The following is a 64,515-nucleotide window of genomic DNA, read 5'->3' on the forward strand; positions in this document are numbered from 1 at the left end:
ATATAAAAAGCATTTTTAATTAAATACTCAAATTGTAATCCTAGACAAAACTTTGTATTTCTAAGATCCTTCTCGGCTATGTTTATGTCATCTACATAAACAACAATTATGAAAAATTCATTTTCTAATATTTTCATATAAATATAAGGAAAAATATCCTTCTTTTAACAAGTACTCACTAAGATGGTTATACCATATATATTCTTATTGCTTTAATCCATAAAAGGGTTTGTTCAATTTTATTGAATACTCCTCTTTAGAATTTGCTTTGTTGGAAAAATTAAATCCTTTAGGAAGTTTTATATAAATATATCATTCTCAATAGAATCGTATAAACAGGTTGTAACATCATTCAGTAAATGTAAATGCAGACCTTCTTGTGCAACAATGTTAATCAAATATCAAAATCTTATTACACCCAATACTAGTGAATATGTATTTTCAAAAATCAATATTAGGTCTTTGTGAAAAACTGATAATGTTAATTCTTACCATTATCTAAGCCTCATTTTATTGACAAAATCATCTCCTCTATAGCTTATTACTTACTTAAATCCTCACTTTTATCTTACTTTTGTATATAATTGTGTTTTGGGCTACGATTATTAATTTATATATATAATCCCCACTTTTTGTAGCTAATTTTGTATTATCAAACCAGAGAGCTTAGCAACCCAGAGAAGCAAGAAGAACACCAGAAAGGGAAGCTTTTAAAGTCCAAGTGGCGTTGGACGCCACCTCCTTGTCACTGGCGAGCACATTCTAGAGAGATCAATGTTGAGCGCCCAAATCCACCGCTAGGCGAGCACACTCTAGAGAGAAAACCTGGATTTTACAAAGACCTACGTTGAGCGGCATGATGTTGATGTGCCAAGTTTTTCCCTATTTCTTCTTGTAACTCGAAGGAAACCGAGTCTTTGGTGGATTAAAGGCGCGACTTCACTTTGAGGAGAGCTTGGAGGGTTGTTAGGGCTCATGGAAACACTCCCTTCTTCCTTTTAGTTTCTCCATCTTCTTCCATGACCATTTGGAAGTTTGAGACTCTCCATGGAAATAAAGAGTCAAACCCATCTTGCTGGGGGGTTTTGTAGCCATTGAACTTTTTGTGTACCTTGTAAATGATTTGATTATATATATGTCTTTTCCTTTAAATGCTAGTTTCTTGTTTCTTCTCTTAATGCTTGCATGTAATGGAGATGTTTTGGCTCAATTTGTGGTTTATAGGGTTTTAAGATGAATCTTATGAAACTTATACTTGAAACAGAAGGCCTAATGAGGGCGTGTATCTAGGGATGGAACATGAACCATTTGTTGTTTTAAACCCTAGATCTTAATGCGAGTTTTTCTTGTTAAGTGATTAAGGGATTGATGCTTAATAGGGAAACCTATGTTTTTTCACCTAAAGGATTAGGGTTTTAGTGTTATTGTGGGTTGACATTAGTGTTTGATGGAGAAGATATGAGTTTGTGTGTGCACAAGGGTGAAATTGGAATCTACCCCTAGCAATGTCATTCCATACCATTTCTACCCTTTTTCCATTCCTAAGTGTCTCTAACTACCAAAGTTCACCTTTTATTCGTTGCAAATCTATTTGTATGCACATAGTTTGTAAATTCATGTACTTTTCTTTAGTCTAAATGAGTTGTTAATCATACAATTATTTAATATTACACGAGTCTCTTGGGAAACAATACTTAGACTTACCATTTTATATTTGGTACACTTGTCGAGGACCGTTAACAAAAACCTTGAGCAACCAACTGTGCTTTATATCTAACAATTTCATCATGACATAATTTATTGAGATATCATTATTTTCAATAATTTCATGTACCTAAGGTTCTTCTGGTACCGAATCATTAATTATGTTAAATAAATATTTTGAGATTTCCACTTTTTCGATTAGGTCATCTTGCCTTTTAGCTCCTTTTTCTCATTCGAGAGTTTCTATCTTTGGGACCAATAAGCCTATCACACTTCAAGTGTGTCTTTGGATTTAACGAGCCTACCACGCTACAAACGTGTTATGAATTGATATCAATTCTACTTGGAGCATTAGCAATTGGTATATGTGATTTAGTTATCCTTTTTGTGTCAGTAACAACATCTGGTAATTGATTGACTAATCTTGTAAATGAATTGTCCTTTAAACTTCTAGTTCGATTCTTTGTATGAGGATCAACACGAGATAATGATAATTCATTCCAACCAATATATTTTTCCAATTTTTTTATTTCTCCCCCTAATATTGGAAAAACTTATTCATCAAAATGACTGATGACAAATCAGACGATAAATAAGTCTCATGTTGATGGTTCAAGATATTTTTATATTGATGGAGAATCATATTCTCAATTGCCTTTGATGACCCATTATAGTCCTTTTTGGTGGGGAAATTGGAACATATACAACACATCCAAAAATTCTTAAATGAGAAATAGTAGGTTGTTAACCAAAAACCAACTGCATAATAGAGTATTTATGATAACTTGTTCGCTTGATGTGAACTAATATTGTAGCATGCAAAATTGCATATCTCCAAGTAGCCATTAGAAGATTAGCTCTCATAAGCAATGGTCTTGCAACCAGTTTTAAAAGTTTTATTAAGGATTCTAGAAGTCCATTTTGAGTATGAACATGTGCTAGTGGATGTTTAACTTCAATTCCAATTGGCATACAATACTTATGAAAAGTATGACATGTGAATTAACCAACATTATCAAAAAGAATTTTCTTAATTGGATAATCTAGGAAGTGAGTGCTTAACTTGATTAATTGTGCTAATAACTTTGCAAATGTTTGAGTGGAAGTTGATAATAAACAAAAATGTGACAATCTAATTGATACAACCATTAAAACCATGAAATATCTAAGTGATCCACATGATGGATGTATTGGACCACAAATGTCACCATGTATTCATTCTAAAAATGAGATTGACTCATTTCTATTTTTTCTGGTGATGGTCTTATTATCAACTTTTCTTGTGAACATGCAGTACATGAGAAATCATTGGGTTAAAGAAATTTTTTACTCTTAAATTAGTGTCCACATGAGTTTTCAACTATTTTTCGCATCATGGTAGGTTCAGAATGACCCAACCAATGATGCCAAACAAGAAATTCATTTTGATTCATAAGCTTCTGACTTATAATGACATGTGTTTTAATTGTATTAATATATGTGTAGTACAAGCCATAAGAGAATGCTTATAATTTCTCCCATACACATTTTTATTCAACTTAATCTAATGATATAAAATTAAGTATAAAACGTCATCTCCGAAAATCTTTGAACCTTTATATGTGTATAGTATAACAAAATCAAAATCCTACTTCACATTCTTACACGTAATAAGTATATTATCTTAAAATATAGTCATTTGTAGTATATGTATAGTGTATAATATTGTTATTTGATTATCTCTCTTCACACTTCTATAACAATTACTACATAAGATTTATATAATAATAAATGTTCCTCATACACTCAGTTCACACACACTACAAAAATAATGTGATGTAACTGGGGTTTATTTTTGGCGGTTTTAAAAACCCTTAGAAAATTCCAGCAGCTTTATTAAAAGGACCGCGATATTCCAACAACGCATATTTAACACTGTTTTGACAACGCCACGTGTCGTTCTTTGATTGGTTTGTTTTAAAAATAAATTTTTTTTAAAACCTACGAAACGGAAGTCCGTAACCCTTATTTTTACTGAAATTCCGAAAATAGCTCTTTCTCTGTTCCATTGGAAACGAAGGTGCGTTCTCTTGGAAGGTCGAAGGTCGCGTTTCGTGGCGCTTCACTTTGTTCTGTGTGCGTTCGTCTTCGAAGCTTCCATCTTCGCTGTCGTTGTCTCGCTCTCTCGCTCTATCATTTTTACTTTGTCTGCAAGGGATTTGTTGACCAAAAAACCATACAAGTGAATTTAAGGGTCATTACTGGTTGGGAGGTTATGTTTGATGACCCCAAGAAATGGGGAAGAAGTCATTCTTATTGAGGGGACCAAGTTGGACAAGTGAAGAGCTAATCTGCAGAAAAAACATTGTCGTAATCGTTTACAGTGGCCTCGTAAACGATTACACCAGAGAAATAACTGTTTTGTACAGAAAGTTGAACTGAAGTAGTCAGTTGTAGTGTCCTGGGTGATCATTGGCAAAAACTGTTAATTTAAAGCACAAGTCCACTTGTATTTACTTGGTGTTGGTGTTTGACTGGTGGTAGAGGGTGGTAGGTGATGGGAGGTGACCCCAAGAAGTGGGAAAGAAGTCATTCTTACTGAAGGGACCAAGTTGGACAAGTACAGACCCAATCTGCAGAAAAAACACTATGGTAATCGTTTACAGTATCCTTGTAATCGATTACAGTGTCAAAAAAGGTGTAAACTTGATTTCTAAGGCATAATTTGAAAGGTCTTTGAGTATAGATTCCAACAAAACAAGAATCAACTCATTTGGAGTTCGGTGGAGAAAGTTATGAGCAAAAGAACAAGCAAAGGTCAGAGTTGGCAAAAATATATGGAACGCTAACTTGAAAGAATAAACTGTACCAACTCAGATGTCCAAAAAATACAAATTAGTAGTCATTGGAAAGATTTTTGAGTCTAGTTTCTAATAAAAAAAGAATCACATCATTTGGAGGTCGGTGGGAAAAGTTATCAGTAAAATAGCCAGCAAAGGTCAAAGTTGACAGCATGTTATCTCACCCAAGTTGCTCATCTCATAAACATTGTTTTTTTCCTCCATCATGGGGTGCCAAAACATCACTTCCCACCATTGAAACACCAGGACCAGCCTAAGAAAAGTGCAAAAGTGCTTAAAACTCACCTTTTTGGCCAATGGTGACCCCAGTTCACCTGACTGAGTACCTGTGTTGGACTTTCTGTACAAAATCCAGTTTTGTCTCGGGTAATCGTTTACAGTGTCCTTGTAATCGATTACAGTGTCAAAAAAGGTGTAAACTTGATTTCTAAGGCATAATTTGAAAGGTCTTTGAGTATAGATTCCAACAAAACAAGAATCAACTCATTTGGAGTTCGGTGGAGAAAGTTATGAGCAAAAGAACAAGCAAAGGTCAGAGTTGGCAAAAATATATGGAACGCTAACTTGAAAGAATAAACTGTACCAACTCAGATGTCCAAAAAATACAAATTAGTAGTCATTGGAAAGATTTTTGAGTCTAGTTTCTAATAAAAAAAGAATCACATCATTTGGAGGTCGGTGGGAAAAGTTATCAGTAAAATAGCCAGCAAAGGTCAAAGTTGACAGCATGTTATCTCACCCAAGTTGCTCATCTCATAAACATTGTTTTTTTTCCTCCATCATGGGGTGCCAAAACATCACTTCCCACCATTGAAACACCAGGACCAGCCTAAGAAAAGTGCAAAAGTGCTTAAAACTCACCTTTTTGGCCAATGGTGACCCCAGTTCACCTGACTGAGTACCTGTGTTGGACTTTCTGTACAAAATCCAGTTTTGTCTCGGGTAATCGTTTACAGTGTCCTTGTAATCGATTACAGTGTCAAAAAAGGTGTAAACTTGATTTCTAAGGCATAATTTGAAAGGTCTTTGAGTATAGATTCCAACAAAACAAGAATCAACTCATTTGGAGTTCGGTGGAGAAAGTTATGAGCAAAAGAACAAGCAAAGGTCAGAGTTGGCAAAAATATATGGAACGCTAACTTGAAAGAATAAACTGTACCAACTCAGATGTCCAAAAAATACAAATTAGTAGTCATTGGAAAGATTTTTGAGTCTAGTTTCTAATAAAAAAAGAATCACATCATTTGGAGGTCGGTGGGAAAAGTTATCAGTAAAATAGCCAGCAAAGGTCAAAGTTGACAGCATGTTATCTCACCCAAGTTGCTCATCTCATAAACATTGTTTTTTTCCTCCATCATGGGGTGCCAAAACATCACTTCCCACCATTGAAACACCAGGACCAGCCTAAGAAAAGTGCAAAAGTGCTTAAAACTCACCTTTTTGGCCAATGGTGACCCCAGTTCACCTGACTGAGTACCTGTGTTGGACTTTCTGTACAAAATCCAGTTTTGTCTCGGGTAATCGTTTACAGTGTCCTTGTAATCGATTACAGTGTCAAAAAAGGTGTAAACTTGATTTCTAAGGCATAATTTGAAAGGTCTTTGAGTATAGATTCCAACAAAACAAGAATCAACTCATTTGGAGTTCGGTGGAGAAAGTTATGAGCAAAAGAACAAGCAAAGGTCAGAGTTGGCAAAAATATATGGAACGCTAACTTGAAAGAATAAACTGTACCAACTCAGATGTCCAAAAAATACAAATTAGTAGTCATTGGAAAGATTTTTGAGTCTAGTTTCTAATAAAAAAAGAATCACATCATTTGGAGGTCGGTGGGAAAAGTTATCAGTAAAATAGCCAGCAAAGGTCAAAGTTGACAGCTTGTTATCTCATCCAAGTTGCTCATCTCATAAACATTGTTTTTTTTCTCCATCATGGGGTGCCAAAACATCACTTCCCACCATTGAAACACCAGGACCAGCCTTAGAAAAGTGCAAAAGTGCTTAAAACTCACCTTTTTGGCCAATGGTGACCCCAGTTCACCTGACTGAGTACCTGTGTTGGACTTTCTGTACAAAATCCAGTTTTGTCTCGGGTAATCGTTTACAGTGTCCTTGTAATCGATTACAGTGTCAAAAAAGGTGTAAACTTGATTTCTAAGGCATAATTTGAAAGGTCTTTGAGTATAGATTCCAACAAAACAAGAATCAACTCATTTGGAGTTCGGTGGAGAAAGTTATGAGCAAAAGAACAAGCAAAGGTCAGAGTTGGCAAAAATATATGAAACGCTAACTTGAAAGAATAAACTGTACCAACTCAGATGTCCAAAAAATACAAATTAGTAGTCATTGGAAAGATTTTTGAGTCTAGTTTCTAATAAAAAAAGAATCACATCATTTGGAGGTCGGTGGGAAAAGTTATCAGTAAAATAGCCAGCAAAGGTCAAAGTTGACAGCATGTTATCTCACCCAAGTTGCTCATCTCATAAACATTGTTTTTTTCCTTCATCATGGGGTGCCAAAACATCACTTCCCACCACTGAAACACCAGGACCAGCATAAGAAAAGTGCAAAAGTGCTTAAAACTCACATTTTTGGCTAATGGTGACCCCAGTTCACCTGACTGAGTACCTGTGTTGGACTTTCTGTATAAAATCCAGTTTTGTCTCGGGTAATCGTTTACAGGGATGCTGTAAACGATTACCAGACCCTTTTTTCAACACCCTCACTCATCCCTTGCAGAGGTTGCTCCTCCAACTGATGAGGGGTCACCCCACATTCCTTGGACACACATCACATCACCAACCACCCTCTCCCACCACTGAAACACCTGGACCAGCCTCAGACAGGTGCAGAACTGCCTAAAACTGAGCTTTTTTTCCAATGGTGACCCCTGTTCACCTGGCTGACTACCTGTGTTGGACTTTATGTACAAAATCCAATTTTCTCTCGGGTAATTGTTTACCAGGATTCTGTAAACGATTACCAGACCATTTTTTCAACACTCTGACTCATCCCTTGCACTACTTCGTCCCCCTACTCATCACGGGTCACTCCACACTTCTTGCGTTTACATCAATGACCAACACCCATCTCCCCACTCAGAATTTGATCAACTCCTTCCCATTAATTACCATTAATTTTACTGAAAATGGTCTCGTACTTTTCAAATTCTTATTATAATGTTGCGTTCATTTTTCAATCACTACTTTTGTCATTATAAGTGAGATTAACACAAAGTAAAAATGATAGAGCGAGAGAGCGAGACAACGACAGCGAAGATGGAAGCTTCGAAGACGAACGACAGAGCGAGAGAGCGAGACACAATATGGAAGGGTTGAACAAACTTCTTTCCCACCCGAAACCGCCCAAACCCAATTCTTTAAATTTTAACGAGAGAGCGAGAGAGCGAGAGAGCGAGAGAGCGACAAGGGTTGAACGAACGTCTTTCCCACCCTAAACCGCGAAACCCAATTCTTCAAATTTTAACCTCGAAATCCCAAAATACCCCTCGCCCCGTAACCCTTTCTCTGTTTTATTTTCAATTTATTTGGCCAATCAAGAGCTGACACGTGGCGTTGTTAAATCTGTGTCAAAATTTCGTTGTCCAAATAACATTTTCCTTATTAAAAACCCCAGATAAATTAAAAATATTTTTGCCGCTTATATTTTTCATCCCTCATTTTTCCCGCTTATATTTTTTATCTGACCTTCTTCCCTTTGTCTCTTCATCTTCTCTAAAAAAGAGTTGTTTGATCTTCTTCTCCCTCACGACTCTTTAACCAATAGAGAAGGTCAACCATCACATCTCTTACCTCACCGGCACCGTTCCGTGGAGGTTTCGCTCTCTTAGTTTCTTTTTCCCAAATTCTTTTTCATCTAACAATTTACTTTGCAGTCTCTCTGTCAATCCTATCTCTAACCCTAACACCCAACCTTCCAACCTTCCTTTCGATCCTTCATCTCTCAGGTATTTCCCTATTCTAAAACCCTAGCTCAATTTATCCACTCGATTTTCATAATATTCTGTTTCAAGTTTTGATTTAATTAACTTCGTGATTCACAAATAATGGGAGAAACCAAGGACAAAGCATATGAGGAAGAGCTTATTGACTACGAGGAGGAAGAAGACAAGGCTCCCGACTCCGTTGGATCTAAAGTCAACGGCGAAGCTACCAAGAAGTAAGTGTACGATTTTCTTAAGTTAAGGCATAATAAATCTACGATTGCCTTTTTTTTAGGTATTAATCTTCCTTTTTTTAATTTCTCTTGCAGGGGCTATGTTGGAATTCACATTTCAGGATTCAAAGACTTTCTTCTGAAACCAGAGCCACTTCGGGCTACTATGGACTTGGGATTTGAGCACCCTTATGAAGGCAAACTGTCTTTATCTTTCATTTACAGTTATTGCTTTTCTAGGTTGTGGTTGTGGCTGCTGTTATTAGAATGATTTTGGAGCATTTTAAACTTGTAATGGTTAGTATAGCTATTGTTATGAAACATGTAATCTGCCTTTTCTTCCACCATGAATTTTTTGACGCCCTTAATTTGTTTCCTCACCGTGCTTTCAAATTTGGATTTTGGTAATCATTTGTTATTTTGTTCTCCAAACTCACTTTAATCCTATAATATACATCAATATAATTAGTTTTCTCGTACAACATATTGAATTTTAGACTTAAGTGTGTTGAATTATACTTAAAAATCTCTTGAATGCACAACATCATACTAAAGTGACAGTATTATGAGATTGGCTATATATCCTATTAGAAGTCGTTCTATTTTTTATAACCACTGAATTATCTCTTTTTCATTTTGAAACATGTTTTCAGATACATTGAGGAAAACAATTCTAAAATTCGTGATGTGGAGCGTCAGCTTGCAAATCTGGGATTGGAGATGAAACTTACATCTAGACCAAAGAAAGCAGGTTTCTGTGTATCAATTTTCCTTTGCAGAAATGAAGAGTGTCATTGTTTCCTTTTGCATGAATAATAGTTGTTCCTCATAGTTTTAATTAGTGAAATATGAAATAACGTTGCTTCATTTTTGCATGCCATGTTTACTTTAAGCGTTGGAACATATGAGAACAAACATAGAGGCATCAACAGAGAAAATTCGTGTGGCAAAGCTAAAGGAAGAACAGGCACATAAGGCATGTTACTTTTATGTACTACTATTAACTATTTTTCACGCTGCTTTCATGATATCTTGAGATGAATCCATTTTTAGTATCAATCTCTAATGTTTAATGCTAAAATTTTCCCAAAATTGTTTCAGGAGGCTCAATAATAACACTCTTGTTAATGAATGCCCAAAGTCTCTAGCTAACATGACCCAACTCAATTTTCTGTGATACACATGAACTCTTTTGTTTTATACTTGTATCTCATGCATAATTACAGTTTATATTTCCAGTTTGGTATTCCTAAAGACGTTTTTGTTTTGTGATTATCATTCAGTGACTTGTCATACAACAATCTTAGTATCAATGGACACCACTATTTGTCTCATGCTTTTCCATCAATGATCTCTTATTCTTATTAGTAGTTTTATATATATGTCATTATCCCTACTTAATTATTTGTTCTCAATTATTAAAATATTGTTAGACGAGTGGAGTTATATTTTTCCTCATGCTTTAGAGTTGTTTATGTCATCTTAATAAATAGTTGGATTGCTAGTAAGATATAAATTGCACTTTAGGTTAGGTTTATAGTAAATGTGTGATCAATAATGGTTAACAAGAAGAAAATTAAAAGAAGCATTTAAGTGTTTTGTGAAGCAGGATATAATCTTTCGTTTTCTTATTCTTCATATTCTTAAACAAAAAAATAACTTTTACATCATCCATATATTATGGAACTTAAAACTAAATTATCATGGTACAGTGTGATGTGGAACTTAAAACTAAATTGTTGATAGGAAAGGAAACTTCATCAGTAATGTGATGTGGAGGAATATCTTGGGACAATCTATATATCAATTTGTCGTAATATGGTTCCTACAAACCAAAGCAAATGCAGCATTTTATCTTCATGGCCCAGACTTTGATATGACATTGAATACACTTATTTTCAACTCATTCGTATTCTGTCAGGTAAATTTAAAAGCATTGGACTATTTCAGTGTCTGTCTTTCTTTACTCTGATATGGTCTTGAAGTTGAATGGCAGAAGTTATATTAATTGAAAATTTTGACTGGCTTTGGAGACTTCTTTTTGTAGTTACTGATTTCTTTTTCTGTTTCCATTTCTTTTTCTTGTTAAATTTAGAGGACCAAATTTAAACTATGTACCATCTTTTAATGCTTGTTATTTGGACATAATTTCATGTTCATACTTTGCTTTTTTCCTTTTTCACCTTTGTAGTTTATACGTAATAGAAGTATGTTTTCCTATTGTCAATCATAAAATATTCACAATGTTTTTTTCAAAACCAATGTCCTGACTTCTTTCTTCAATCAAATATGTTTCTAAATCTTCAATTGAGTGTACGAGGAGTGAAATTCATTAATAGAATGTTCTGATTGTAATCTTCATTTAATTTGTTTTCCTTTACATTGTATTTCTATCATGAAATGACACGAGGAAACTGTTGGTAAACATGAAATGAAACTTTCTAACATTAATATATTAACAATTAGAAATTATTTTCTCATTGATATATATACGTTACGATATTTTCTCACTGATATAGATATTTTATGATATTTTTCTCATTTGAATAAAGTTACTTTACTTAGGAGTGGAACATATATTGATCACTTTGTCTTAATAAAGCTAATGCATACCATTAATATATTAACAACTAACTATTATCTTATATTGTAGGTATATGAACAAAGAATTATACCAAATGATGAAGTGTACCAAATGATGAAGGTAACGAAGACAATGAAGAAATACAAATTGATGATTATAATTTAGTAAATGTTTATTGTAATTTTTAAGATTAAACATGTTATTTTTTAAGTTGAACAATTAATTGTATTTCTAACATTTACTCTTTATTTTATATAATAACATTTAATTTTGGTTTTAGATTATGGTTTATTATTAAAACATTTTTTATGATCATTAAATTCATTTGAATAATAAAAAAGATTAAATTATTTACATTACCGGTGATTTTGGTAACTCTAACTAGGAAAATTCAGTAATTACCGACGGTTTTGGGGAACCCTCACAAGTACCGGTGGTTTTGCTGAATCTTAGAAATTATCGACGGTTTTTATAAAATCCCCCGCAAATAGCGGCAGTTTTCACAAAATCCCCGCAAATAGCGGCGATTTTTACAAAACCCCCGCTAGTAACAACGGTTACACACAAAACCGCTGGAAAATATTTGTGACGGTGCTTTTCCAAGTGATTTTCCCAACCGCGGGAAAGGTATTTACCAGGGGTTAAAACCGTCGGAAATGACCAAAAAAAACTCTGGTAAAATTCCAGATTTTTGTAGTGACATTCATTCTATAATACAAAAGAAAAATAATTTATCCTTATGCATGTACATGATAACAACATTAGGGATATGAAAATAAATTAAAAACTTTATTACATAGAAACTTCTTCTGTCATTTTATAAAAAGAAAAAAAAATAGGTTTAATCTCACCAGAAGTCCTTATTTTGGTCCGAAATCTTAAATAAGTCCCTTTTCTTTTTGGCGTATCAATTGAGTCCTTTTTTGTGTAAAATTGAAGCAATTAGGGGTCTGCCGTCAATTTCAATAAATGGTCGTTTAAGTTTGGTCTACGTAGTATGGTCATAGTATTCATTAATCTAACGTTGCATTTTGAATTAACTTTTGTAATAAAAAATAGATTGAGCAAAGGTTAAATCAGATCTCTTCAAGGGCAAAAAGGGCAAATCCATTTTCTTCTTCAGAACCCTAAAATCTTAAGGGATATGCACGAAACAAAAAAGAGAGAAACGTCTCTTCCTTCAACCTCCAACGCAGCAGTCCCTACCCTCCGTCGCGCCTTCCTTTTGCCGGCCAAGAGTGTCGTCGACGACGCCACCCACGCCGGACGGAGCAGCCCAAACTTCGTCCTCCTTTTCGCGTGCGAGAGAGAAATCTCGTCTCTTCTTGCGACGTCGTCGGCACGAACCAAGATCACCACCGCCGATGCCGTCCTCAATAACCGATCGGAGTCGTGAGGACTGGTCTCCTCTTCCACCGTTAAGACTATGCCTCTTTGCTAAATGGATGTGCGCTTGAAAGATCTCACTTTCACCCTAAAAAAGTTGAACCCTTTTGTTCCATTTCTTCAGTTTGTGAGACGACTTCTGTAGACGGTGGGTTATTGGTGGGTGATCTATACTGTGATACATGTTTCAACTTCAATGGAAAAATTACCACTAATGCTTATGGTTTCGACTGAGAGTGCTGGTTTTAGAGTTTTCATTTTTTTGAGATTTGGTGCTGACATGTGTGGCTGGAATCCTCGGATGTTAAGCTGTTGAATTTGGAGTGCTTGAGCTTTGTGGAAATTGGAGGTAGCAATTAGTTGAATGATTCATCTTTCTATTCTTTCTTTGCTTGTCTTTTCCTATTTCATGATTCATTAGTTGAATGATTCCAAGAGCTAATTTTTTTTCCATAGAGGCAACACCCAAAACGGTAATGAAACTCATGGGGATTTTAGGGCTTACTTTGTGTCATCTGAAGAGCCATCTTCAGGTAAAAATCATTAGTTTTCTGATTACGGTTTCCCTGATTTTTTATTTGGGAATTTTTGCAGTGGTGAAAATGTTGGGCAAACTCGTGATTGGGTTCCTGCAATTTGCAGTTCTGTCTACGGTGGCTGCCATGGAAGTGTGATTTGGTTATAGGAGAAGATGAAATATGGCATTCCAGGAGCAAAAAAGCATGATTTAATTATTTCCACTTTGCCCTTCAAATTACACCTTTCTGCATTCAAATTTTTTAATACAAAATTCGTTTGTAATGCCACGTGTGATTAATGTATATTGTGACTATGCCACGTAATCAACACTTAAACGGTTGTTTGTTGAATTTGACGGCAGACCTCTAATTGAATCAATTTTACAATAAAAGAGACCCAATTGATACGCCATAAAGAAAAGGGACCTATTTAAGATTTCGGACCAAAATAGGGACTTCTGGTGAGATTCAACCAAAAAAATACATCTCTTAACACTCCCACCATCAGTTGAGATAATCAATGCTTCCATATGGTTTACCAAAGAAAGCAACAATATCAATATGAGTGAGATCTATATGATCATAATCAAAATTACCATCTTCATAAGCAAAGTGTGTTTCCATGTTCTTCTCATTATTTTTTAAGATACTTTGGTGTACAAGAAGTACGACTAAAATGGCATGCATTTACCACCGTAATAATAACTTATAATTCCATCTTATTTGTTATTATTTTCACATTTTTCTTCTTTCTTTTCCCATTATTGTTCTACTTCTAATGATAAAATGTCTCTTTTGAATTTTTCTTTATGATAATGTCCACAACCATTATCACTAACACGACCATGACCAAAACCACTACACTACTGTGACCATGAAAATATGAAAACCAGCTGGACGGGTTTCATGATTTTTTCATCAAAAACTTATTGTTTTGTTTAGTCACAAGATGACATAAAATAAATTCAAAAGATTTGTGAAATCCCTTTTTACAATATTGTTGTTACATAAACAAATTAGTTGTTCAAATGTTTTATTTCTTTTTTTAATGGCATGACAAAGACTCATTACATATAAATGTATTTCAACATCTAATATCCAAGTAATTCTTCCTTGTAATATTAATGATCACAAATTAAAATTTTACCAAGTTTGAACTAGCACATGAAAAAAATTCTATTTATATATTTTTAGATATTTTATTTTGTAAACTTGGTTTATTATTAAAACTTTTAGTAATAAGTTATATACTTATATTTATATCGTAAAATCTTATAAAAATTTACAACTCTAAATTAAATTTGCTGATAACTTTAATTTTTATATATAGAGAGAGAAAAAGTATGATGTTGATTTATAGAGAAAGATATTAACACTGAAAAATACACGAGAGTAAATATAATTTGAGAAAAATTTAGGGGTGTTAAATAATTGAGAGATGACCTAATTCTCACTCACCGCTGCTATGTGAAACAGAACCCTTACTGGACCAAGCAAAACCAGCCCAATATATTTTAGGAATTAAAATGAAAAATAAAATAAATTTGAAAAGTATGGCACTGAGGGTTTGGGTTTCGGACCAAAACGCTCTCTATAAAATAAGCTACAATGGAACTGTGACTGTTATTGGGAGCAAAATTTAGGGTTGCAGACGCCGCAATCTATTCATCATCAATGTTCTCTGGAATTTTGGTTTTCGGTTGATTTGTCATCTTTTCAATTCGTTTCGCTTAGCAAATACGATGCAATGAAGAGAAACAGGGAAATAATCATCGATTGTGGGTCGTTTCCGCAATATGATACGTTTCGCCCTTGTGGTTCGTATTCACTGAGCATCATCCCGGCGCTTTATTTGTGTTTTTTTTTCTTTTATTAAAGAATTCGTATATTTGCATTGAGAATGGAATCGAAGGTTCCTATGGAGGAAACGCTTTAAGTCGGTGCGTTTTTATTCAAGTTTGCCTTCGGAGATTGAATCCAGATCTCATCTCAACTCCGAAAGTGTTCCCGTATTTCGATTGGATCCACTTCTGAGGATGATTTTCTTACATTATTATGTTTTTGTTAGTATTAGGAATGCGAAGGTCCCAGCAGGGGGGCGATTACTCTTGTTGTTGAGGCCTCTCTAACCATCAAATTCTATTTCCTTCGCATAGTTATTCGCCGAATCGTAGGATGCCCAAATTTTCTTCAATTTTGGTGCGTCTTGAACCCTCGGCTATATTTTATGTTTGTCTTTAAAATTAATTTTATATTTTTCTTAAAATAAATCGTGTGTTTTGTGTAAAAAAAATCCACTCCGTTTTTTATTTATTTTTTCTACCGGAGGAAATAAATTACCTTCTGATATCACGAGCAAATCTAGGAAAAGTTTAACCGAAATCATCAGGTTCTTCATTGTTTTAGAAATGGATTCCACTAAGTGATTCATGTCTACGTCTGACAGATAACGTACGTTGAAGCCTAGAGCAATTCAGAGAAAGTATGAAACAGAGAAAACTTAGCCAGTTGATTTTCTGGAAGTGCGTAGAAAGTCAAGTTCTATGTATTTTTACTAGACTCCAACGTAACTTCAAGTGGTATAGCAATAAAAGCCAAATTCTTCTCTTTGGAAGAAGCATAACAGAGACAAATGGCTAGCTGAAACTCTGACCAAATTGGTGAAAAATTCAGTCCAGCAAATGACATTTACTCTACCTTTTTATTTTAAAAAGACAGTTTTTGATCAATTTGTTTTTCAAGAGATAAACTTTTACACAATTGAAACCTTAATGTCCTAAACTGGTCCAATAACTCAATCAATGATCCATCATCTGCCGGTTGGATCATTGACTGACCTAAGCTACACTGAAAATATAATATATATATATATATATAACCTATTTCTATCACCCCTCGTTTGATAAATCTAACCTCAATTTACTTTCTTCAGTCATAACAGATAAAGTCGAATAAGATGATGATGTTATGCATAAGACAGAATTCAAGATAATGAGATTTTATTGTTTAAATTTCAAAATATCATTATGCTAAAATAACTAAATTCAAAATAAAGCTATAGATAACAACACAAATTCATAAAAAATAATAATACTACTCTGTAAATTAAGTTCAAAAGCCACACACCTTACACACACACATATATACTAAAATAAATGTGGATCATTAACCAAACTTTTGTGGGTCAGACCAACGTTTTATAACTTTGATCCTATGGATAATTGTTTCTTCATTTTTATAATTACAATAAATTCTTCCTAGATCAGACATAATTTAATGAATCAATTTCTATAAATACAAGAAATTATCCCAATGTTTATGGAATATATTACAAATATCATTCTTCCTATATCAAGAAAGAATTTAATAAATCAATTTCTATAAATACCAGTAATTATTCTAATGTCTACGAAATATATTACAAATATCAAGTACTTATGATAGAGTTAAAGAAAGCTTGTATTCAAAGAGTTATATTAAAATTTAAATGTTTGGATCTAAGAGTTGTGTTAAAGACTTACAAAGTTAACTCTTCAAGTCATGTAATTTGTACATTTAAGATACTAAAGTTAGAAGGTTAAGAGTTAAAAGTACTGTGAAGTTTCATAGTCAATAATAATCGATTATCTAGATAAAATCATGTTTTCCAGATTGATTATTAGTCATAATTGTGACTTGATTATTCAGACTCTTAACTTAATTTTCAAAAGAGATAGTCTATATATATTTTGTAAAACCTAATTTTGAAATAACTTTTCATTTAGATATTTAGAGGTTTAGAATTATGAGTGTTAGAGAAACTCTCTTTATCTGTGAAAAGAGATTTTGAAAAACTTAATATGAATAGAAGGATAACTTTCACCAAGTAAGTTATTTGGTTTGGTGATGGAGAATTGTTATTGTTGCAAAGAGAAACTGTTTCTGACTCAAATGAAATGGTTCATTCTTTGTGATTTAAAGAATGTATCTTGTGTTTTAAAGAAGTATTTTCTAAACCTTAAACTCTTTCTTTTGTAATTGTGAGTTTGGTTTATTGTAGTGTTTAAATTAATCCTTCTTTAGAGAAATTAACAATTAGATAAACCAGTATAAAGTACCTTATGTAGTATAAAGTATCTTGTGTAATCTTCTCTTTCCCTGTTCGTTGATATTATAAAGGAAATGGTTTTAATTAAACTTTGATCTTTTGGAAAAACTTCTTAAAAGTACATTTCTTATTAATAAACCAAATTCACCCCTCCTAGTTTAATCCAAAATAAACATTATGCTACTCAATTCTAACACTTATATGTCAAGTCACAAATAGCATAACAATCTAATTTTATTTTCTCACTAGCACAAGATACAAACAATATTGATCAGCCAGAGTTAAGCAACTCATTCTAAAATGAAAGAAAAATGCATTTCCAAATGTTAAAAAAAGAACTAACCGAGGCAAAAATACTACATACTATCCATTCATCCAAGGGGTATGAAGAGCATAAAATTAAGAGCTTCAAACTACAAGAATTATAGTTGTGCCCTGAACAATGTGGAAAAAATGATATTTTATCAAATGAAATTTATGAAGTCTTACTATATCATGCGCATACACACAAAGGGTCTAAATGCCTCGAAATAGTGATTTAATGATCTCATTTTTGTTTCCAATTATAAATTTGCAACCGATAACAGCATAATGGGAAACCATGTGTTGTGACAAAACATTATCCTCTATTCTAGAATGAGAACTGCTACTCATAATGATACAATCAGCCTTCGGTCAGAAAACAAAATGGTGAATGAATACAACATAGCAGTTACCCAAATTGTGCCTAGAAGCCACATTGTCATCCATCTGTTTATAAATGACAATTGTTATATTATTGGAATGAAGCCTCAGCTTCAACAAATCTAAATCCATACAATTTCATTCATCAGGGTATATTTCAACAAACAGAAATTACCCTTCTGACAAATACAGAGCACCATTTTGGTTCAACAGACAAAACTCATACCTTTCCAAACTCATAAAATTGCAGCCTGATGAACTCTCATCCTTCAACTTCAGCCGGTGTCTTGGCCTCGATCGACAAGGCATGGAGTCCAGTCTCCAACTCTTCTTGCAGAAGGCCATAAATAAGCCTATGCCTCTTAACCAAACTCTTCCCTTCAAACTCCTTAGACACAACTCTAACATTGAAATGCGTTTCTCCATCACTCCCTCTAACCCCAGCATGCCCCGCATGCTGATAAGACACATCCTCAACCTCCAACTCAACAGGCTCAAGCTCCTTCTGCAACTTCTCCCTTATTCTCTTCCCCCTCCCTCCCAATTCCACACCACCCTCAGAATCCAAACCAACATCACCCTCACCAAGTTCAGAACTTTCTCCACCCCTTGAAGAATTCTCAACAACGCTATCAGAATTCAACTCGGGTGACTTCAATTCAGTGAACTCACCACCCTTTTCAGCTTCCACGTACAGCATAAACGCCTTTCTCTGCATCAATTTAAGCATGTTCAAGAACCCGTTGTTCCTTGATGGGGTTAGGCTCTGCTGTAACCCTAACAGCGTGACGAAATCGGGTGTGACCCGAATGATTTCACTGACGGGTCGACCCGAGAGGCCCTGAACGAGCAACGCGGCGAGGCCTTTGGTGAGGACGGAGTCGGAGTCGGCTTCGTAGACGACGTGGCCGTTGGTGTCCAGGTAGGCTCGGACCCAGACCTGGGAGACGCAACCTTGGACCTTGTTGTCGTTGGTTTTGAAGTGGGGTTCGAGGGGTTTGAGGTTTTTGCCATAGAAGAGGAGCTGTTCGTATTTGGCCTTGGGTTCGGGGACGGATTGGAAAAGGTGAACGATTTCTTGGAGCTTCGGAGGGAGGTCTTCAATGGGTTGAAGGGATGTGGAAGACGGCGACGGTGATGATGATGATGACGGTGGAGATGATGATGGAAGTCTCTGGAAGGTGATGGATTTAGAGAAGAGGGGTTTTGTTAGAGGAGGAAGGAGAGTTGGGGTTCTGCGGAAGAGGGAGTGAGGCATTCTGGTAGTGAGAAATCGAAAGGAGGATGAGGAAATCGAATTGGTAGCCATGGTTGAAGAAGATAGTAGCAGCTATTGAGAATGTAACCGAGAGACAGAGACAATCATTCATTCATTGGTGTAGGCTTTTCCTGGCCTAAGAATAGTGTAATACTATTACCACCCCTAAGTTACTATTTGGAACTCCCAACCAAAGTGAGAAGATAGATGAGTCTTGCTAATTATAATTAGTGCCTTAAGAAAATTTTAAAAATCATAAAAAAAAGTATATTAGGAAGATTATTGATATTTTTATAAATCGTTTTATAATTTCCATACAATTCTATATTTTTCTTTTCTTATTTATCACATTAAATATTATAAGTAGTGGTGTTTTGTATTAATAAAGAATAAAAAGTAAATTTTATAAGTCATAATTTTTTTTAAAGTCCAAGTAAACTAATTATTTTCATTGGCATATGGGATGTGATTAAGTTAGAAATAACACAGCAATTTGTTCGGTATGTTAACTTTTTAAAATAAATTAAAATGGTGCTACATTCTGTTGATTCTTCTTCAGTAAATAAAAATGAAAGCCAGAATTTGGAAATTTAAATAGTATTTCAGGTGAGCAATGCCCCAAAAGAGATTCCAATCCCGTGAATTTGTGCCAGATTAATCACCATTTGGGCTTTTGCCATGTACAAGTTAAGAACAAGAGCTTAAATTCAATTTCTGATATTTAATTCAATTTAAGCGGAAAAAGATGTAAGAAACAAGGATGAAAATGAATATGAATACAGCATCAGTACACAAATTGCTTATGAGGATCTACAAATGAAGTTAGCCATTAGACATAAGTAGCAATTGCATTATATACAGGGATTTTAAAACTCAACTTGTTACAAATAACAATGACCCTATAACGGCTATCACCAGTATTGAGCACCATGAGACCAAATCAATGGCAAAGTACCTTTTTCTCACAGCTTTATGTGACAAGCAAGATAATAATATCTAACTCCATGTTTTGTTTACCACATAATATGCACAATTTACATCAAAACTTTTGAAGAAGCTGAGCAACATTAAGTTCTCTCGGGATGTGAAGATGTTTCAAAATAGGTAGGTCTTGCAGTTGAGGGGCAGCCAATAGATTGAATTAACTCTGCTACACTAAACACTTTGAACCGAGGAGGTGAATTGGTAGCAATGTTGTCAACCCTGTGTTCAAAAATCTTGCCCTGCCTGTCAAGTTTATACTCAGAGGTTCCATCAAACCTACCACGGCTTTCCCATAGAACTCGTGGGATACCATGAACAGTCCAGCGAACCATGATGACGTTCTCAACAGGCTGCCATACACTAATTATGTCAACCCACAAAGCTTTGAAAAATATCCTGCCATGGAATCGTAGTCCCCAGAAGATAGATTTGTAATTCTCAATTCCAATGAACGTATTCATTGGATCCTTAAACACAATATCATCCCTGAAAAAGAGGGGACATTTTAGTCTGCATATTTAGCATAACAGAACAAATAATAAATTTTTGTAGACTTCTCATATAGGACCCTCTGATATACACATTACTGAAAAATCACATTTGATTTCATATATACTGCAGGCAGTGGAAAGAGGTTTAGGGCCATATTCAAGGATTGTTAGAAAGAAAAAAAAAATTGGTCAAAACAAAGACAAAGACCCTCGAGAAGAACCTTTTGCCTCTACTTCAACCTTCCAAATATAGAATGCTAAAATATGCGTAACCCTTGTTCGACCTATTAGGCAGTGAAAAAAGACCAAGCAAGTCACAACCACTTACTGATTCTGTTTGTGTTCAAATGTCTATGAAAAAATATTGAACACGTATAATAGGCATTATTCATGGTTGAGAAATCCCCTCATAATTCTACTGATGGATCATATGAAGTAGCCAACCCTTGTAGAATATAAAGTAGAAAAAAGGGGATCACAATGGAAGTTTCCCTCTAGTTAATTGATTCAATAAAAGATTACGGGTCTCTTCTTGTTCTTCTTGATTACTTTAATAAAGCTAAGGACTTCAATTGAGAGTTGTTTAAACAAGTGCAACTACCTTTGGAATAACATAAAGTGACATGAGTAGTTAGTAGTATTAACCAAGTACAACTCCAACAGACTTAACCAAACACCAAGCTAAATGTACCAAAAATAAGACATTTTAGCAGCATTCATTTTGATAATCAAGAGCAGAAGTACAACAATAAAAACATGCAATCAGTCCCCCAAGCCTCTACGATACCTAACCTTAAAGATTAAGATAGAGAACTCTAAGGCATACAGTGAAAGAGCAGTAACTTATTGTGATAACTGAGGGCAGTAAATCTTAATCATCCATCCAACCTTACGTTAATGATGGACATCACATGACAATTTAGAAGTGTCATACAACTTAAACTATATAAAGACAATGTGCTCTGACTTGATAGAAGTCATACCACATAAACTAAACAGTTTAAGTTCTGTATAGATTTTTATATTATTAACCAATAAGAAGTCATCCTAAATATAACTTTTAAAGTGAGAGGTTAATTTTCATACAATCAGTTACCCTACAAACAAATCATAGATCATCCAAAGAATGACTTTCAAAAAAAAATATATTATACCCAACAAACTTTATGTCAATATGTGATTTGATGGATAATATAAAATTCTTGACACCATCAGTACATTCTAATTAAATTCTTTAAATTATTATAAAAGAAGTCTATAGTTTTATGATTTATATAAAGTTAGTGCATTCTAATTAATTTATAATTCTAGAGATAGTTTCAACTACTATATGCATATGAATCTAATAATTGAACAATAGCCCGAGTATGTAAGTGGGGGAAATCATGAACCTTCAACAAAAACCACCACAAAAAGCATCATTAATTTTACACTGTCCTTCTATGCTCATCTATACTCAACAACCATCGCAGAAAAAAAAAACAAAGGCAACAAAACCCGAACCTGTAGATGTCAAAGCTAAGTTCCCTGTAGAAGAGATCAGGGAAATCCTCCCTCAAAGTTCGAATAGCATATCCCACATTAACATGGTAATTCTGCTTCTCTTCTTCTTTCTCTTTGCTCTGCTTCGACTCTGGCTTCACAGGAACCGAAAATTGACCGTACGAATTCACGTTCTCATCCAAACCCAAATCAAGAACTGCACAATCTTTCACTTTGCAAGAAATTCTCACCCCGCGCGCTGACCCAATCCATGTGCTCTTTGTATGGGGTTTGAAGCTGTGGACTTTGCTCAGCCTAGGGTTAGGGTTTGGAGCAATTTGGAGAGCAACAGATATTTCCGGGGAGTGGATTAGAAGGGCCATGAAAATTTTGGATTTTTTTTTGTCCCACGAACTTCGAATTCGGGAAAATCTAAAGAGAAAATTTCATTTTTCGGGAAAATCTAAGGAGAAATTTTCATTTTCCGGGAAAATCAGTGCATGGAAAAATCACAGAGAGGAAAGGGGAATATGATGTGGATAATTTGCGTTATTGACTTATTAAAGAAAAAAAAGGTGATTGGCTGGATTTTTCTGATTTCTTTACAGTTTTGAAGAGAGAAAAGTATATAAAAAGGATAGAGATGAACAGAAAAACAAAAGGGAGAAAAAGAAATGAAGAGTGATGACACTGAAATATCACAATAATTAGTGAGAAAAGATTTATGATCGTTGGTTTTGGGGGACCTTGACTTTAATCCGCGGCATATTCCTTATCTTTTTGTTTTCTTTTTCAACTTTTTTTCTTAAATTTTTTAAATTAAAAAATCTATTATAATATAAGAAAACAAAAAAGCCGTTATAATACATGAAAAAAACACTAGCACATTTTATATTGTTAACAAATATCTTAAAAAAGTTATATTTTTAGTCATTTATTATTTTTTACTTTTTATTTGTTTATACTTATTTTGTTGTTAAATGCATATAAAAAAAAATTCTTACTTATTTCTTTATTTTATTTTTTAAAATCGGACAATGATAAAATTCGATGTTAGCTGATGTTAGATATTATTTTATGTCCTAATGTCCTAAGTACGTCGAATTTTGTCATTATAAAGGTATTTTTTAGACTTTAAAAACTAAAAATTTCAAACATTAAAACTCTTTTTTGATTATTGATAAATAAAATATAAAAACAGTTGTAATGAAATAATTTTATTTTAAAAAATATTTATCAATAAAAAATATATTTATGATTTTTTATAAAATAATAATATAAATAGTCTTATTATTTTTAATATTCTTTTTCTTCTTAGTATGTAATAATTAAATTTGTCTAATAAATATTAGCTTTAATGAAATGTACCGTATAAAGTTTTAAATAATTATATTTAAAACATAAGAAATTAAAATATTATATTTAATAGTTAATTTGAAAAGTTGAAAGTATATACTTTTAGTAAAAATATCATACTTCTTGTTATTATAATTTTTGTTTTACATTATTTAATTTATTTTTTACTATTTTCAATTTCAAATGTAAAACTAATAAACTAGTTATATTATAATATATTATTATTATATTTATATCGTAGTATTAAAACATACATTAAACTTACATTAATTATATGAGTTTATAAATATATATTAGATGAGTTTAAAAAAAATTAGACGGGTTCAATAATACACATTAGATGAGTTTAAAAAAAATTAGACGGATTTAATAATATACATTGGATAATTCTACCCATACTAATTAGACAAGTATGGTAAAGAAAAATTAGACGAGTCATTTCCTTCGTTAATTAAACGAATATAACAAATATTATTAAACGGATCTTGTAATACACATTATACCAATTTGTCCATACACCAATTCAATTAGTATAATAAAAACATTAGACAAGTCTAATAATAAACATTAGACAAGTTTGTCAATACAATAATTAGACAAATGTAGAAAAAAAAAAGGGTTAGACATGTTAATTCATTCATTGATTAAAAAAATATAACAAAAAACATTAATAACAAACATCAAACAAATCTATCAATACACTAATTAAACAAGTCAACAATACACATTAAACGAGTTTCCTCATATAATCAATAAACATGTATAAAAAAAACATTAACCGAAATATTTCATATATTTATTGCAGAAGTTTTGGAATACTCATTAGAGAAGTCTATCTAGACACTGGTTAGACGAGTCTACCAACAACATACACACAATGGTAAGATAACCTTATTAATATACATTAGACAAATTTATCTGTTAAAAAATTAGATAAGCCTATTAATACAATACAAGTTTGTCCATTTATTAATTGGACAAGTCTTACAATACACTTTAGACCAGTTTGAACAAACAACCATTATACAATTTCATCAATATCCTAATTAAACAAGTTTAGCAAAAATCATTAGATGAGTCATTTCATCCATTAATTAGACGAGTCTAAGAATACTCATTAAATAAGTTTGTCCATACATTGATATATCAGTTTGTCTATACATTGATAAGACGAGTTTAACCAAATAAGATACATTAGTCTTTTCATACACAAATTAGACAAGTTTATTAATAAATATTAGACAAGTTTGTTCACCCATTGATTAAACAAGTATTGCAATATACATTAGATGAGTTTAAATATACATTAATTAGACGAGTTTAGCCATACACATTATATTAATGTGTCCATATACTTATGAGACAAGTATAACAATACATGTTCAAAGAGTTTGTTAATGCATTTATTAGATGAGTCTATGAATATACATTAAATAAGTATTTTCATACACTTATTAGATGAGTATTGCAAAAAATATTCGTCAAGTCTAACCATACACATTAGTCTAGACTACAAATACATTAATTAAAATTGTATAAAAAAATTATATTAGACGTATAATTCCATATGTTGATTAGATGAGTTTAGGATTACTTTGATTAAATGAGTTATCGATGAATTGGTCAGATGAATCAAATAATACACATTAGACGAGTATATTAATATACATTAGATGATTATAGCAATACACCTTAGATGAGTGTATCCCTATACTGATTAGACAAACTTAGCATTAAATATTAGATAAATATATAGATGCATATACGAGTCTAGCAATATACATTAGACTAATATATTCCTGATTTTTATTTGTACTACTAAACATATTTTTACATAATCTATTTTTTGTATTTTTAAAGAGTTAACTCTGTATTTTTTCAATATTATATTCTTTGTATTTTTCACAAAATTTACTATTTACATTTCTATATATATATATATATATATATATATACACACACACACACACTTTCTATAATTATGAATAATTTTTTTACGTTAAAATTTAATTATAAACTTAAGATTATTATTATTATTTTTTCAACTTTTAAATATATTTTAATATAATATATATTTAAATATATTTTAATATAATATATTTATTACAATAAAAAACACACGCAAAAACATTAACCCGTTATATATTAAAAAGAAAGACAACCCATGAGTTAATTTTGGATTAAACGTCATTACTTTTATATGTATTATATTTTCTAATTTTTTACACGATTGTAATTAAATTTTTGTGTTCTTTACATCAATAATTTAAAGCTTTTCATCAATAATAATTGGGCAATTTTGTTGTAGGTGAATAGTAATTAATCCTTGGCTTCCAAGGAATTTTGGAAGAAAGCATTTATCTCCTACGAATGACTGATAAATCTGAATTATTCTTACCTTTCAATCATAATTGTAACAACATTAGGTGATTATAGTAAGTATACCTTTTTCTAACGTTGAATTAAATTACTTTAAAACTATTAATATTTATATAATTAAAATATGTATCCAACTCAGTGATTTGATTTTATATTGAAACGTACGCGTAATGAGAAAAAAGTATGTGTAGAAAAGATTGATGTTGTTGAGTATATGATATTCGGGAATATACAGAGTTGTGAATTTCTTGTATCATTATTTTAAATAAATATAGAACTTCAGCAATTTAATTTTAATTTACACGAATAACTTATTTCAATTTAACTCTAAATTTGTCTTCGGGTTCGCACCTGTCTTTTTTTATTGAACAAATTAAAGAACCATAGCACAAATTTACTATAACCCCATTTAAACTTTATTTTTACACGACTTCAATTTAAATAAGATTATGAAATTATGTAATTTTACACTATTTTAATTTAAATTAAAAAGAATAAATTCAAAATTACCTTTGAAACTTGACCTAAAAATTTGTAAAACCAATACGACTTAATTTAAAGTATTATCATGCATGTACAATTTCTTGTTAAATAAGAAAATAAAAGAGTATGACTGAAAAAAAAGCAAAAGGAATTATTAAAATGTGATATTATTATTAAAATAATAATATTTTAACTCACATAATTTTTTTATATTTATTCAGTATTATTCTTTTTTATTTTTTTACTTTTTTTAAAAAATATATAAAATTTATTTTTTACTATCATTTTAATGTGTGTTAAATAAATATAAAAATGTTATCTTACCATTATTTTATTATTATTTTTATAAATGTAAAAACGTCATCCTACCATTCTTTTTTTAGGACACTCATCATTATTTTTCTGTTGGAAGCTTTTTTTTTTCAGTATCTCAACAAACATTCTTACACGAAGAGCTTCAAACTTTGAAACGTGGTTTTGTTTCCGTGCACTATATTGGGATTTTGGATTTGGTTGCGTTGTGATGATGAATTACGTAACTATGCGTCCCTAACAAATGAAAAAGAAAGATGACCTAAATTTAGTTGGTAACAAATCCTTGTCTTATTTTTTCTACCTTCTATACACCTTACACACACACAAATTGTGTTCTATTATTAAATATTTACAAATTACGTGAATATTAACTCAGTAACCAGAAAATGGAAATTACTCGAATTAATTTCCAGTTATACATAAATTGTTTGTCAATGGCAATGACAAACTGATACCATTTGAACTACTAGAATTAGGATAAAGAGAAGTTCACCCATGGGACTTATGGTGTCTTCTCTTTGCCTTTTGGAGATAAAAGTGAGAAAGCTTTTTGATTTATTTTGTTTTCCCTTTACATTATTCCTCAACACACTTCCTATCTTATCTCTTCCTACCAACACACTTCTTTCTTTTTGGGTGCCTTTTCTACAAAATATTATGTTTATTATTGTGGTAGAACTCCATTTTAAAATCATAACAATGATTTTTGTTTATTAGCTACAACTTAATAAAAACATAACATGTTGTAAATTTCATTTTAATAAGTTGTGCCACTTGTGATTTTATAACGTTTAATAAATGTCGATAAAAGAAAAAAAATGTACCTATTACCAATCTATTTTATTTCCCTGAATCGGTTCATTTAAAACAAAACAACATTTTTAACTGCAATTTCAATTTCAATTTCAGACCAAAATGGAGCCAAAACCTCGATAATTTGTTAGGTACTGTTGTTAGGTGGTGGATGCAACTAGCAAGTTGCAACAACCACCATGTTCATTGAAATCACAAAAAAATATATTATTTACTTAATGAAATTACTCGTTCGTTTAAATATAAAATTTGTTTAAGTTTTAAAAATATTTTAAATTAAAATTAATAAAAAGTATAAGAAAAAAAAGATAATTCATTAGACGGTCATTTACTTCAAGACCCATGAGGCTAGCGGGTCTAAAAGGTCATCCGAGGAAGCAAGGGTAATGGTGTCTTTTCACGTTGAAAGATTAATGGAGTGAAGTGGAAGTTGGCGTCAACCAACAACCCTGCCACGTGGCACTGCATTAAATATCATTTCGCTTAACTCCAAAAAGCTCCCACTCACATCACACACCACCTCACAACAACTCCTTTTCCTCTCTCTCTTTCTTCTAGTTTTCCTTTCTCTCTCTTCGGTTCCCAATTCATTGTACACTAATCAGAGCACCGTTCACCAATGGCGTTTCTGCTGCATTCTTAGTTTCTCATTTTCCTGTTCGCAATTTCGTTCGTCCCGTTTCTTCTCAGCGTGCGTTTGTTCGGTTCCGTTGCAGCAATGGAGTTTGAGCGCCCAACCGCCGCACCGCTCAACTCCGCCATGACCTACGACGAGGCCTCCATGGAGCGCAGCAAGAGCTTCGTCAATGCCTTGCAGGTTTCCTCTCTCTTATCTTTTCTCTTGCTTGTTTAAATTTCAGATCTAGGTATGTTTGGTTGACTTTGTTTTCGGCTTCCGGTTTCCTTCTCAATTAGGTTTGTTTTTGCGATTCTGGTTTAGTTAACGCAGGAAAAATCGGTCGCCGTGAGTATCAATTGCTAATTCAGTAGTTATCAAAACTTATTGGGAGTTAGCCTTATCGAGTCAGTGATGCTTGACAATGACATAAGAATAAGGATTCTTTTGTGTTGTGTGACAACCAGGGGATGGAACTGTTAATAAAAAAATTTAGATGCTGTTGCAGAGAAAAGCTATTATGTCGGCTTGAAATTTTTTTTAGCTTTTTAGTTAAAAGTAAAGCTACTGGGGCCAATGGCGGAGCTAGATGGTTTTAATTTGGCTGGCCAGATAGATAAAACACTGTTAAGGAAGGACTTATTATTCCATTAAAAACAGAGCAATGCTATACCCCGTCTGATTTTTTAAATTGTCCGGTTTTTGGATAAATTTTGTTTTTATTTACAGTCCTTCAATTAATTACTCTTTTACCAATTATACCCTTCTGTTTCTTAATTTTTAATTAATTTACTCAAGAATTTATTGTAAGATGGGAAGAGTAAGGAGTAAAACAGGAAACTCCACTATTTTATTAAAATAAAAAAAAATAATGTATTTCTCGGTTTTTAGAAAACAATCTTAAAATCAGATAAAATCTTAAAATCGTCGTAACTAGCCTCTGATTTCCTTAGAGCATCTCCATTGCACGATATATATAATTTGAAAATTTTCAGAGGTAGACTTTGATAAAAAAAATAATGATTTTGTAGGATGTGAAGGTAAGTTTACATGGAGTTTCTATATTTGAATAAAGCAGGATGTTTTGATTGGTGAGCTGAGTGGAAGAGAGTTTAAAATAATTTAATCAGTTTAGTTCATGGTGAAGAAAGAAAACGAGAAATTGAGTTCCAGGAAGAGGGAAAGCTGATGGAAGGATTTGACTGTAGCAATTAAAAATGTAAGAGATTTAGTTTCTTCCCATTACAGTTTTACAGAAGCTATGATATTCTTACGCGTTTTACTTTAAATGTTGAATAAAAGAGATGGCTTGAATAAAGCCAATGGATCAAGTCTAAAGGTGGTTAGTTGTAAATCTGAATGGTACCACTTTATGCGGTTAATTAAGTTAAGGTCTAGCGAATACTTAACACTTTTTTAGATTAACATATCTTCTAGTGGAATGCTTGATTAGTTTCTCTTTAGTTGTTGTGGTTATTGTTTTAACATGCATAAATACTGATATAATCTTCATATTGTGATCATTTCAGGAACTTAAGAACCTAAGGCCTCAACTGTATTCTGCTGCAGAATACTGTGAAAAATCTTATCTCCATAGTGAACAGAAACAAATGTAAGGATTCTTTTTGTGAATGAGTTGTTTTATTCAATTGTTCGTGTTGGCCTCCTTACCACATTTCTCTTTAGCCGGTTTTCTGTGTGTGGTGATGGACTTTTCTTCTAATTGATTCGTTCGAGAAATACAGATGTTATGAATTCATTTCTTTATATCCTGCTTGGGTGTTTTAATTTTTGTCTAGCACATATGTATCCCATCAAATGTTACATGTATTTTGTTGGATAAAGAGAATGAATGAATTTGGACTTGTTTCTTTTCATTTCAATATGATGATTTGTAATTACAAACTTTGGATGGTCTGGAAAGTGGAAAATAAAGAACATTAACTAATTTTTTAATCGTTTTATTGGGTCTCTAAACCTGACCGTTTGAAAAGTATTCCCATTATATGTTTGCGGATGTGCATGCAGAAACTTCATTATAACGCATGGTCATGTTTCAACCATGAAATTGGGAAGAATGAATGTTATAATTATCCTGGAAAAGGATTCTTGATTTTATGTCCTTAAAATAATTTTCTGAGTTGTTCATTTAACTGTTTCTAGGAGTTTCAATGGGGAGAGTTCTTTTAATATTAAGCTCCATCCATATTTTCTCTCTGATACAAATGAATGTCACTGTCACCATTTCCTTTCCTTTGCCCATGTTATTATTTTTGGGCTGCATGGAAAATTTTCCTTACGTTATTAATTTTTACGCATTAGGGTTCTTGACAACCTGAAAGATTATGCTGTAAGAGCCCTTGTGAATGCTGTTGATCATCTAGGAACGGTTGCATACAAGTTAACTGACCTTCTTGAGCAGCAAACATTAGATGTCTCAACCATGGATTTGAAGGTCGCTACCATAAATCAGGTAATTACAATTTTTTTGAGATACTGTGCTTTAGAGAAAAGGAAACAAGTGCCCCTGGGACATTCGTTGAGGAAACAAAGTATTTCAGTTTTTAGTTAGAAAAAAAAACATATATTTCAAAGAAAACAGAGAAGTTCTTTAATGCTTCCCTTTATGAGTACTTGAAAGCATTTAAAAAAGTAAATTGAGCAATACCCTATGTTATGACAGACAAATCAATTGGAATTGAAATAACATGTTTGCTTACTAGCAGAAACTTCTTACCTGCCAAATCTACACTGATAAAGAAGGTCTACGGCAGCAACAACTGTTGGCTTTCATTCCTAGACATCATAAGCACTACATTTTGCCAAGTATGCCTCACTGCTTTAATGATCATCTGGAAGTGTAATTGTTGGAACTAAAGAACAGTAGCTTTAGCTTTTACTAATGGTTCTATATGTTCGTTTAACCTTGCAAGCTAGATTCTATCAATAAAAAGGTGCATTTCAGTCCACACATCCAGATTGATGCAAGACAGAATCTATTTCAAACCAGAACCCGTTTACAATCTTCAGGTGTGTTATGGTGAAAGTGTTGTCCCATCTAGAATTTTTGCCGTTATTTTATACATGTTCTGTATTTTTTCTGGAAGTGAAATTTATATCATTAATCCTAACATTTATAGTTCTAAATCTAGGTACCCCTGCAGCGAAAACTCTTTCATGGCATTTAGCATCAGAGACAAAGTCTACCTTAAAAGGGTCTTCTCATGCCTCCCCAAAGTAAGTTTTGGAATTTAATAGTATGAGACTACCAAACTGCTGCTTTTTGTGTTTTCTACACTCCGTAGATGCCATTATCATATCGAACCTACTTTTGTAGCATCGAGAACCCAAAATTTTCTGCCAAGGCTTCTGGAGTCTTCCATCTTTTAGGTTTGTGATATAATTGTATCCCTTTTATTATGTAATAATTAAATTCAGTTCGATTAAAAAATGGTGGTTTCTTAATGTAGAAGTCATAGATACTTATACTTCACTGTTATGTGCCTGTAGATAATGAAGAGAACACCTGGATGAAATCCTCACCAGCACAAACTCACTTTCCAAATGGAGTTCCTCCATCTAGTACACCTATTCATACTTTAGGTGGTACGCGCAAGGTAATTTTATATTCATCAAAATTGCAAATGCCCGGTGAAGCCATACTTGATTGTCAACTTGTGCTTCATATACGTGTGTTTTTTCAAATAGTTGCAAGTGTTATAAAGCCTGTTTGTTAATCTTTAAATGAAATTGTTCGTCTGGCACATGAGTTAAAATGAAAGAAGGTGTTAAATTGTTATGAATGTCACCAAATAATATGCTGGGGAATTTTTCAGTAATCTCGACTTGTACAGCGACTCATTTCGGTAGCTATATGAATATATGTGCAGTATAAGTTTACATTTCTGGGATAGGACAAAGAATTAATGTTCAATATCTGTGTGTTGGAAAGCCACCTTAAAGGATGTGATCAGAAAACATAGGTTACATCTAATAACTAAACTAAACTTCTATTGGAGATTTATTCGACAGAATGAGGTTTTACGAAGTCAATGTTAAGGATTTGGATCAGTTTTTGTTTAGTTTTCTAGATTAGCATTAACTAATATTCAGTCTTGGCGGGTTTGTAAATTTTCTATAAAATTGTCATTCTGCAGGATGCATTGGAGGGTTCCAAACCGTTGACAGCATTCAGGTCATTTGACAACCCAAATCGGCGCGAGGTTGTCCAAGTCCCTACTCGAAGCAAGAGTGTGCTATCAGCTTTCTTTGCTAAGCAGAAAACACCAAAGTTGAAGGCCAGTTCTTTCTTATGAGTACACTCAGAATTAATTAGTCTCTCATTCAAACCTTTGAATAATGATCCTGTCAGTAGCAGCTTCCCTTTCAATGATAAAGGCCAGGATCTTGGTCTTCTACTCGCTCGCTCTTACTCTTCTCAATTGTCATCTATAGTGTTCAGGCATCTCTAAAATGTATATTTGTGGCATGCTATGCAAAAAAAAAAAATACATTTTTTGTTCTTCAAGTTTTGATGTATCACCAAAATTTAAAAGATGGGGTCTTATTCCGATGTATTATACTCTTTACTAGTAAGGCAGACTATACTAATGTGGAATTTTTTTTAATCAAACTGTTCTTAAATCATACCGAATCTTTTTTCCTTTTTTATAATACCTTCATATATATATATATATATATATATATATATATATATATATATATATATATATATATATATATATATATATATATATATATATATATATAAGTGTGTGTGTATATAGTATATACCGATTGTGAGTATTAACTTTTGTCAGGTAACCTATGTGACTACTTTTTGTAAAATATTTCCAATTGACTATATTTTATTTTTCATTTATAAGATTTAAAGTTGAAATGTTGTTCAAGGGGATTTAGTTTAAAATTGCTCAAATTATTGACGTCTTGGTTGACGAATTTAACTATGAGAATGTTTTCTTTAAGACAAAATTGACTTAAATAATTTCATAAAACTGGTTCAACCAAAATATTTTAGAATATTATTGATGTAAATCATTTCATAGGATAGAACTGATTGAGTTGAAATATTTACTAAGAGGTGAATTTGGTTCTTTGAAAACATTAAGCTTTATATAAGTATTACATAAGCAATGATTAGATTGAATCGAATCTAAAAACAGTTTCATTTGACTAAATTGTTTATATAAAATGATTTAGTTAATTTTTTAAAAATTCAAATATTGTAAAGTTTTCATTTTATTTTATTTTTCCATTTTGTTATATTTTCTTCATGCGATTGGACATAGACTAATTTTCTTGAAATTGTTACTAATCTGATAAATTTTTATATATGACGACTTCAATTAAAATTGAAAAGGTTAAAAAGCTGTATATACGAAAATTAACTATATAATGCATTAACAATTAAGAAAAAATTGACAGATGTTTAATATTTCGTCGTAAGCGTTGAATAAAAGAGCAATAAAGAGTTCAAATTGTGACTTGTCATAAGGATAAAATGAAACATTTTTATGGTTAGGAGGAGTTTGGAATTTAATGGGAAAACTTTGAAGTTAGAGAATGAACCCTTTTTAGCTGGCTTCTTTCCATGATTGAGCATTCAACAGCTGGCTCCTTAGGGTAGGGGTTAACACGAAAATATCAACATTTCATCTAATCAAAACTAAATAATTAAAAAAAAATGCGTTTGCCGGGAGTCGAACCCGGGTCTATTGCTTGGAAGGCAATTATCCTAACCGTTGGACTACAAACGCTGGTGATGGAAGTTTTGTAAATGTTTAAATATTTTACTTACTATTTAGGGAGGTCAAGAAGGAAGATGCTAATTGGTGTGATTTGGTCAAATGACGTGTTGATCTGTGTGGAAGTACCACAAATTTATTGGGTCTGAGCGGGAGTCAAACTTCAAGATACTAATGTAAATTACAACTTTATCTCTGTATATTTATGTGTTAGAAAAAGATAAAATATAGTAATTGGTAAATTACAATTTTACTTGTTCTTTAATTTTTATCCGTAATTTTTTTTTTAATTTTACTCTTTCCATTTAAAAAATTAGCATTTTTTTATTATAATCAAATTTTCAAATGTTTTTTTTATGATTAATTAATTAAACAATTTTGTGGTACCTTAAATGGGATTAACGGATATACAAATCAATTGAAAAAAAAAACTAGATAAAACATGTGAACAAAATAAAAAAAATTATCAGACATATTTTCTCAAATATGAGAATTAAATCCTGTAAAATAAAATAATCAAGATTGAAAATTACGAATTAAATGAATATTAAAATTTTAATTTAGTCATAATTATATATAAAATATGATTATTGGTTTAAAAGAAGTTAAATTTTAATTTAAAATTAACAAAAATAGTTTCTTCCCCTAAACTTACGTATGATTTAGATTATTCTATCCAATAAATCCAATGCCTATCTCTTAACATTTTTAAACTAACATAATATACTCTTATCTTCGTAAGGGTGACTGGACTTATTTAGTGTTTTTTAATAAAAAATAAATAATGTAATGCATATTTAATTTATTAAATTCATTTGTATGATATATCAAAAACATGTTTATATGTTTTATAAATGTTAATGTTTCTTATTCTTTTGAACAATCTAGATGGGTATTTTGTAACCAATTTGTGACTACATTAAATTGATCAGTCAAATTCAAAACTAAATAATATTTCAAACGACTTCAGAATTATTATCCAAGTTAGTCTTGGAAACAATAAATATTATTTTGATATAGTCTAATTTGAATAATAAAAAAGAAATAAGAGACATAATTATCAAAATTGTATATATTAAAGTTGCTAAATCTTTTTTTGTATTTGAATTATGGTGATATCACTAATAATAAAGATGAAGATAAATGTATGTGAATCAATTATCAAATAATTCACAAAAATAACTAATTAATGAAGAATGACATTAAGTTTAATGAATTTAAATTTATTTTTTATTCTCATAAATATGATACATAGATTCAAAGATTCATAATGAAAATATATTTCATATTATAGAGTATTACACATGTTTAAAACATTATTAATTTTTTCTAACATATTTTCGATATATTTATTATGTTAAAGAATTACCTATATTTAAAGTATTATTTCTTTTACATATTTTTTTTCTTTTTATGAATTCTAATTACTTAGTCATATAATAAAATTAATTTAGATAAATATATTATAGTTTTATTTCTTAAATTAATGTTATTTAAAATAATATATTTTTATTAATAATAAAATATAAAAACAACCGTGATAAAATAATGTTGTCTTAAAAAATTATCAATAAAAAAATATATTTATCATTTTTATATTAAATAATAATATAAATATTTTATTATTAAATATTATTTATCCTTTTAGTTAAAAAATAAATTGATTTTATATGATAAAATCTAACATTAATAATATGGACATAAATGTAGGACCTAGAGAGAGAATATATTAATATAATAGAGAAATGGATTAATTTAAGGAGAAGAGTTTTTTCTTTATTTTATAAAATTTTATCAAGTTCTGCTCAATTTTTTTAAAATCATTTTCTTTATCTAAAAGCCTTGTACTCTATCCTTCTCCAGATTCTCTCTAAACTTTTTCTCAACTGAGCTAGTGGATTTCCAAATAGGTGGTGTACAAACGTCCAGGGTCTTAACGAGTGAAAGTGGTGTGAGCCTTTAAGGTTTACACAAAGTAGAAGTGAAGGAAAAATGTAAGTTGTTAAAAGAGAAGGGAGGGGCCATGTGTGATTAAATGAAATTAGAAATAAAATTGAACATGGAAAAGGTTGGAGTGTTACGTATGCTATAGAAATTCTTTCGGTTTTAGTTCAGTTTTGTGATTTTGTATGCTATATAATAATATATTATATAAAGTTATCATAATTGTTATTTGATTGGTATTCTTATAATATTATTTTATGATATTAGTTATGGAGTTACAGTGGTGTTGTGATATTTTAAATAGATGACGTATAATATATTTAATATAAGGATTAGAGAAGTGTAATATCCGTTTTTATATATAAATCTTTTGAAATATAATTAAATATTATATTATAGAAAGTTAAGGCAAATTAGGATAATATAATAAGAAGTTTGTTTTGGGGAATCTATATAGAAACTGAATAAACTATAAAAGTATAAAATAAATAAAGTAAATAGTTTTAATGTTGGAAAACTTATTTATTTAGTGTTAATTAAATGGTGGTTTAGATTTTATGATGATATTATGTACTTAATTAAATTAATTTTATTTGTGGGGATGTATTATTTTACAAGAAATTGTAGAGTTTTGTGGTGTGATCGAGATAACATGACAATATTGTCTATTTGAGATGATTTTCAGTTTAGTGTTATGTTGTTTGATTGACAGAGTGTAATGTATGTTTATATATTTGGATTGTGTGACTTGAAAGAACATGACTGTGAATTAGAATGATGTAATTGAATATGATTTGGAAATCTCAGGGTGAGATGATTGGAAGTGGTTGTAGATGTTTTGTTGTCTTGTATAAATGTATGGAGCTTTGAAATGGTAAGTCTATCCCTACACTCTAAGCACTGTTCATGCTCAAATAGAGAAGAACGGTGTGAGTGGTGAGAGTAGAGGGAGGTCCTCATCTATAGTTTTAGAGTTTAGACATAGACTGGTGTGAGGATTTACCTTGCATAGTGTTGAGGAGGACCAACTGAACTATGCAAGTGCAAAGACGACCAATAGTTCAACAATTATACAAATCCGGATGAGTCGTGTTGAGTACTTAATGCATGGTTTGAATGGATATTTTTTGATTGTTTTTTATATGTAACTAAAAATGATGATATTGATGGATTATACTATATGTATGTTGCTTGTTTATCTAGTTCACCCTTACTTCTTTATTCTGTGCTGTTGAGGAGGTACCCCTGGAACAAGCACTGGAGGACGCCGACGCTGCACCTTAGACTCCTTAGGATTCATCTTAGTTATCTTATGTTATTTTGAAATACTTCTTAGGTTATTTTGAAATACTTCGTTATAATTAAAAGTTTTAAATTAGGCAATACTGAATGAGTAATCATGTACCTAATCTCAAGTTCACTCCTAACTATTCTCCTTTATTATAACATGTGGACACCTATATTATATGATTGTGTTTAATATATATTTGGGATGTCACAATAAAACTTCGTATACAATTTTAAATAATTATATTTAAAATAGAATAAATTAAAATATTATATTTAATAATTTATTTTAAAGGTTGAAAAAATATATTTGCAATAAAAAAGCTATACTACTTAATATTATTATTTTTGTTTTATTTAATAGATCCTTTCACAAGTTTAAAAAATATATTTGTAATAAAAAGATAGTATTTCTTAATATTATAACTTTTGTTTTACATTTTCTAATTCATTTTTTACTATTTTCAACTTCAAAATATAACAACTTATAATTTTAGTAAGTTCAAAATAAAAGATAAAAACTATGATATTAATTACTTTAAAATATATCAATAATTTATTTATATTGTCACTAGATGAGTATAACAAAAAACCATTAAATAAATCTAGCAATTAGACGAGTGCATTCATATATTAATGAGATGAGTTTAACAACAAAAAGTAGACAAGTCATTTCATTAATTGATTAAACAAATATAATAAAAATTATCAAACGAGTCAATTTAAACAGTAAACATTAATCGAGTTTGTCCATACAATTAGATAAGTATAATAAAAATCATTAAATGAAACATTATATACATTTGTTACACGAATCTAAAAATATTCATTACGGAAGTCTATCAACATATCCTCTCATATGTAACAATACATATTAGAGCAATATATCTATACACTGATTTGTATTTATAATAGCATAGTCTATTCGGTATATTTTTAAAGAGTTTAATTTATATTTTTTTATACGTCATATCTTTGTACTTTTACAAAATTTACTAAATATATTTTTATATTTACTAATTTTTTTAATTTATAAATAATTTTTCAAGTCGATTTTATTTAAAATTTAATAATAAACATTATAATATTATTATTTTTTCTCAACCTCTAAATATATTGTAATATGATATATATTAAAATATTTTTAATATTAAATATATTTAAATATTTTTAATATAATATATATTTATTTTCTTAAAAAATCATCATAAACACACGTTTAAAACTAGTTTTTGTAAAAAAAAAATACTTATCATTCTCTATAATTTTCTTCTGCAATTCAGTAACACGGTTATTTTTACTCTATATATTTTACTGTTTAATCATCTTCATTTTTTTCTGGTCGTAAAACATTGTACACAGGACTTGGATTTGTTTCCAGAATATGTATATATAGAAGAAGACCAAAAGAACCAATCCCACGTGACAGTTTCATATGTACACATAACAGCCCCTGCGACACCGACATCCATGGCAGACCATATTAATAACTACATTTATTTTTGGGCTTACTTTTGTACACACACGTATATATATATATATATATATATATATATATATATATATATATATATATATATATATATATATATATATATAAACTTAACTACATAGTTTATTTTGATGGTTTTATTATTTAATTTTGTTTTCACATTTATTATCGTTATTTTTGCATATTTTTTCAATCTAATAGTGTAACAAAATATCTACAAGTTTACGTAAAATGATGTGATTTTATCATTTCTAACCAATATTAATATTATTTTATTACTATAACACGATAGTATAAAAATAAATGAAACTCTATTTATTTATAGTTTTTCATGGCTTTTCTTTTCAGACTCACTTCTACTCTTACTCTTTGATATAGTTAGAAATTGTAGAGATTATTTTGACCAAAGCTAAGAGTGGAATTAGAAAAATAAAATAAATAAGTGAAGTATATGAATTACGGTGAAGGGTCACTCTCTCTAGCGAGCCAAAGACAAGGGCAATACTAATTATAATGGATGATAGAGAGTAATTGTGATGATGATTGATAACGATAACGCCCTATTATGGTAATAAAGCAAGTTATTACCTACACAAGCATTGACAGCGGAAGCAAGTCTGGAAGATATATACTTATAGAAATATTGGTTAGTGTATTTACTTTGTTTATTTGAAGAGAATAAGAACACACCCTTTGTTTTATACTCTGATTTCTATCACTTTCATTGCTTACGTGTGGTCTTTAAAAAAATTAATATAATTTTCCTACCATGATTATGCCACCGGAAATATTTATATTAGATACTCGTGTGCATATATCGTTTCATAAGATTTCAAGATCTAATCTTTTCTTAACAAGTCGTGTAAGAAAAATAAAATTTGGTTGAGTAATCCTTCGTTCTTTTTCTTTTTTGAAATTTGATTGGAAATAATCTAACTTTTATCATAATACATGTAAAGAATGATATGTTTAATAAACAACCAATCTTGTTAAAATAAATTCTAATAATGGTTTTGATATCATGTTAAAAGGGAAATTGTAAATCTAACTCAATCTCACAAAAATTGATTTGTAAAATGAGATTTGCACCCACTTATATACTATAAATTAACTTTATTTATAGTCTATGTAGAATTCTAATGCACCTTTTATGCCAAGATATATACATTTTGAACATAAAACTAAACATTGATGAGTGGTGATAGCGAATAGAACAATATGTTTAACAAACAATAAATCTCACTAGAATAATATTTAACTTTGATACCATGTTAAGAAGTGAACTTTAAACTTTAACTTAACCTCTCAAAATTGGTTTGTAAGATGAGATTTGTACGCACTTATATACTATAAATTAATCTTATTTTAGTTGATGTAAAACCTCCAACAATCCAAATTGTATTTTTCCAATTATTAATCGATTAAATTTTTCTTATAAAAAAAATAAGTAAAAAGTAAAAAAATACTTGCAAAAATAATTTTATATGACAACTTATTATGTTAGTTATAATTCATCCGATAAAATCAGTGATGTGCTAACATAACTGTAAATAATATAAAAATTTATATGTTAATTATCACTAGAACCCACGTAAAATTTGACTAGCCATAATTTAAATTTTACTTTTTTATATTTTATTTAAATTTTATTTTAATTTATAAAATATATTTTTTAATTATTTATGAATATATCCAGATGTCCGACGATTTTAAAATATGTATAAATATTTTTTAAATCCGTATCCGGTATCTGAATAATAAATTTATAAAAAGAAATTTTTTTTATATTAAGAATCAAATAGTAAACACTGTTGGCATTGGATCTGACATGCTCTCATTTCTATTTCCACCACCTCCTTAATAATATTTTGTGTGCGGAGTAATATTTTCCACTACCACTTCACATAATAATTTCCCTAAAACACAATCATAATTATCCTTGCTTCTAGGTTTGTTCCACACACCTATCCATGCATTTATGATATAAACAGGAAATTAGGAATATGAAATAAATCTCCAACCTCTCATCAAATCATCCAACTCAAACTCAATAGAAAAATAAGTATAACCTCAAACATTAGATAATTGTGACATCAACAAGAACACCATGGAAATCATGAGATAGCAGAGTAAAGCAATAATACATACTAAAAATAAAGTAGAATAATAAAAACTTATGCTTTTGATTAATCTAAAAGCTAAAATAACGGTTCACATAACTAGTTCTGGGTAGCATTCACCTTCAATAAATTATCATATTGACTTTATTAGAAATTTCATAAAGTCTCTATGCAGATTTAGTTTCTGCTATAATATTGAGACTCTACCTATATGGAAAAAAGCTCAATAATCAATCACATCAAAGGGTTTCAGAATACTTCATACTGATTTTTTTTTCTACAACTTTTTCTCTGCACGCGTGACCCTACGCTTTTCACCCAATGCGCGTGACAAGATATTAGCATTTCATTTCCAAATAGGTAGCAGAACAAGATTTGTTGAAGTTTATTTAACACAGATATAGAACACTTTCATTTTTGCCAAATAAATAAATAAATAAATAAATAAAAAGAGCACACATTTGTAGTTACCCTTTCAGACAGCAAAAATATGGATCCATTTAATTTTCGTTTTGTTTTTCCTTTTTAATTTTTTTTTCAGATTAGATTCGTTTCGTTCCCGAGTCTTCAGCTCACTGGGCATTGTCTCTACCGTGTGCATCCACTTCCCACTCGTCAAATCTTCTTCTTCTTCTTCCTTCTTTCTTTCGTCTTAAGTAAATTCACCGAACAGTTCCCACCTCAAATCACCCAAATCCACATCAGAACCCAGTTTTCTCACACCCAGAATCTTTCTTGGTCTTTTTCTTGAATTCAAGCACAAAGTTTGGGTCTTTTTCAGCTCTGGTTGAATCCCCATTGAAGGGCAGGCGTCTGGGTGTTAGTCTGCATGCCAGTTTTCGCCCAAGTTTGAAGCTTTTTCCCATTCTGCTGCGACCCAATTGATGGGACTCTAATGGGTTCCTTGGAATCTGGGATCCCATTGAAGAAGGGGAGCTTGTTTGGTACTCAGTTTACTAGAAAAGAGAAGAATCCTTTTTCTCACAGGTTCAGATCGAGCTTTTCGAGGTTGCTCTTTAAGAAGCTCGATTACTTGCAATGGATTTGTACGGTGGTGGTGTTTCTGTGCTTGGTCGTTGTGTTCCAAATGTTTCTGCCAGGGTCGGTTGTGGAAAACTCCGATGATGAGTCCTTGAAAGCTGTGAGAATGCGGTCTGATAATTTGTTCCATTATGGAGAAATTCAGAAGGTTGTGTTGGACATTGGGGAGGATGCCCTTCTTTTGCCAATGATTTTGGAGAAATTTAGGAGAGGTGGTGGTGAGGGCATGGATGCGGGTTTGTTTAACCACACAGCGCAACATTTTGGATACAGGAAGCCTCAGCTTGCATTGGTTAGTTTAACCATTTTCAAATACTTTTTTATCCATTGGTGTTTTTAGGTTGTGCATGTGGTTCACTTCAGCATGGTTTTTATTAATGGGGGTAGGTTTACATCAATTTGGAACTGTTGAAGTTAGAGTCAAGTTTGTTGTTAAGTAATTTTTAGTGCTGTATGAGTTTTTCGGTATGGTTGATCTATGAAAATTTATTTCTCTATTGATGTGATTTTGATTTCTTTTGAAGGTGTTTGGAGAACTGTTGGTTGATTCTCACCAATTACTTATGGTAACAGTTGCAACTGCTTTGCAAGAGATTGGCTATGAAATCCAGGTACTCCGTTTACAGTTTGTTCTCGGCATTTTATATTGTAAAATTGTTTAGGGAAATTACAATGAATGGGGAGCCAGCTAAATCATCAATGTCTCTCTGAGTGCACTAGTGCTGGATGAATGTGGTGCTTTGTTTCTGGAAGAGCTGGAGAGTATGTCGAATTATAGGAAAAGTGTTAGTTTGTTGTATCTGTGTTTACTTGACTATTGGCTTCAACTTTCAAATGCCTCATAGAATCTTGGCAATCACGTATTTGAAAATCGAAGCAGGCTTACGGGTTTAAAAATGTAGATTGACGTCCTTAAGAGAATTGTGACTAGTCAAAGTGAGGCTAAATTATTAAGATGTTTTGCCGACATCATTTTTAACATTTATTTTCAATCAATTTTATGTTTATTTTAGCCCAGGTACTCTCTATGTTTTGCAGGTCTTTTCACTTGAAGATGGACCAGGGCATAATGTGTGGAGAAAGTTAGGAGTTCCCATTTCTATCGTCAGAACTTGTGATAAGCGAAACAACACTGTGGACTGGCTAAAGTATGATTGTTCTTCTAATTTTACTTCTGGACTAAGCGATTTGTATGCTGATAACAAAAAAGAATTTTGAATAGTTTAATAATTGAAATGTGTGGAAATCCGAATCAAATAGCAACTTAGGCTGATAAAATAACTGTTTCTTTAATCTTTTTGATGTTTGTATATCTTGTCAACATTGAAGCTAATGTCTGTTTCCTCCCAGCTATGATGGTATAATTGTGAGCTCTCTGGAAGCCAAAGGTGCCTTTTCATGGTATGATACTTGATTGTTGTTTCCTGAATCCCTTGCTGCCTTTGCATCCATGAATTGTATTTGAGGTTTCTGGCACGGATATCCTTTCAAGTAACACGAATGATTTTATTTTGTACAGCTTTTTGCAGGAACCTTTCAAGTCCATCCCTCTTATATGGATTGTTCATGAAAATGCTCTTGCTTATCGATCAAGGCAATATACCACTAATGGGCAGATAGAATTTTTGAACGATTGGGGAAGAGTTTTCAATCGTTCAACAGTTGTTGTCTTTCCAAACTATGCTTTGCCGGTAATATGTATGGGCCAAATTATTTATTTAATGTTTGATACACTGAAATCATACCTGTGACATATGATTATTTTGTAATTCCACAGATGATTTACTCCACATTTGATGCTGGAAATTTTTTCGTTATTCCTGGTTCCCCTGCTGAAGCATTAGAAGCAGAAGCATTTATGGCCTTACATAAAGATAATATGCGTGTCAATATGGGCTATGACCCCGAAGATGTGATTATTGCAATTGTGAGCAGTCAATTTCTGTACAAGGGCATGTGGTTGGGGCATGCCATTGTTTTAAGGGCTTTAGAACCACTTGTGACAGATTTCCCTATTAACAAAGATAATGCCAGTGCAAGACTACGAATCATTGTTCATAGTAGAGAATTAACAAATAATTACAGTGTGGCTCTTGAGGTATATACCCACCTTATCTTTGATTTTTGGCTAAATAATTTGAAGTTTTCTCATCTTGTACTCTGTTACACTAGACCATGGCGCATAGCTTGAAATACCCAAGAGGTATTATAGAGCACATAGCTGGAGATTTGAATGCCGATTCCGTACTTGGTATAGCAGATGTAGTGGTATATGGATCCCTTCTTGAAGAACATTGTTTTCCAGAGATTTTGATCAAGGCTATGTCCTTTGAGAAACCAATTATTGCTCCAGATGTTCCCATGATCAGAAAATATGTAAGTTTGCACTCTAATCTTTTTACGTTAGCCATATCATGGGTCTAGATTACTGGTTGTTACTTTTATCAATCTTTAATTTGAAGTGTCCTCCAATAATCCAGACTAGTTATTTCTTTTTTACTTTTACAATAACTCCCCTGCATCTAAAATGAAGAGTTAAAGTTTCTCATATCTTGTATTTCTGTGGAGAGTGCTGACTATCTTGTTGACATTAACTAGGTTGATGACAGGGTGAATGGCTATCTTTTCCCAAGGGATAATATCAGAGCTCTGAGACAAATTTTATTGGAAGTGATCTCAAATGGGAAAATCTCACCCTTGGCTCGTAACATTGCCTCTATAGGGAGGAACACTGCAAAGAATCTTATGGTTTCAGAAGCAATTGATGGATATGCATCTTTACTTCAGAATATTCTCAGGCTTCCATCAGAGGTTACTCCACCCAAGGCTGTTTCAGATATTCCCCCCAATGTTAAAGAACAGTGGCAATGGCATTTATTTGAAGCTGTTCCGAATATGACATATAGTAATAGGACATTAAGAAGTAGCATGTTTTTGGATAAATATGAGGGCCAGTGGAATCATTCTCATAAAAATAGATCCACTACGACAGTTGCAGCAAATGATATATTTGTATATAGCATATGGGAAGAAGAAAGATATACTCAACTGGCTCTTACCAAAAAAAGAAGGGAGGAGGAAGAGGTGAGATCAAGGAATGCTCTAATTTATAGAAGAGAAATGCTATTTCTTTCTAAAACATCAAATAACTTTCCTAGTACTCGTTATCAATGAAACACCAAGTGTTCAAATTTCTTGAGGATTATTTGGAAGAATGATTAGGGGAATTTAGGATTATTCTTTATAAAATTTGGGTATTAAATCTTTGATGACTTTCATTTCTGGTGAGTTAAGCTTTTAACTCGTGTCGAGTTTTAATGCAGTTGAAGGATAGAACAGAGCAGTTTCATGGAACATGGGAGGATGTATATAAAAATGCTAAGAGGGCTGATAGAGCAAAGAATGATTTACATGAAAGAGATGATGGAGAGCTTGAGCGTACAGGACAATCACTATGCATTTATGAACCCTATTTTGGGGAAGGATCCTGGTCTTTTCTACATAAGAAAACTCTTTATCGAGGAGTTGGCCTAGTAAGTTGGGTGTTTTTGTATTATATTGTATTCTAATATTAGTCCACTTTTACCAGTGATTATAACACTTGATTTTCTGGTCTTGTGTATGGAAAAAGGCTTTATTTGGAGAAACCTTAAGAGGGATCTTTAGACACCCCTTGTATTCATATGCAATGATAATAATGCCCCAAATATTCTGTAATAGTACTTAGTGCTTTCTCTTCTGAAAAATATAGTGATTAGCTTCTTATTTCAATCTGATGCTATGAATGTGCTGGATGTTTGCAGTCCGGTAAAGGTCGTAGACCAGGGAAAGATGATGTTGACGCTCCTTCTCGTCTTCCACTGCTTAATAATGGTTACTATCGTGATTTACTCGGCGAACATGGAGCCTTCTTTGCAATTGCAAACAGGATTGACCGGTTACACAGAAATGCTTGGATTGGATTTCAGTCTTGGAGAGCAACAGCAAAGAAGGTATAAATGATTGTTTTTTTTTCCATATCTCATTTCTTTGGGCATATGCCTCTTGATATCCTTTTCCATCTGTCAATATATTTGTCTGTTTAGAGGAATGTGTGTAAGGCTGAAAGATCGAAAGGTGACTTGAATGGAAATGATAAATTGGATTTCTCAAATCTGTCTCTTGTTCTTGCTTCTTGACATCTATTGTGGGGTTTTAACAGGCATCTTTGTCCGAAACTGCTGAAAATTCATTATTGAATGCCATCCAATCCAAAAGGTATGGGGATGCACTATACTTTTGGGTTCGCATGGATATGGATTCACGAAACCCTTTGCAAAAGGACTTTTGGTCATTTTGTGACGCCATTAATGCAGGAAATTGCAAGTATGGTCTCTTAAATCCATTCTGTTTTATCTTGACTACATGAAAGCTTGAGTCTTTAGACCCTTGCTTTCATTTTCTTTTACATTTTTAAAGATGTTGCTTGATTTTCTATACATTTGTGTTTGAGCGAAGGTTTGCTTTCTCAAAAGCCATGAGGAGAATGTATGGGTTAAAAGACGATGTGGATTCTTTGCCACCAATGTCCGTAGATGGTGATACATGGTCTGTCATGCAGAGTTGGGCTCTGCCCACTAGATCCTTTTTGGAGTTTGTAATGTTCTCCAGGTATAAACTAAGTTCATTTCGCAAAATAAGAAAATTGATCTTTGTAACTTGTTTGAGAGTTAGATAACTGATGTAAACCACAATTTGTGCAGAATGTTTGTGGATGCAATGGATGCACAGATGTATGATGAACACCATTCAACAGGACACTGTCCTTTGAGTTTGTCAAAAGTAATTTTCTTCCTCAAAGGATCAAGTATATTATATCGTTGCTACTTATTTTTGCCCCCACTTGTGTAAAAACATGGATGAAATAAAATTGCAGGATAAGCATTGTTATTCACGGCTTCTGGAGCTTCTTGTTAATGTGTGGGCATACCACAGTGCAAGGAGAATGGTGTATGTGGACCCTGAGACTGGTCTAATGCAGGAACAACACAAGTTCAAGAGCCGCAGGGGTCAGATGTGGATCAAATGGTTCTCATACAGCACCCTTAAGAGCATGGATGAGGACTTGGCAGAACTATCAGATTCTGAGGATCCTAAGAGGCATTGGTTGTGGCCTTCAACGGGTGAAGTATTCTGGCAAGGTGTATACGAGAGAGAGAGAAGTTTAAGGCACAAAGAGAAGGAAAAGAGAAAGCAAAAAAGCATAGAAAAACAGAACAGAATGAGGAAACGTCATCGCCAACAAGTGATAGGGAAATATATCAAGCCCCCACCAGACGAGGAAAGCTCTAATTCATCCATGCTTGCAGCAACAGCATGATGATCATTTTAAAACCATTGTTTTGAGCAGTGTTCCTCGGAAAAAAAAAATCATTTTTTTTTCTTCTTTGTGTAATATTTATTTGATTTTGCTTAACATAACTGTGGTTTTGGTTCAGAAAGGATGCATATTTCTGTTAAGGGTGTTGAGGGTACGTGAGAGTATGCATCCTTCTGCTCATTCCTACTTATAAATAGCTAATGTGTAAAGTAAGTATCTTTTGTTTTTTGACTTACTCTGTAATTCTATTCTTTCATGATGATAAATTCTTTTAGAGAGGTGTGGCAAAATTGTAATGTTGGTGGCTCTTACAATCTAAATGAATAATTAACTGAAGTGTTCTTACTTCACTTTTTTCCATGCACTGAGGGGCAATAGTAGCTGCATCTAGCTCTGCAGAAATAGAACGAAACAGAATTGAATTAATATTAAACTGAATCGAACTTTTTTTAAAACGATTTAATTAATATTTTTCTTTAATTAAAATGAATTATTTTTTAAGAGCATTATTTAAAAGTTTTATTATTATTATTACTAGTGAAAATATATATGCCCATTTACTTTGTGTACTTACTTTTATTTGTTATGATAAGAAACAATAATAAAGTGTAGTTAAATTTTTATATAATAGTATGGATGTAATGGTGAAACTATCAAAATGGATCTAAATATTTAATTATTATATTCAGAAGCATTGTATTTGACAAAATAATATTATTTTTGTGGTTTTCTTAACTTGTTGTCGGAGTCTAATTGGAATAAATGTCTATCTCATTCTTATAACAGTATTTGTGATTTAATGGTATTGATTCTATTTTCTTTGTAAGCTTTTCTTTTGGATAAGTTTTATTTTCCCTATGGTCATTCTTCTAAATTCTTCTAGATAGCCTTTAGTCTCTATCCTTTTCCTTTTCTGTTTGTGTTCAATTTTAGTAACTTATATTTTTTATTTTGTTAAAAGAAAAAGATTAAATACGAAAATAAAATTAAACTATTAGAATAACACCAACATTTTTGAAAAAGAAAACCAAATCAAACAATATTTTTAACAATCTCTCCCAAACTAATGAAGTTGAATCCCCTATTAATACATCATAAGTTACTTAAATATTCAATTTTAAGATATTACACTTTTATAAAGAGTGATAGAATTTAGGTTTAATACCTATTTTGGTCTCTCTTTTCGGAGGGTTTGTTCAAAGTGGTCCTTCCTTTTTTCAAAAGTTCACTTTAGTCCTACCTTTCGCAAAAACTGTTCAAGTTGGTCCTTTTTGGTAACGGCGTTAAGTTCACTAACGGTAGAACTGCCAGGTGTGCAATGTTTGATGACTTGGAACCTTTTATATGTGTTGGCAGTGTCATTTCATTATATGGGTTAAAAAAAAATTAATTTCTCAACCAGAAACCCTAGGGAGAGTTTGCTTCCCACTGCCTCTCACTGATTTGCCGCTGCAACAGGCCTCCACCCAACCAGCCACCGCGAGTTGTGGCACAAGGCGTCGCCGGCGCTGACGTTTGTTGCCGATCGAGGTGAGAGTTCCCCTCTTCCGCCGCTCGTCGCGCGATCGCTGCCACAATCTCTGCCGGCCACCGCACCAAGGTGCCTCTTCCTTCTCCTCTTCGCGCGAGGTTCTCCCTGCGCCTCGTCTTAAGACGTTGATGCCAGAAAGGGTCGCCACTCCAATGCCGGCGATAAAACTCCTCTTCCTCTGTTATGCAAAGTCGAAGGTGAAATAAATCGTCATGGTTGCACCGCTTCTACTCGGAATTCACACCCGCCATCGGCAATCACCTTCTTGTTTGTACTGTATTGTGTTGGGCGTGAGTCTTGGGGCGTGAAAAATTGATTTTCTGATTGGTGTAGTGAATGTTTTCTGTTAAGCATTGGGTTGGGGAAAAAATGGGTTTATGTTTGGGTTGAACTTCTGGAGATGAAGGAGAGGATGTTCAGAATTCTCAGGTTGTGATGGTAAGGCGTTTTGCTTCAGAAATTGATTTGTTGTTTGATTTTCTTTCGGCGGTGGTTGATTTGGGTGATGGTGGAAGATGAGGGATATGAGTTGTTTCAAAAGATAAGCTTTAAACCTATCGGCATGGGATTTGTGATTTGGGTCTGTTCATTCTGGAAATGCATTTGATTCTGCTACCATTTTCTATAGTGTTTTCTGGGTGCAAGCAGAGGAGTATCGAAGCCTTGATGCTGGTGGAATATACACTATTTTTTTACTTTACCCTATTTACACGTCATTATTAATTATTTTTTAAAACAAATTATAATGCCACATCATCAAACATTGCACACCTGACAGTTCTACCGTTAGTGAACTTAACGTCGTTACCAAAAAGGACAACTTGAACAGTTTTTGCGAAAGGTAGGACTAAAGTGAATTTTTGAAAAAAGGAAGGACCACTTTGATCAAACCCTCCGAAAAGAGGGACCAAAATAGGTATTAAACCTAGAATTTAAATTTATCTAAGTTACACACAAATAATTAATCTTCCAACAGCGCCATATTTATCTGGATTCTACCCTGAAATAGTTAATTAAGGTTGTCAAATAACAATATAGATACACTTGAAATAAAATACACAGTCTATAAAATATTATGCATTCCATATTATCAACAAATTAATAAAAAATGAAAACAAATATCTCCTATCTAATTTTGCTATCTATAAATCAAATTTAACTTAAGAAAAAGTATGTATTTTGTTTTTTTTTTGTTTTTAATTATTATTATGTTGGCTTGATTCTTAATTTTGTCTTTTAATTTTATTTAAATTTGAAAAAAACTTCTAGTTATTGGTTTTTCCAATTTAATTATTTAGTTTTTAAAAATATTTAATTTGATTTTTTTCTTTTTAAAAATATCTAATTTAATTTTTTTACTTACATTTGTCAAGAACGGGAGTTCTCTACATATATTTCACATATTTTTACTAATTTAGTTTTCTCTACACAAATAGTCAAATTTCTACAGAAAATTCTCATTCTTGGCAACTGTAAAAAGGATCAAATTAAATATTTTTTAAAAAATTAAAAGACTAAATTAAAAAAAGGTCAATAACAATTAAAAAAAACTGGAATAAAATTAAAAAACCATACCTATTCTGAAATTATATTCTTTCATGATGATAAGTTCTTAGATGTGTGGCAAAATTGTAATGTTGGTGGCTCCGTAAAAATTGTAATAAATTATGAGAGGTTTGGACAAATAGGCTAGAATAATCATCACGATGTTAACTAGATCTTTCTTTTATTTATCTGAAAAATTAAAAAGTTAATGATAATGATAGTTATTTTTAATTTTTGGTTTAAACTCTTTAGTTGTCCCAATTTATGTGAGGTTTTCCCATTTTGATCTCCTTCTTATTAGAATCCCCAATTGAGTTCTTATAGTGGTAATTTGCATCAAATAAGCTCCTGCCGTTAAATTTCGTTAACGAGTTAAGTTTTTGCACATGTGGGAGGATGACGTGTTTTTTTCTTGAAATGTGGCTTGTTCAGAGTTTAAACGTGGCATTATTCTTTGAATTATTTTAAACGTAATAATATAAAATTAGGGAAATCTGAAATGAGATTTAGGGTTCAAAGAAATTGAATCTGGGATTAGAAATCTGATAGGAGAGTGCATCCGAAGCTTGAGCGAAGTGTTTAGTGGAGAGGATACAGACTTGACTAGGGATTTGGAGGTTCGTGATTGGAGTTTGGACGTCAAACGTGAAGTCGTTGCAGGTGTGCGTGAAGTGGAATTTACTGGAAGGTTAGTATGTGTACTTTACATAGATGTGAATTTAATATTCGGTTGTTTCTGTTGTTATCTGAGGATGCTTTTTTGAAAGTGGGGTTGGGGTTGTCTGAAAATGTGGTGTTTGCATATTGCGGTTGTGGTCCCCCATGTCCCCAAGTCCCCCATCTTTAAACCCTTTGCTTGTTCTGTCATTATCACTTAATAATTGTATTTTTTTTGTCGTTTTAGGGTTATTTGTAGGTGTAAAATATTGTTCATTGTGTTGTGTGTGATGGATGATATAGAGGTTGTTATTCACCATGGAGGGAAGTTCGTGAATGACGGGTGCCTGAAATATGAAGGGGAAAGTGAGACAATGTATTTTGATCCTGACTTATGGAGTTATTTTGTTGTAGTTAGTGTAGTGAAAAGTCTTGGGTACGACGATTTTAAGGATCTGTGGTTTTCTGTTGGATGTGGTCCTATATTAGATGATAAGCTAGAACCATTGTGTGATGACGTAAGTGCCATGCATATTGTCAATTTAGCTCACTTAAACGGACAAGTTCATTTATATGTTGTGCACACTATCTCTCAACCTGATGTGATTCACATGATTGAATACAACGTTGATGAGGGAGGTGAGGAAGTTGCACCTCAGGTTAATGAGGGTGGTGAGGTTGCACAATTTTTTGAGGGTGTAGATGATGGTTTGAGGCAAGTGTTGGATGAGGGGGTAGGTGGTGATGGTGAGAGGATAAAAGCACAGGATGTTAGTCATGCTGAGATGACAGAAGCAGCTGAAGATGAGGGTGAGAGGATAGAGGTTGATGAAGGAGATGTTGAGAGGACAAAAGCATATGTAGTTCAGGAAGAGAGGATAGAGGTTGAGGAAGGTGATGTTGAAGGTGAGAGGACAGAAGCAAATGTAGTTCAAAAAGAGAGGATAGAGGTTGAGGAAGATGATGGTGAGAGGACAACAGCAGATGAAGTGTAGGAAGAGAGGATAGAGGGACAAGAACCTGATGTCGAGGCTGAGAGTAGAGAAGCAAATGAAGTTCAAGTTGAGGCTGAGAGGATAGAGGTTGAGGAAGCTGATGGTGAGAGGACAACAACAAATGAAGTGCATGAAGATGAGGGTGAGAGGACAGAGGTTGAGGAAGGTGATGCTGAAAGGACAGCAACAGATGAAGTGCATGAAGAAATGATACAGGTTGAGGAAGCTGGTGTTGAGGCTGAAAGGATAGAAGCATAGGATGGTGAGGGTCATAGGTTAGATGGTCAGGCTTACAGAATATAAGTACAAGACTTGGAGGATATAGAAATAGAAGTCTGTGATTGGAGTACATCACGTGATAATGATGATGGTGAGATGCACAGTGAGGATGGGTTAGTAGACATAAATGTGCAGTGTGATGAGGTTGAGGTTGAACCTGTTTTACTTGGGTCTGAGTCAGATATGGAAGAAGATGATATTAATGATTCCATTTGGTTCAATGACAATCTGAGGACTTAACTTCTCCTGATATTAGTGATGAGGACAATGAGGATGAAGAAGGGTATGAACATTTTTCTATGTTTACTATGCCCAAAAAAATGATTGATTTCAACTTGGAAGTGGAAACATATTTCGTGCATAAACAAGACATCCTTGATGTCATCAAAAGTTATGCAGTAGACGATGGGAAAAATTTGAAACTTGTTAAAAATGATAAAAAAAGAATTAGGGTTAAAAGTTTGGGATCAAAAGGAGAATGTCCGTGGAAGGCATATTTTGGTTTCATGGATGCAGTAAAGTCATGGCAACTGAGGACTGTGGTTGACAAACATACATGCAGTAAGGAACACAAGTTGCGAGTATTCAATGCAAAATGACTTAGTAGAAAATTGGAAAAAACACTGAGAGAGAATCCTAATGTAAAGGGAGTTGATATTAGAGATAAAATTACTAGGAAATGGAATATAGCAATTTCTAAGAACATGACTTACATGGCCAAAGCCTATGCATCAGACGAAGTGGCTGGGTCCTTCAGTAAGCAGTATAGTAGAATTTATGATTATGCTCATGAGTTATTCGGAAGAAATCCTGTCTCCACAATCAAGGTGAAAGTTGAGTCATATGATAGGAAATCAATCTTCAAGAGGTTTTACGCATACCTAAAGGCATGCAAAGATAACTTTGTCTCATACAGGCCAGTCATTGGCCTTGATGGAGCCTTTTTGAAAGGCAGACATCGTGGTGAGCTATTAACTGTTGTGGCTTGTGATGCAAACGACCAAATGTTGCCACTAGCGTATGCAATTGTAGAAGTTGAGAACAAGGAGACTTGGACTTGGTTTATGGAGCTATTGATTGAAGACCTCGGTGGACCTGAGGTGTGTTCTTCACTTACAATCATATCAGATCAACAGAAGGTAACTTCCATTATAATTATTGACTTCTATCTTATACAAATTTATTCAAATTAATACCATCTCACCATTTTTATTCTTCATTCACAGGGTTTGTTACAAGCAGTACAAGATGTTGTTCCTGGAGTTGCACAAAGATTTTGTGGAAGACATTTATATGCCAACTTTAGGAAGAAATTCCTTGGAAAGAACCTGAAAAAGCTTATGTGGAGGGCAGCTATAGTAACCCACCTACAAAAATGGGAGAACGAGATGAGATGTATCAAAGAGGTCAACCAAGATGCTTTTCGACACTTGTTAGCTATTCCTCCAAGGTTTGACACTCTCGGTTTACATAACTTTTACTTTCTTGTTACTCAACATATTTATTGTGTGACATACATCTTTATTGAAGGTTTTGGTCCAGATAAAGATTCACAACCACAACTCAATGTGATACTTTAGTTAATAACATGTTAGAAGCCTTTAACAGTGTGCTGGTAAATACGAGGACAAAACCAATTATTACAATGTTGGAGGAAATCAGACTATACATGATGAAGAGATAGGCCACTAATAGGTCAAGAGTAACGTCATTTAAGTCATTAATTTGTCCTAAAATATTGAGTAGACTACAAAAGGAGGGACTACTAACAAAGAATTGGATTCCCAGGTATCCAAAATTTATGACATATGTATATCTTTGTTTATGTTATCCGAGATAGTAAAAAACTAATGTTACCTATTGATTGACAACTGGTCTACACAAAGACTATTTGAAGTCAGACATGTGTCCCAAAGTGGGGAAACGTTTGTGGTGGATGTAGATCAATATTCATGCTCCTGCAGGAAATGAAGCATCAGTGGCATACCTTGTGTACATGCACTAGCAGCAATGAGGTTTCTCAACATAGATCCAGAGGACTACATACATGTGTGCTTTAAAAAGTCTACATATGAAGAAATTTATCCCTCAATTATATATCCCATTAATGGAAATAACCTCTGGGAGGTAACCCAAAGTCTAGATGTCATGCCTCCATCAACAAGACAGATGCCTGGTCGTCCTAAGAAGAAAAGGAGGTTAGAGTAATGGGAGTTGAAGAAAAGTAGCACCAGAATGTCAAAAGGGGGATTATTGAAGAGATGTGACATTTGTAGGGAAGTGGGCCACAACAGAAAAAACTGCCCCAAGACAAACCAGTTGCAGGAAGAGGGACACCAACCCCGTTCATTGCTTGAGGGTGAAGCAGATGGACAAAAACCACTTTTGAGTTGAAGATTGTTATATGTTTTAGTAGTACCAAATGTAATAGGGCAAAGTTTGATGTTTATCATCTTATAGACATGTCTTCTAAACAATGCTTTAATGTTTCAGTATGTAATAGACTATTCAATCGTATTAATATACAAATGTTCAGTTTGAAGCCTATGCATTTTCTTTATTCTCCTGATATTAAATTTTATTATTTATCATTATTGTGCCCTTAGTTCAATTCCTCTTAAAGTTCTGTTTACTCAGGTCCCGAGAATACAATATTTTCTATGTTTTATTCAGAACTGTTTTACAGGTTGTATGTTTTATTCAAAAGTGTTTACTCAGCCTTTATTGAGAATTGTTTTACAATTTCTATGCACATGTTATGTTATACATAGGGCAACTGCTGACAACAAAATGATACCAAAACAATAAAACTGATTTTTCCCAAATTATCATTTCATTTAGGATCTGAAACTGATACATCTTCATTGCAAAAAACATAAATACATTAAACAGAACTACACTAAAATTATCAACCCTACTACTAATACCCAAACAGACCTAAATTATCAAGCTCTTCCCATCAACATTGCAATTATAATGATGTTCATCACACATAGAACACTGACAACCCCAACCAAAAATTTAATCCAACTTTGAAGACCCATCACAACTTTCTGCACACGAACTATCTTCTTATCACTTTCATTTTCAAAACTCTTCACCAACCTCTCATCATTTGCTTCCAACACCTCACAACAAAACTTTCTTCAATTCCCCAATCACTTAACCACCTGAAGTAGTTGCATCCCCCATTTTAACTTCCAACCTTATACCTAGGGCACATTAGTACAAAATGTGCTTTTAAACTCGCACAATAGACCTCTCTTTACACCAAATCGCTGCCTATTCAGACACGGTGACAATTTCGTTATTAACGAGACCTTATAGGCCTCAGTTCAGACTAAACCGGTGCCAAAAAGAGCTATCCCTTCGGTTGTGAAGGCAACCGATGCCTAATTAGCAGTTTCTGACGCAATTTCTAACGCGATTAAGAGAAACCCGAGATGGAAAAGGTATACGGCATCGGTTGGTAGGAAGAACCGAGGCATAAGCCTCTATTGCCTCAGGCACAATAAGGACCCGGGGCATATAAGCCTCTCTTATTTCCCCAAAATTTTCCCCAAATGTTGAAGGAAAACCTAGTTCCCTGCTCGCTCTCGCCTCCCTCCGCTCGCTCTTGCTCTCGCCTCCAAAATCTCCTGCGAGTGCGTTGCCTCTAGAGGGAAGAGCAACCGGTGGTGGTGCGTCAATGGTGGCGGCGGTGCTAGGTGGTGATGAACGGAGTGTCGTGATGGTGTGTCAATGGAGTTTTTTGGTGAAAAAGGTGAGTGCGATTGGGGTTTGATGTTGATGGTGGTGGTGCAAATTAGGGTTTGATGATGGCGGAGGAGGAGGAGAAGCGGCAGAGGCAACAACGATTGAGGTGGCGGAGGAGGAAGCAAACGACGACTCTGCAGCTCTGTTAGGGAGACGAACGGCGCGGGGACGGGGACGAGAGCGGCTCTGTTTGCTTGTCGTTGGTGTTTCTGTTGCGAAGAATGTCTCGGTCTGAGAAGGTGAGATTTGGGTCTGTTCGCTGCGTATGGGTTTCTTTGAGAGCTTAAAGCTCGTTGCATCTGTGTTGGGTTTGACCATGAGGTAGATTGAGGGCACTGGATGGCAGTAGAGTCTTGGATTGGGGGCAAATTGAGCTTAGTTGGGTCTGCAATTTTGGATGGAGTAACCGTGAACATTTTTTGTGCTTTCTGCTTCAGTGCTTTCTGCAACTTCCTGGAACATTTTCTGGAAAATCAAAAACCACTACACGCCTCGGTTCAGGTCCCAAGCGGGGCAGTAGAATCCGAGATATTGACTCGGTTCAGCAGAAACCGAGGCATAATCCTATCGTTTTTGGACTCGGTTCACAACCGAGGCAAAAAGAGGTAGATTTTTTACCTCGTCTGTATATGCCTTGGTTACGGAACCGGTGTCTATAACCGAAAATAACCGAGGCCATATCCCTTGAGTGCACTAGTGACAACCCCAGAATTGTTTGCCACGATTCTTACTGGTTTTCGCAGTCCTCAACACAGACTTATCTCCACAATGGCAGATCAGCGAACCATCATTCCTGTCCCACCCTCCATCTCCACGAGAGCTCATAGATCGCAAATGCTTTCTTCCACACTCATTGCAAGTGAAAGAGGAACACGAATGACCCATCGACATTGTTACGTCTTCTGCTTTCGCACTCCCCATTGTCCAAACTTCAATTACTTCCCAATCCTGAAAAAAAACAATCCAAATTACTTCGCGCAAGGTAAAGAACCCTAAATCCTATATATTTCACAAATCAGATTATTTCAATTTAATAACCATGAACAATGCCACGTTTAAACTTTGAACAAGCCACGTTTCAAGAAAAAAACACACCATCCTTTTATCTGTGTAAAAACTTAATCCGTTAACGAAATTTAACGATAAAAACTTATTTAATACAAATTACTACTTATAAAAACTTAATTAAGATTCTAATAAAAAAAAAAGTCAAAATGAAAAAACCTCACATTAAAATAACTAAAGGGTTTAAACCTTAATTTTTTTAACCTCCAATTATATTAAGCAGGTTAGAGAAAGAGGCGGTACCGGGGGGCGGCATCATTTATGTGACGTGATTGGAGGACAATTTTACAATTGAAAAACAGTTACAGTCTAATATCTGAATTGAAATCAAACTCTCTTTTTTTCTGTTGGTTTTCCCTCTTATAATAATATCCTTTTTATGGCTAAACTTAACATTATAAACAAAATTCAAAGTATCATTATCCTATAAAAAAACTTGTATAGTTATAAAAAAATAAAAAGCGCAATAGTAAAAATTTATAAGTGTTAAAACATCACTGTTCCGTTTTATAAAAGAATTTTGATTCGATTTAGGCTGTCAAAATTAATAGTTTGAAAACTATTGTTTCAAAAACATGCTGGAATTAATTATTTATATAGTTTTTTTTTGGTCTTATTATAATATTCAATAAATAAATTATTTTTTATTGCGTGCTAATGATTAAACAATACGTACTATTGTTCTCATGCGCATGATCATCTACCAACACATGTCTTATTAACGAGAGTGTTTGACTTTAAAATTGATATTATATATATATATATATATATATATATATATATATATATATATATATATATATATATATATATATATATATATATATATATATATATATATATATATATATATATATATATATATAATAAATAGTGAAAAGACACTAATTATGTATATGTGTTAATTTTTTATAATAAAATTATTATTATTGTAATTATAAAAATAAACATAAATAATTTTTCATAATTTTATTGAAAGTAATTATTTTAGTTTAAAAAATGTTAAATTTAATAAAACAATAAAACAAATAAATAAATGTATTTTTTAAATTACTTAATGATAAAATAATTATTTAAATTTAAAAAATAATTATTTAAAAGAAAAAATAATTGTTTAAAAGATAAAAGTAAAAGAAATATAGAAGATTTAAATATTTTATATGCTGTATTTTATTTTTCTTTAACTTTTATTCTTGTTTTCTTAGCCTATGTGGGTTTGGAGTGTCAGTAAACACTTTTAGAGCTTCGAGAGAACGAAGGAACTGACGTTGAGATGTTTGAAAATGGAATGTTGATCATCGACGAGAGATGATGGATACTTGGGAATGCATAATTTTATCATCTTTGGTTGGGTTTGGTTGGGATATAGAGATACAAATGGTCCAATGGGAGCAAGAATTTTCAAAAACATTTGGACTATTTCATTTCTGATTAGAATAACCCTCACTTAGGAATTTTCGAGGAAAGGAAGAGAAATATGCACGTAGACTTACATACTACACTCTCGCCTTTATATATTTTGCACTTACATTGCAGAAGTATGCATATCCCTTAGCTCTTGTCTGTCTCAAACTTTTGGTCTTTTGGAGGGTCAGCAGCAGCAGAAGTTTTTCATGGCTGATGTTGTAAGGCCAAGACCCGCTGTTTTCAGAGGTAATAGAGTGACCTTTAATATAGCATACATGACAGTATTTAACACAGAAAACAATTCTGTTCATGCCCTTGTTGTTTTCATCTTCTTTGTTCTGCTTGGTTTTCTCCAAATCAGATATGCACAAAATCCCAACCCTTTTCTCCTTCATCCAAAGACCATTTGGCTTTCCGTTGCTACCTTTCTTCTCTATTGCTTGGCCTTCTTGGGTATCCTCAACTTTGGCATTAGGATTCATCACCTTCGCACTCTCATGCACGCCTTTGCTTCACTCTCTTTGATTTCTTTGCTGCTGCTCTTGCTACCTGACACTTGGGAATCATTACGTTTTTCTGTATACACATTCTGGTTCGTCATTCATCTCTTCATCATTTTCAGAAGCCGGTTCAGAGACACATGGCTGCAACGTCAACGCAGAGGGACGCATCCACTGTTGCCAATCACTTCAATGGATTTCAATTGACTACTTCAGCATATATACTGAATCGCTTGAAGATTGCAATTGTTCTCATTTTCTGATTCAGCTTAGCTTCTGTTGTATTATCTTTTTTCCGCAGTTCAAATGGTTTGGGGCGTGTTTACATATTGTGATGCTGCATATACTATATTATTACTATATTATTACTACCACCAGAATATTTGAAATTTACATTTTCATTGGATAAAATGTTTCATTTTCACTTGTTTAGAATTCACTTCGTTAACGTTTCCTTCTATATTTTTTTATCTTATCTTTAGGATAATATGTTTTCCAACACATTATTGTAAAAAGGCTAAAATAAAAAAATAAAACAAAATTTAGATTTCTTCTTCAAAAACTTTAGTTTTTATTATAAAACACTATTTAAAATAGTCTCAATTACGAATATCCATCATAACTTTTTGTGAATTAGATTTTTAATTTAGTTTCTAAAATTAGTTATTAAAGTTTTACTTACTTCTTATTTTTAATTTTAAATTAAAGACCAATTTAAACATTAATTTTTTAATAACTAAAACTTTAGTAATTAATGTTAATTCAAACTCTAATTCATAAATAAGTTATAACTTTTTATTTATAAATTATTTTAGGTACCAATAATTTTTAATTTATTAAATGATATCTAAATTAATTTATATATATATTGATTAATTATTTTTGTTTTTGAAATTAGTTGTTATTTTTAGTGTTTTTTCTTAATGTATAAGGACATTATTAGCATTAGACGTCATCAACCTAAAATTTTTCAACATATAGGAACTTATAATTAGGTCTTCATAAAATGAACCAAAAATTTAATAAGCCGTTACCTACTTGTACTAAAAAAAATATGGTATTGGAGGTTATTTTACGGAAACCTCCTCAAACTAACATAATTTAAAGTAATTTTAGTAAATTGTCTAAAAGTTAATAATAAAAATAATAATAATAGTAGAAGTTTTAATTTCTAAGAAGTTTATATCCAACATAAATTATAATCTTTCTAACTTATTATCATATTTTCCAATTTCTTCCACCGTTTTACACTCACCAAATCTTCTCCCAAATCAAAAACTCTAAAACTTCATCCCACTTAGAAAACGTAAACACCAGTGCATGTGACCAAGTTCCGCAACCATGACCTCCTTTGCCTCCCTCTCTGCTGTCTCTCCACAGTGAGACGAGTTTGTCTTTCCACTCTTCACCTCCACTCTCTTTCTTTGTCCAACCGATGGTGAATCCGGGAACAGGTCTGCACGCGGCCGCGATAGATTCGAACAGATTCGAACGCTCCGCCATGGAGGAAGCCCTTGAAATCCCACGCGCCAAGTACGCAAAGGAGAGAGGATGGTTGGTGTGGAGCGCCTCCCCAAGGTTCTCGAAGTTTCTAGGAGGAGCTTCAGTTCTGCCTAAGTCACTTTGCTCGTCAAATGATGCCTCAATCTCTTGAAGGATAGCAGCTTCAAGGTCTCGCAGGGCACGCTTCAGGCGTTCGAGCTGGCGACCACTTCAAGCTCCAATTCAATGTGTTCGCTGCCGTTGTCGTTGAAAGGTTAGGCAAAGGTTAGGCAACGCTAAACAGCCCATCCGTGACGCCGCTAGACGCCTCTTGCTCACTCTCATAGAGGTAATTACCTTCAATTCTTGGAATTGTTATTTATGTATATGGATGTCAGTGAATCGTGAGTGCGAAACCTCGGAAGGAAGAGAGTTTGGTAGCTGAGGTTTTTGCAAAAGTAGAGAATCTCAAATCAATTATAACGAAAGTGAAAATAACGATATTTTATCCCAATCTATGATACTGCTTATCAAAGTTTGATGCTTACTCCAAATTCTCTGAAACAGAAAACATGATCTGATCAAGGACGCCTATGGGAAAACTGCAATTCTAAGGAAACTACTTGCCCAGATATGTATGCCTTTCGATCTATCCAAAAGGTAATTTCTTCATCACTATTATCCGCTTAAAATATCATAATTTATTATTTTTGCATTACAAGAAAAATGTTGTACCCAGCTTCTATAGTTGGTCTATATATGTTATTGAAACATATCTGTTTGATAGCTTTAGTGGGTTTTTTCAGATATGCTTCTGAAGGAATTGAAGCCGCCTGCAAATGAGCATATAAAGATGCTCCTGAAGGTTCAGTGCTAGAAGGTAAGATAATAAGTATGTGAAGTGTAGGTTTCATTGACTTTTATAATTTATATATCATTTTAATGATTCTAACCGATGTAGTGAATCAAATTTGTGAGAAACAACTAGCTTGAGGATAAAAGAATGGGATAACAGTGATAATGATAATATAAGTAGGGTGATGGTTGAAGAATACTCCTTTTGAATAGTTGGAATAATTTGATTGAGTGGTTGTAAATGTTGTGATTTCTCTGACCATAAAACCATGTGCTCTGTTCTGACCTTAAAACCCTATCTTATTCACACATTGGTGTTCTCATAATTTATTCATAATTAATGAAAAAGTGAGTTTTTTCCACTTTGGTGACTGCAGCAACTCAAGCCTGGGTATACTACACCTCCACTACCTACTGTATTGCATTTCACTCTCATTTTAGTTATCATCATATAAGTTGCTTTCTCCATCAGTTGAAGTCTTATTTCATATAAAAAGTGTTTAAAATATTGAAAGTATTGCACGATATTCAGTGGTGTGCTACTTTCTGCAGGTGTGGAAGTTCTTAATAACTAATGCTAAGTGACAATTTGAATGATAACACTATACTGTTGATTGTTATTGGATTTTTTTTGTTCTTATTTCTCTTTTTTATTTCTTGTCATCCAGGTGAAGGATTGACATAATGGGAAGATAGACAGCATGGAGGGATCACATAAGGTGAAATGAAAGGGTTCTTACATATAGTGTCTGAGTTTGTAGGATGTTAGTTTGTGATTTAAGGTAGTGTGGTGGAGTTTGGTAGAGACGCAGAACTGATATTTTATTGTGTGGTGGTGTTTAGCATTGAGCTAAGATAAGTGATGGCATTTTTACAAACATGTGGTGCTCTCAAAAAGTGGGTGGGAATCTGACTTGGTGGTGGTTATGAATACACAATCACTTCTGTCTAAATAGTTTTTATGAATTTAGGTTAACTTAAATTTTGAAGCACTGTCATAATGATTTTAACTATTATATTACTGAGAGACTGACTTATAAATATTAACACAGTCATAAACTTATACAAAGCTGAAGATAAAGCCAAACACAGAATATTTGAGTTTTGGATGAATAACCTTAGAAAGTGATGGTCATGTTTTTGGACATAATCCAAAACAGAGAGAATCACACGAATGTTTTTTGAGAATACGACGTTGCAAAATTATCTGACAAATCACACCGTGAGATACGAACTCAAACTTTTTATATTTTTAATTCAAAATTTTAAAACAATAAATTTATACATTTTAATTTTTATATATTTTACATAATTTTTTAATTTTATTCAATGTTTTAAATTCACACTTAAATTTTATATTAAACTTAACGTCCTTATTGAAATACATCTTTCAGTGACTTATTTTGTGCACTTTACTTAGTTGTGGAGTCCAGGCTAATGCAAAAGTAAGATTTCTTTTTATGTTTAAAGTTGTAACAATGTTGAGTTTTTGCATCTTCTTTTGAATGAGTGGGAAAACAAGGCATATGAGTAATGAAGAGTGCTTATTCATGGTAAAATGAGTTAAAAATAAAACAATGAAAGTATTATCAAGATATAAAAGGTATGAATAGTGTTAGCTTACTTTTAGTTTTGTTTTCTTAACTTAAAGCTCTAGCTAATATTCTGCTACTTCTTTATCAGTTCTGTTTTGTTTTCTTCCTATTTTGTTCAATGGTGGATTCCTGAATTAGATGTTTTCATTTTTTTAGTTGATTGGGTGGACTCCATTGGTTTATCTTAACAAATTCACTGAGATGTGGAGCATATGTTGTTTTCAAGAAAGAGATGATGCAACCTACTGCCAGCATCAAAGACAGGTAAATTCCTTTTCATATATTTATCTTGTTTTTTCGAGTTTGCATATTGTCATAAATTTCTGTTGTATGGAGAATCTCAGCTTTGCAGGTTCAGAAATGGATGATGAATCCATTGTTCATCTTGTTTATCATGCTTACAATCTCACAAAATTTCATATGTATATCATCAATCAAAGATTAGAAGCAATGGAAGCAGGGGAGTCTACTAACAATGACTTGTTGAGCATATACATATTGTTGGTATCAAATTATAGGGAGTTTTGAAAAAGGTAGTGGTGGAGGAATGAGTTTAAGGGAAGTAGTTGATGAAGTGAAACTCTTTTACTTTGCACGACAGGAAGAAAATGCAGAGCTATTGGTCTCATGTTAAGCTTTTATCTGTGTTAGGGATTTTGTTTAGGTCATCAACATTAGTTTATATGTTTTTAATTGATGTAGTAGTTTTTGACTGTTAGTTTTTTCTTTGTCAATCTTAGCAATGTTATTTAAACATTATGTATTTCTTTTTATATTTACATTGTAATTGTGAATGAATGTATGATATTTTAAATTATTAATAAAATTATTTTTGAATTATTTTTGTGTATTTTACAATTTTATATATTCTATCTATTTCTTATTATAAAAATTAGATTTTATTAAATTAAGAAATTATGGTGGACAATTATAAATAAAAGAAGTGTTAAACCTCTGTAAAATAATAGTTACTAATAAAAAAGATTAAAACTCTCGATAGAAAAATTTCCAAAAATTAATTTGCGAAAGGTTAAAAACTCTTCAAAATGGAAAATAAACTACTAAATAATCATTTTTTTGTATACTTTTGATCTAATAAATATTTGTGATGTGAATTTATGAGTAGAAATAAATTGTACATGTCAATTACCCCTATACGGGTTTGGTAAAATTTTATTGGGATCGAAAGACTAACCTGCTGACGTGTCTTCCCGCTTCCAAACTCTGAAATCGCTTGCCTTCCTACTGCTCAAGCCGTGCGGTCGTCTTCAACTCCTACTATTGGCCAATCGGTATTGGAGTAAACCGATCGGTCTCCTTCGGAGCAAGGGAGGAGGTACCTGCAAAAGGCACTTCGACGCTCAAGTTAGGTGTGTTGTGGTGGAGTTTTAACTCTTGAGAGAATACACAGTGAAGGATGATCACTATTTGAGAATGAGAGAGAATGAATAATGAGTAGGCAAAAGTATGAGAGAAGTGAATTTAGCATATGAGAGAAACTTTAGCCCTAGCTCTCTATTTATAAGTTGTCTCATGGACTTTAAGCTGACATAAGCCCAATAAAATATAAACAGAATATAAACATACTTACTTCTAGATTCGGTCAGTTGCTCGTAAATAGCTTATCAATATCTTTAATCAGATATCTTTGGTTATTTTATTATCTGCTGGACTATTGGCCCAGT

At 32.6% G+C, this 64,515-nt stretch overlaps 5 protein-coding genes, 1 long non-coding RNA gene and 2 other non-coding genes across 15 annotated transcripts; 5 read left to right on the forward strand and 3 right to left on the reverse strand.

Annotated features, from left to right (window-relative positions):
• The first annotated feature begins 8,215 nt into the window (after positions 1 to 8,215).
• On the forward strand, positions 8,216 to 11,582 carry LOC148193724 (DEAD-box ATP-dependent RNA helicase 15-like). 7 transcript variants are annotated; one of them, XR_015782035.1, is made up of 6 exons: positions 8,218 to 8,722; positions 8,816 to 8,916; positions 9,373 to 9,470; positions 9,613 to 9,695; positions 9,821 to 10,640; positions 11,373 to 11,582. XR_015782035.1 is itself a non-coding variant. In XM_088098361.1 (3 exons), exons 1-3 carry the CDS (start codon positions 8,610 to 8,612, stop codon positions 9,441 to 9,443), a joined length of 285 nt encoding a protein of 94 aa, XP_087954487.1. In that variant the 5' UTR covers positions 8,216 to 8,609; the 3' UTR covers positions 9,444 to 11,582. The 7 variants fall into 7 exon arrangements, 1 of the variants encoding a protein (XP_087954487.1); XR_015782037.1 differs by having other exon boundaries at positions 10,466 to 10,640; XR_015782039.1 differs by having other exon boundaries at positions 8,216 to 8,510; positions 8,617 to 8,722; positions 9,373 to 10,640.
• A 3,701-nt stretch (positions 11,583 to 15,283) lies between these two features.
• On the forward strand, positions 15,284 to 15,435 carry LOC148193725 (small nucleolar RNA snoR145). The gene has a single exon (XR_015782456.1). It is a non-coding gene; the product is annotated as a small nucleolar RNA snoR145 (small nucleolar RNA).
• Positions 15,436 to 17,900: 2,465 nt separating this feature from the next.
• On the reverse strand, positions 17,901 to 19,390 carry LOC148193726 (sufE-like protein 1, chloroplastic/mitochondrial). Its single transcript, XM_088098204.1, has one exon. The coding sequence runs from the start codon at positions 19,285 to 19,287 to the stop codon at positions 18,241 to 18,243; it is 1,047 nt and encodes a 348-aa protein (XP_087954330.1). The 5' UTR covers positions 19,288 to 19,390; the 3' UTR covers positions 17,901 to 18,240.
• A 594-nt stretch (positions 19,391 to 19,984) lies between these two features.
• Positions 19,985 to 22,817, reverse strand: LOC124821919 (uncharacterized). The gene is made up of 2 exons (XM_088099854.1): positions 22,215 to 22,817; positions 19,985 to 20,706 (listed from the first exon to the last, which is right to left on the reverse strand). The coding sequence occupies exons 1-2, from the start codon at positions 22,574 to 22,576 to the stop codon at positions 20,304 to 20,306; spliced, it is 765 nt and encodes a 254-aa protein (XP_087955980.1). The 5' UTR covers positions 22,577 to 22,817; the 3' UTR covers positions 19,985 to 20,303.
• Positions 22,818 to 28,038: 5,221 nt separating this feature from the next.
• Positions 28,039 to 32,802, forward strand: LOC124821918 (protein ABIL1-like). 2 transcript variants are annotated; one of them, XM_047293862.2, is made up of 9 exons: positions 28,039 to 28,356; positions 29,685 to 29,767; positions 30,478 to 30,628; positions 30,882 to 30,981; positions 31,093 to 31,185; positions 31,308 to 31,392; positions 31,493 to 31,545; positions 31,666 to 31,772; positions 32,313 to 32,802. In XM_047293862.2, the coding sequence occupies exons 1-9, from the start codon at positions 28,258 to 28,260 to the stop codon at positions 32,469 to 32,471; spliced, it is 930 nt and encodes a 309-aa protein (XP_047149818.2). In that variant the 5' UTR covers positions 28,039 to 28,257; the 3' UTR covers positions 32,472 to 32,802. The 2 variants fall into 2 exon arrangements, with proteins under 2 accessions (XP_047149818.2, XP_087954126.1); XM_088098000.1 differs by lacking the exon at positions 28,039 to 28,356 and adding an exon at positions 29,187 to 29,374.
• A 1,058-nt stretch (positions 32,803 to 33,860) lies between these two features.
• On the reverse strand, positions 33,861 to 33,932 carry TRNAG-UCC (transfer RNA glycine (anticodon UCC)). The gene has a single exon. It is a non-coding gene; the product is annotated as a tRNA-Gly (tRNA).
• A 7,288-nt stretch (positions 33,933 to 41,220) lies between these two features.
• On the forward strand, positions 41,221 to 47,437 carry LOC124825022 (uncharacterized). The gene is made up of 14 exons (XM_088098965.1): positions 41,221 to 42,096; positions 42,329 to 42,415; positions 42,843 to 42,952; positions 43,155 to 43,205; positions 43,324 to 43,495; positions 43,582 to 43,902; positions 43,977 to 44,180; positions 44,403 to 44,888; positions 45,128 to 45,337; positions 45,608 to 45,796; positions 46,006 to 46,169; positions 46,302 to 46,454; positions 46,547 to 46,625; positions 46,720 to 47,437. The coding sequence occupies exons 1-14, from the start codon at positions 41,659 to 41,661 to the stop codon at positions 47,161 to 47,163; spliced, it is 3,108 nt and encodes a 1,035-aa protein (XP_087955091.1). The 5' UTR covers positions 41,221 to 41,658; the 3' UTR covers positions 47,164 to 47,437.
• Positions 47,438 to 60,132: 12,695 nt separating this feature from the next.
• LOC124828966 (uncharacterized) lies at positions 60,133 to 63,603 on the forward strand. The gene is made up of 5 exons (XR_007028058.2): positions 60,133 to 60,729; positions 60,948 to 61,040; positions 61,187 to 61,260; positions 61,904 to 61,954; positions 62,987 to 63,603. It is a non-coding gene; the product is annotated as an uncharacterized LOC124828966 (long non-coding RNA).
• The last annotated feature ends 912 nt before the right edge of the window (positions 63,604 to 64,515 follow it).

The sequence above is a fragment of the Vigna umbellata genome, chromosome 9 (genome assembly GCF_029865625.1).
Source record: "Vigna umbellata cultivar VRB3 chromosome 9, Vumbellata_1.0, whole genome shotgun sequence".
Taxonomy (NCBI): Eukaryota; Viridiplantae; Streptophyta; class Magnoliopsida; order Fabales; family Fabaceae; genus Vigna; species Vigna umbellata.

Coding starts and splice junctions, on each gene's coding strand:
- LOC124821918 (XM_047293862.2), top strand. CDS start 28,258: ATGGAGTTTGAGCGCCCAACCGCCGCACCGCTCAACTCCGCCATGACC. Junction 31,546..31,665: donor TGGAGTCTTCCATCTTTTAG/GTTTGTGATATA, acceptor ATGTGCCTGTAG/ATAATGAAGAGAACACCTGG. Junction 31,773..32,312: donor CTTTAGGTGGTACGCGCAAG/GTAATTTTATAT, acceptor GTCATTCTGCAG/GATGCATTGGAGGGTTCCAA.
- LOC124825022 (XM_088098965.1), top strand. CDS start 41,659: ATGGGTTCCTTGGAATCTGGGATCCCATTGAAGAAGGGGAGCTTGTTT. Junction 43,496..43,581: donor TTCCAAACTATGCTTTGCCG/GTAATATGTATG, acceptor GTAATTCCACAG/ATGATTTACTCCACATTTGA. Junction 46,455..46,546: donor GAGTTTGTAATGTTCTCCAG/GTATAAACTAAG, acceptor CAATTTGTGCAG/AATGTTTGTGGATGCAATGG.
- LOC148193726 (XM_088098204.1), bottom strand. CDS start 19,287: ATGGCTACCAATTCGATTTCCTCATCCTCCTTTCGATTTCTCACTACC.
- LOC124821919 (XM_088099854.1), bottom strand. CDS start 22,576: ATGGCCCTTCTAATCCACTCCCCGGAAATATCTGTTGCTCTCCAAATT. Junction 20,707..22,214: donor CTTAGCTTTGACATCTACAG/GTTCGGGTTTTG, acceptor CCTCTTTTTCAG/GGATGATATTGTGTTTAAGG.
- LOC148193724 (XM_088098361.1), top strand. CDS start 8,610: ATGGGAGAAACCAAGGACAAAGCATATGAGGAAGAGCTTATTGACTAC. Junction 8,723..8,815: donor AACGGCGAAGCTACCAAGAA/GTAAGTGTACGA, acceptor TTTCTCTTGCAG/GGGCTATGTTGGAATTCACA. Junction 8,917..9,372: donor ATTTGAGCACCCTTATGAAG/GCAAACTGTCTT, acceptor ACATGTTTTCAG/ATACATTGAGGAAAACAATT.